General features: G+C 30.7%; 4 protein-coding genes across 4 annotated transcripts; 2 read left to right on the plus strand and 2 right to left on the minus strand.

Annotated features, from left to right (window-relative positions):
- Window positions 1-1601: 1601 nt before the first annotated feature.
- On the minus strand, window positions 1602-5144 carry LOTGIDRAFT_119577 (hypothetical protein; the record flags this gene model as incomplete). The annotated part of the gene is made up of 2 exons (XM_009057695.1): window positions 1602-1804; window positions 4943-5144. 2 exons carry the CDS (start codon window positions 5142-5144, stop codon window positions 1602-1604), a joined length of 405 nt encoding a protein of 134 aa, XP_009055943.1.
- Window positions 5145-32742: 27598 nt separating this feature from the next.
- On the plus strand, window positions 32743-38741 carry LOTGIDRAFT_82061 (hypothetical protein; the record flags this gene model as incomplete). The annotated part of the gene is made up of 13 exons (XM_009057659.1): window positions 32743-33045; window positions 33352-33448; window positions 33669-33793; window positions 34426-34536; window positions 34729-34814; window positions 35042-35129; window positions 35225-35361; window positions 35778-35939; window positions 36444-36573; window positions 36770-36968; window positions 37323-37485; window positions 38014-38119; window positions 38550-38741. Coding segments are annotated over 13 exons (1899 nt in total), but the record flags the coding sequence as incomplete, so codon positions are not given.
- A 6465-nt stretch (window positions 38742-45206) lies between these two features.
- Window positions 45207-52241, minus strand: LOTGIDRAFT_119331 (hypothetical protein; the record flags this gene model as incomplete). Its single annotated transcript, XM_009057696.1, has 11 exons — window positions 45207-45385; window positions 45623-45740; window positions 46585-46684; window positions 46826-47001; window positions 47273-47403; window positions 47472-47616; window positions 47754-47804; window positions 48032-48256; window positions 48552-48837; window positions 50776-50839; window positions 52148-52241. 11 exons carry the CDS (start codon window positions 52239-52241, stop codon window positions 45207-45209), a joined length of 1569 nt encoding a protein of 522 aa, XP_009055944.1.
- Window positions 52242-55357: 3116 nt separating this feature from the next.
- Window positions 55358-57983, plus strand: LOTGIDRAFT_178544 (hypothetical protein; the record flags this gene model as incomplete). The annotated part of the gene is made up of 8 exons (XM_009057697.1): window positions 55358-55421; window positions 55695-55763; window positions 55966-56099; window positions 56264-56419; window positions 56732-56903; window positions 57136-57281; window positions 57526-57612; window positions 57843-57983. The coding sequence occupies 8 exons, from the start codon at window positions 55358-55360 to the stop codon at window positions 57981-57983; spliced, it is 969 nt and encodes a 322-aa protein (XP_009055945.1).
- Window positions 57984-72089: the final 14106 nt, after the last annotated feature.

Here is a 72089-nt window from a genome sequence, read left to right on the forward strand (position 1 = left end):
TTATCCATAATCACTTAAATATTACTGTAAAAAATGTTTGATTTTGATGCGGATTCTAAGCTGGCTCATCAAATCTATCAGAGGTAAGGCAAGGTTGAACAAGATTAAAAAAACTAAGGAACTGAATATACAAGCACATACATTAACCAAACACAAAAATAAAGTGCTACAAACAAATGAAGCAATGGTAATATAAGACATAAGCAGTTGTATTTTTCAGTTAGCTAACACATCTAACCTTTGGTGGTGACAGTCGAAGCGAACTGGTTGAAGATGCTTTCCGTGCAAACCTTTGACTAGGAAACTGTTTCAAAATCAAAAAAAAAAAATACATGTATAAAAAGTTCATTCTCCATTGGCTAAAAATATAGAGAATACACACTGTGCTCTTTATACGGAATCAAAAATTCACATCAGCATTGGCATATATAAAACATTATATCTCATTGCCCACTGTCCTACATTACATTCAAATCATGCCCAAATTAGGAGTTATTTACCCAACAGCACACACCGAAATTAGGAAACATTTTTAGACCTAAAATTCAATAATAGGGATACACATAAACCTATGATACTTCTAGAAGATAGCTTGCCAGGCATGGTAATATACGCCCACCACCAGCTGTCAGAAATGATAGCAAAATCCTTAGTGGCTTTATAATGAATTTTCAAGAAATCTTAAAATCATCTATGAGTCAAGGCAAAAACCTGAAACAGTTCATCAAATTCAAACAATGTCTCATCGCTGTACACACAAGGACAACAACTCTGAAACTGTACATCCGATTATTACCAAATTCAAGGGCAATAACTCTGAAACGATTCATCCGATAATACCAATTTTGAACTTGACTAAGATCCCGTCAATATATATATGCATACCAAGTTTCATCAAGATCAGATAAAACCTGTAGTCTCTATCGTGACTACAAGCCAAATTTTACTAAGTCAAGGGCAATAACTCTGAAACCGTTCATCTGAGTATTACCAATTTCGAACTTGACCGAAGTCTCGTGAATATATACATGCATAACAAGTTTCATCAAGATTGTTTAAAAACTGTAGCCTCTATCGCGTCTTCAAGAAATGTGGACGGACCGACGGCAATATACGTCCACATTATAATGTGGGCGTATAAAAATAAAGTGGTCAAACAAGAATCATGCATGGAAGTCAATCTCTGTCAATTTTTTAAAAAGAACTCCAGAAAATAATTTCAAGGATATCAATAAATGATGAGAATTAGACTAATATTCTGAGAGAGCAGAAGTGTAAAATGAAATTTAACGCTTCCAATAAACACAAGGTGTAAGAATTGGACACGTGAAGAAAAGTCGACTAATGAATTATCACATTATGGACTATAGTTGTTATCCTAATTTAGTCCAATATTAAATTTATTCGTATCTATTGATAAGTAAACTAGGTCTGTCAATAACAGCTAATTTCTCGGACATAACTCTCTTTATGATCATTATTATCAAATATTCATATCACCTAGGCAACATATTTCAATAATCAAGTTAGTAAGCAACTTATCAAAACATAATTCTACTTTTAAAATATCGATGCATGATTGGTTCTGGTATACAGTAATATTAGATTATTGTTTGATAGCAGACACACAGTTGATAAAAATTAAACCTTGAGTATGTGAGAAATAAAATAAGATTAATTACCGCACAACAGTCTCGGAAACGATGAGCATCTGTAGCCGTGGAGAAATTAAGGCCCCATTCACATTGATTGATAGGATCACGCCAATGAACAAAGCTTTCAGTTGCTGGACATATTATTGTTCCTGAAACAAGACAGAATTCAAATCAAATCATGATATATGAGTATGACAAGTATAGTCTAGTTCTACTTTTATTAAAATTTATGTTTATTATTAATCCTAGTCTACAATATGGAGTGTTTTTTTCTCTCTATAGTTGATCCTTATTGATTAGTATATTATAACTCTCCCAACCTGCTTATAGTCTCAAAGTGAAATTATTATCAATGGAGAGTTGACATAATAACTCCATTACATCTAAAATAAATCAGGTGGGCCAGAAAAAACAATTTTAAAGCTTTCAACTATAACTTTTACTATAACTTTTACTAAAAAGCGGAATACCCCTTTAATATGAATTCATAATATTATCATCAGTAAATATATATCACATAGCATGCAAACAGTAGGTAAAAAGTTGATAAAATTCCTTTCTCCGCTTTATTCACCTGCTGTAGCCTCTCCACAATTAACTGATTCTCCACAATTCCTAAACCTGGAAAGTTCCCTACACTAGATCAATATATTTTACAATGTCGTAAAGAATACCATAAATTTAAAGATGAACGAACATGACTGTTTACACTCATTAAGCGCGATGATAAGGGAGGAGCGATCGTCATTTGGCGTAAGAATTTTTATCTCCAAGAAGCCACTCAATAACTTGCAAATATTGAGTTGTATAAGCCTTCTTCTATTCAAATCTACCATTAAGAGACTACAGCTATGAATTCTTCCCCATTCTGCCCTGTTCTTCATTCCAGATGAATCGTCTCCTTTGGAGTTTTACCTCCTCCCTAAAATTCATGAGTCTAACAACCCTGGTCGCCCAATTGTTTCAGTCTGTTCTTGTCCGACTGTTCTCATATTCAGCTTTCTTGATTCCATCTTCCAACCGATTAACATTTCTCTACCTTCTTATATCAAAGACACTAATCATACCCTTCATCTCCTCATTGACATTCTCCTCAATGATTTCACATTTCAAACTACCTCTTTAATAAATTCCTACTCACTATGGACTTCGTATCTCTATATATCTCTTTTCCCCACAAGGACAGGTCTTCCGGCTATTTCTACTTTTTGAATAAACAACTTGATCCAAGAGCTAACCCAAGAATGAACCTTATTAAAAATCAGAAAAATCGCGAAATATTTAGTATGAGTTATTGCCATTGTTCTTGAAAACCTGTTAAATTTTTAGCCCGCAAACACTCTAGAAGGCACAATTCTAGATGGATTTTGACTAAACTTGGTGTGAATGTTTGTTATCACTCCAACAAGTATCCAACAAGATAACATTATTCCTGTTGCAGCTTACTTTAACTTACCTGGTCACTCTATAGCCCACGTCATTTATAATTATATTGCATTCTTTTTCTTATATCTAGCTTGTAAATGCTAAAAATTTTCAATTTTATTTACCGTTTTGACCTTCGTCATCATTACCTTATCTATGGCTCTCATGTACCCTTTCTAGTTTCTGTCTAAATTTTTAATTCTTTAAATTTTATCTCATTTTCTTGTTATTCTTTTATGTTTCCATGACCTATATCTTTTTAGTTTATTATCTTCTTTTGTTCATCTTATAAGCTGAATGTGCCATTTTTTGTCAGATTAGTTTTGTTCTTCGTAGAGATAGCACCTTTCTCGTCTATATTTGATTTTTGGTTTTTTTTCCTTGCTAAAGGGATTAGTCCCAAAACGTAGACACACATTTACTCTAATTGTATCACTTTTTAGCTACTGTTTGCACTTTATCGCGTGATTTAAACTGAAGTTTCCACTGACTCAGTGTTAGTAGGAGAATAGGAGCAACAGAATTGTCAAGGAGAGGGGTGGCGGGTTAGGGTTTACAGGTGTTTCTTTCGATATGTAAAATTTGGAGTAAACACGCTACTGACTGATTGTTAAACCTTGTTACTAGACTCAATTTGAGAAAGTATGATGAAATTGAAGCAGAACTGTGACCATAAAAATCCAATAGAAATATAATAAAGTAGAAGTGATTCAAGTCTTTATTAGTTTCATGTGACACCAGTATTAAACTGATTTCTATAATACCCGTGTTCAACAACAGACGGCCAAATACCAAGCCAGCAGATAGAAAGAAATCTATAGATGTCTCTCTACTAATGTGGAAGTAAGAAGGGAAATTGCTTCCATTATTCAGTCTATGTCAGGTCACAGTGAACTAGATGGTCTTTCTGATAGCAAATCACACAATATTAGCTATTTAGCCTTTTCATTGAAGATAAAGATCGTAATTTAACAAGTGGTAACTATCATTGAAGTACAAGTTTAGTTTCGAAAAGTAAATTTGAAAGAAAATGTTTAAATGATAATCTATTTTGGGATATTTCACAAAATTATACTAGTGAAAAGAAATAAAATTCTAAAATTGTTATCAGCATACATTATGTGTATTTATACATAAAACATAACAGTATTTATATCTGTTTCATAACAAGACAGGATCAAACAGTCTAGTATGATAATGATGTCAATATGAAGGTTATATAAATTCTATCATTGAATTATCATGTGGGCCAGTGTCTGAACACTTAATGGCTTTATCACAATTTCAAGTTAAGTCCTTTAAAAAAAATGTCTGAATGCCAATTTACAGTGAGTTGAAGACCGTCTTTATCAAAATTAAAGCCTGAAAATCTTCATGATTCCAATTCAGTTTAAACAGAGAATCCTGTTCCTTGGGGTAAAGCTTATTTAAGTCAGATCCTTGATGATGACATACTAAAATCAATTTGATTATTAGGGTGCATACCCTTTTATCAGAGACAGAAAGTATTTACTGGGTTTTTGATGTATTATACAGTGCAATTCCATAAAAAGTGCTAAATACAAGCTATACAAATCTGTCATTAAAATAGACATTGCTTTTAAATACTTTTTTCTCTGTTTTGTGCAGTAGGACTACCTTTAGGACTACCTTTTTTATGTTTAACTTTAGGTGAAAGTGGTTGTAAAAACAATATAAAATTGAAATTACAAAAGCACAGACAAGGAGATTGAATTAGGACTGCCAGTAAATAAGATATATAAATGTTAAAGGTAATTTAAACCTGATGTTATTATATAATAATAAATTAACATATATATTATGTAAAACGATAGGGGTGGGGAGAAAAATTCTATATTTACCTGGTTGAGTGATCTTTACATCAAAAATCTTTTCCACGTGTCGGTTGTAAGCTGTAATCTGAAAAACAGTGCTAGGCGTATCTTCAATACAGGAGATGTTGATTGGAACCACATCATCAGAAACACGTTGCCATCTCATGTATTCACCATCCCCATGTACTCGAAATACATCAGCCCACAATCTGTAAGATATATATAACATGTTATACAATACATTCTCAATTGTTTCTATATTTATAGTGTTTCATTACACTCTTTACTTTTATATTGTAACCAATACTTACTAAATCAACAGGATAAACAGAATATAATATAATATTCAAAGTGACAATTTTTTAGTTAGCAGTCCTTTCTGAAGAAAAGACTGATCAACCTTGGGACTGGCAGAATCAAATGGAGATCAACCGACAGCATCTTGGACATTCTGATAAATCACTGGATTAAGTCAATCTGTGCAACATGGTGTCCAAACCACACCCCCATTCATCATACTTCCTGACTGGTAATACAAGTAAGAGAAATTACATATTCGTGGATAAATATTGTCCAAACAAAATTGTTCCTGCTGTCTTAGTAGTAAAATTTCAGTTGACATCAATTACTTGTTTTCAAATTTCCAGATAAAATTTGATCTTGACCCAAAGCAGTTTCAATCTGCGAGCACATTGCAGGTGTTAATTTATCTTTACATCAATTGTCCTGAGCTACTGAGTTTACAAAGGGGGATAAAAGGCTAAGAAAGAGAGAAATGGCTGAATTCACCAAATGCCGGTGGAATGAAAGACAGTGATACAGAAGACATTTTGTTTGAACACTTGATCAATAATGGAGTAATATTAATGACATCATAATGTGCTGATAACAACTAGAAGGTATATAACAGTAAAATAATGTGGAGGTCTAATGTATCTGTAAGGCATTAGTTATATACCCTAGAGAACTGTCATCAACAATCTTTTATTTTTATCAAGGTTGTTTATTATTTATTTGTCCTTGAAACCGGCTGTATTCTATATTTTCTGACGTCAGCTTACTAGGACATATCTGACATATTTAGCAACATCTTTTAGCTGAAACATGGCCTAGTTATAGATGAAATATACTTTAAAATTCATAGTTGTAGTCAACAAGTTAAGATGACACTGAATCATGGTCCTAATTGCTGAAGGATTTGACCGTTCTGTTGGATCATAAAAATAATTTCAGATGTCATACTGTATTATTGTGTGGCCTTTATTTCAAAATAAGTCTTCTTTCTATTTTCAGCATTAATATGCAGTTGATTATGCAATCAAAATAACAGTCCTGGCCAACTAGTCTGCACACAAATTATCATTTATTGATATAATTTAATATTATAATTCATTAATTATGCTCTAAATCCCAGTAGTTGTCACAAAACCTATTTTTATCAGGTTCTATAGCACAGTCACTTAGAGTGTTGGTTCCTTTCATGAAGTCATTTGCTTAATATATTTATTAATTAATTCATACTTTGAATATCTGTTAATGATGTCAAGACTCAATCATCCTGTCCCACTTTGTCTACGCACAGCTGCAATGGAAGATATCTTGGCATCAGAGGCAATATCAACAAGACATCAAATTTCGGATAACCAAAATTTCAGACAGGAGAAAAGAAATAAAAAGTTGAATTTGTTGTTTTAGATATTTTTGGAAGCTATTTAAGGTTTCAAGGTTCAAAATACCAACTTCAAATCAACCTCCGGCAATGCCAAAACTCTCCCTTAAATGTCTCTTCATCCAAGCAGTTGCAAGAGAATCCATGAGTATGAATGGGGCAGATTATCATCAGGGGACTGATTCATTTACCAATGATATAATATTCACATTTCTCAGATTAAATGTAATGAAAGTCTTCAATAGTGCAAATAACACAAACTACAGATCTCATTTCTCTATTCATTTAGTCTGAACTATGATCAATGTAAGCTAATTTATAAATCAATAAGCAATTGTGAAAAAAATAAACTAATTTGAGAAATCATTTTACACACAAATTATACATTGGAATGCCAAACAGAAACATTTGCAACTTCATAGAATTTTACTCAATTCAAATGGTTCCAAGAATCTTCAAATCCAGTGTAAATAACCATTAACTATTAAAACATTAATTTGAAGCGAAATTCCTAATTTTATGGTTAAAAGAAGATAGAAGATATAATGCATTCATAAATTATATTTAAAAAATAAACCCAATATTCTTATATAGTGACTTAGGATTTTTTTTTATAAGATATCAACTTTTTATCTCATTTATCAGAATGTTTATAGGAAGTAGACAAGCAGTATAGATAGCTTGTGTACTGGAATCAATCTTTCATAATAAATCATAGCAGTACTATATCTTATATATATCATAATCATTGCCATCTTCCACTATATAACATCTTTATCTAACAATTTATCATTAAAGGTCAACTTTGAGGCACTATTTATTATGAAAGGTAGAGAAAAATAAATCAAAAAGATTCTTTTACAAACTATACCAAAATTTTTTTTTTTTTTTTTTTTTTTGATAAAATTATACCTATTTCGTTCATTATCACTGTAAAGGCCTACAGATTTCTTATAATATAATGGGTCAATTATTTAGATGAATAGCTCTAAAACCCACAAGGGACTCTACCCACAGAGAAGTCATGGTGATTAACTACTAACAATTAGATTGGGTCTACCATTGTTTTGCCACTGTTTCTTTTCATATGATACTAGGTTTTGTTCTATTTTATCATATCTTTAATACAATTAGTATGCTCCAAAGCTAAACCTGACCAAAAATTTGTCCTTTTTTCACAAATAAAATAAATTGTCACATAAAATATTGTATATTAGTATTAATATCTGTTAATAGTAATACCTGTATAAATCTATATCAGTAATACCTGTATACATGTACCTGTATCAATCTATATTGATCAATAATACCTGTATCAATCTATATTGATCAGTAATACCTGAATCAATCTATATCAGTAATACCTTTATACATGTACCTGAATCAATCTATATTAATCATTAATATCTGAATCAATCTATATTGATCAGTTATATCTGAATCAATCTATATCAGTAACACCTGAATCAATCTATATCAGTAATACCTGTATACATGTACCTGTATCAATCTATATTAATCAGTAATATCTGAATCAATCTATATCAGTAATACCTGAATCAATCTATATCAGTAATACCTGTATACTTGTACCTGTATCAATCTATATTAATCAGTAATATCTGAATCAATCTATATCAGTAATACCTGAATCAATCTATATCAGTAATACCTGTATACATGTACCTGTATCAATCTATATTGATCAGTAATACCTGAATCAATCTATATCAGTAATACCTGAATCAATCTATATCAGTAATATCTGTATAAATGTACCTGCATCAATCTATATTGATCAGTAATACCTGTATCAATCTATATCAGTAATATCTGAATCAATCTATATCAGTAATACCTGTATCGATGTATGTCAGTAATACCTGTATAAATCTATATCAGTAATACCTTTATACATGTACCTGAATCAATCTATATTAATCAGTAATACCTGTATCAATCTACATCAGTAATATCTGAATCAATCTATATCAGTAATACCTGTATACATGTACCTTTATCAATCTATATTGATTAGTAATACCTGAATCAATCTATATCAGTAATACCTGTATCGATGTATGTTAGTAATACCTGTATCAATCTATATCAGTAATAATTGTATACATGTACCTGTATCAATCTATATTGATCAGTAATACCTGAATCAATCTATATCAGTAATACCTGTATTGATGTATGTCAGTAATACCTGTATCAATCTATATCAGTAATACCTGTATACATGTACCTGTATCAATCTATATTGATCAGTAATACCTGAATCAATCTATATTGATCAGTAATACCTGAATCAATCTATATCAGTAATACCTGTATCGATGTATGTCAGTAATACCTGTATCAATCTATATCAGTAATACCTGTATTGATGTATGTCAGTAATACCTTTATCAATCTATATTGATTAGTAATACCTGAATCAATCTATATCAGTAATACCTGTATCGATGTATGTTAGTAATACCTGTATCAATCTATATCAGTAATAATTGTATACATGTACCTGTATCAATCTATATTGATCAGTAATACCTGAATCAATCTATATCAGTAATACCTGTATTGATGTATGTCAGTAATACCTGTATCAATCTATATCAGTAATACCTGTATACATGTACCTGTATCAATCTATATTGATCAGTAATACCTGTATCAATCTACATCAGTAATACCTGAATCAATCTATATCAGTAATATCTGAATCAATCTATATCAGTAATACCTGTATACATGTACCTGTATCAATCTATATTGATCAGTAATACCTGTATCAATCTATATCAGTAATACCTGTATACATGTACCTGTATCAATCTATATTGATCAGTAATACCTGTATCAATCTACATCAGTAATATCTGAATCAATCTATATTAGTAATACCTGTATACATGTACCTGTATCAATCTATATTGATCAGTAATACCAGTATCAATCTACATTTATATCGATAATACTTGTATCAATCTATAGTAATACTTGTGTCAATCTATATCAGTTATACCTGTATCAATCAATATCAGTAATACCTGTATCAATCAATATCAGAAATACCTGTATCATTCTATATCAGTAATAAATGTATCAATGTATATCAGTAATAAATGTATCATTCTATATCAGTAATAAAGGTATGAAATTGTAATATAAGAACTATTTAAATATCAATAAAATCATCATCACCAACATCTATAATAGTAAAAGATATCTATTTACCGTAACAAATGAGAATCCTTTCGTACATTCCAGGGGTAACTTGTATCAGTTCTATATCCTCTTTTTAGCAATGGGGCACACAGCTTATTTCCCATTCTTCATCTTTTCCCATTTAGTGTAAATATCATAGTTCACACATCTGAAAATATAAAATATAGTGGCTTACAAAATCAAGCTTCTGTGATACTTTTCCATTTTATAATACATCAACTAATTGACTTTCCATATAATGATAGTCTACATGTACTTTGACTTTTCCATATATTGATACATGTTCTTTGGCTGTTCCATATAACAATACATGTACTTTGGCTATTCCATACAATGATAATGTAGTTATCAAATATAAATTTAGCTCAAACAAATTATGGACAAACAGCACTAAACATTAAGTAAAGATTGCTTTCCATACATGAGGTTTTGTTAAAGATGAGTCACCAGGTTTCTCTTTATTTTCTGGATAGTTAAAGTGAACATGTGTGCTTACTCTTCAATCAATGTAAAACTTGAAAAATTCAAATTTGCTGAATAATTATACAGACACAACAATGTAGAGTGTGACATAAATGGTCAACTATCAACCTACCTACTTTACTCACAATAAATAAGCTTTCAGGCCGAAGGAATAATCCAAAAGAGATACAACGTAACTGAAGCCCTAACTTTACGAATAGCTTAATCCTTATCGATCACATTCACTAAGTTGTTCACATTTTTAACAGTCACTTTTATGAATTTATACTAATCTTTGAATAGAAATTCAGATAGATATGAATAGCAGCAGAATGGTATAAAGAAGTGACAATGTCTAGTATGATGTGAGAAATACCTGTACTAGTCACCTGATACTAGGTTCCTACAATTATTATAATGTCACAGCTGTTCTTTATTTCATCATTCATATTGATATACATCATATACAAACTATACTTTAAATACTGAACTTATATCTATAATCATGTACAAATATATATTCATCTGCTCACATGTTTTTGGTACAGTTTACTAACAACTGACAACAACAGATTACCATCAACCTAATAACCTTCCATGGATATGAAATAATGTTTAATTTTGAACAAGTAACTAAATTATCAGGTGAATGAGAACAGTTGAATGTAATCAGCTCAGAAGCAATGTACCATAAAAACTGTTTTATCTTATACAATATCCTTTAACTTTTCATTTTTTGCAGTGGAATGATTTGGAAGACTTTGAATAGAGTTTGGTGATAATTAGTAATAATTAAATCACGATTCCGTTTACACGGTATCATGCAATTTGATTGGATAACAGCAGTCAGGTGACTTCGGTTTATACCTGTGTAAACGGAATGTAAATTTAAGCTCCACCCCTTAACGGACTACTTTTATCATTGAGTTTGGCCACTAAACAGCGTCGATGTCTTTCCTTCGAACGTCACCAGATCCGAAATCTACACTTCACTGAATGATACGGTATTTTGCCAAATTCCCTCGAATGTGCACTCTCCAAATATCAACACAATCATGATTTTTGGACTTATTTCGAACTCGTCTTTCAATAATTGAACTTTAAATGTGGCCGCTCCGTCAACTTTCAAACAGTAGACAGTAGACTATAAAAAGGTTTTATTGCCGATTGGCTGTTCTCTTGGACATCTCTATTGTTAGTATCAGTTCATTAACGTTATGTTAAAATTTTAGGCATTTAAGCGCCAATTTTGTGCCTTAGTTTGTTGCTATTTTAGATAAATATTTAAACATGTATTCGAGTGGATTTAATTATAAGGAATGACTTGAACATTTTTTCAGTTTATCAATATAAAAACAGAAAAAAACCTGTGTACCTGTATACATCGAAAAACTGAAAAAATGTTCAGGTCATTCCTTAAATGGATTTTATACTTCTAAGAACAATATCTGCATCTACTACCAGTGTGCGGCCAAACCACATAGTGGAACTCATGTATTACATAGATATTATATAAATATTGGTCATTTCAACGCCCACAAAACGAAGTGTAGATAGTTTAATATGGCTTAATAAGACCAAGTCAAAACCTGTATTCGGGTTACGATGCTATCAGAGGTGACAGATCTTAGCTTGTTTCAGGAAAATAGTTAAATTTGCATATTATAAAAATCATCAGATGAAGGGATACATGTCTATATATTTTCATTCCCAACTATTTCAGCTCAATTTAAGACTAATGTCACTTTGGTAATAACTACAAACATGAATACCGGTTTTAAGTATGTAAAGGCTAAAGAAAGCTGAAATAGAGACTATAAGCTTGAAAGCAAACATTCATGTGACTATGTCCTTATCCTTGACATGATACCAATATATAGATTGCTTGTGAAGTAAGAATTCAACACTCAAATCCAAAACAACCACATAATGGAACAAATTATATATTATCTGAGTTATATCACATTTAAAAATTTGAAAAACCAGATAAAGAGTCTGTCAACTAAAATTTTAAATTTAATGGAAGATGAAGTTATGCGTAAGATTATATAAAACGTGAATAAAAAGATGTTTGAATGGTTGGCTAGTGTGATTAAGAATCAATAGATATCAAGAGGAAGGGGTAATGGTATTGACATAAATCTTAACTCTCTATATGTTTACTTTCTAGCCTCCTCTACAATCCCCATCTTCTACAACAAACATACTGTCAGTCTACAGAGACTTTAGAAAAACAGGAATCTAGAATTTCAAATTATTAACTTAATCTGAAAACATTTCATCATATTACACACTTAGTTAACTTGCCTACAGAAAACCTTTTAAAAAACTCTAATTGACAGCAATGACCTTTACAATTTTATGGACTTCGTTGAATGTTTTAAAGAGTGTTGCGCCAGTATTCATGCAATAACCAATTGAATTAAATGTAACTTTATCAAAAATTACAAATCAAGCATTAACTTTTCATGGTTTTAAAAGAAACAAGTAGCATTGAACAAATTCTATTTATATAGAATCTGTCACGTAACTTTCTTCATTCCAAAAAGACTTTCATAATTTGAGGTGAAAAAGGGCACGAGCTGACATTAACTTTTGCATTAGAATTTTTTTCAACCTTCAGAAGGATTGTAATTAAAGGGACATGTGAAACATTTTGGGGGGTAGATTCTAGTCTTGAAAATATGCCAAAAGAACTACTTGTATTTCAACCTATAACTGAGTTTTACAGTCTAGGATATGCCAAAAGAACTACTTGTATTTCAACCTGTAACTGAGTTGTACAGTCTAGGATATGCCAAAAGAACTACTTGTATTTCAACCTGTAACTGAGTTGTACAGTCTAGGATATGCCAAAAGAACTACTTGTATTTCAACCTATAACTGAGTTGTACAGTCTAGGATATGCCAAAAGAACTACTTGTATTTCAACCTATAACTGAGTTGTACAGTCTAGGATATGCCAAAAGAACTACTTGTATTTCAACCTATAACTGAATTTTACAGTCTAGGATATGCCAAAAGAACTACTTGTATTTCAACCTATAACTGAGTTGTACAGTCTAGGATATGCCAAAAGAACTACTTGTATTTCAACCTATAACTGAGTTTTACAGTCTGGGATATGCCAAAAGAACTACTTGTATTTCAACCTATAACTAAGTTTTACAGTCTAGGATTATCGGCTGAAACCAAAAAGAAAGACTGAAAGCATATCTGTTTAATTTCTTTGATGTCTGAGTTTTTTCATATTGTCTGTGTTAAGTTAGATATATATGGACACACATATAATATTTATTAACGAATTCAAATCAATAGTTAAAACCATAAAGAAAGAATCCAGTAATGGTGCAAAGTTAACATGTCTCTTTACCTATTCAGGGCTGCAGGGCATTTATCTTCCAAATGTTTCTATAATTTACCTTGGCATTGAACCATCAAGCAACAAGTTTGACAATATTATTCATTGATTTGACAGGTCTCAACAAAAATAGGGGCAAATTAAACAATAGTTTAACAATTGAATTGATTTATGATATAACTGTGCTAATGAATCTCATACATTATTACAACTCAATTTCTTATATACCATGATAATTTACCATTAATGAATATTATGATTTCAACCACAGCTTGATGGAGCATTTTCCATTCCAGTAATTTTCTAATGAAACAATCCTGAGCTGTCAAAATTGGCTGTTTGAGGACCAGTACGTAAACATAGAGAGAAAGAGTCTAGGTTTATCAATATTGTCAGTTATAGAAGTTCCAATTCTCTCCTCTATTGTACTCTAATTCACATACAGTAATGAAATAAGGCCAGCTTTTTAGTTTTCCTGATAAAATAGAGTTGTTATCCATTAATACTCTTATAGATTAACAGCGTATAATGATGTTAGTTTGTAATAATTTACACTAAAACATCTATTCATTACCTAAAGAGAACTTTATGGATTACAAATATGGAATGTCATATGATGCAATGATAGGTTTTGAGTATCCTCATACAGTCATAAATAAACAACCAGTTTTTACAAGAACAATGAAAGGATCTTTGTACCAGATGGTCATGCACCAAACCTTTAACCCTTTCAGACTTAGTTAGAATGAAGTCATAATGCCTACAGTCCAATTATTTGGGTTATGTCACATTTTTATTACTGTCCTTTTATATTTGATCTTTATGATAATTCTTCTGATCGGAATTTACAAAAATCATGTATTTAAATAACTTCCACACTTTTATGGGCTGTTAGTTCGACATTGACAAAAACTTGACAAAAACATCATTAATTACAGTTAACTAAACAACAATTAAAGTTAATTTCATTACTGAATTCCCTTTAATGACCTTATCTAGGAGGTCAAGGTGAACTCCCTAAGTTTTGACCTTCTAAACTTCATGGAGGTTATGTAATCTGAAGGCTTGTAAATTGTATGTTGAAATATGACATCAAAAAGTCAGAAAGGGTTAAGCACCTGGATTTCTGGATTTAATGCAGAGTATATATCAAGAACATCTTATCAACAACAGAAAAACACACACACAAAAAACATATTGCCAAATATCTGTATCTATATCTGTATCTGTATTACATCATCAAGCATTATTTCAGCATCCTTTTAGCTCAGTGCAAATGATATCACTATATCAACATTGAAAAAGATAGCCTTGCCAAACAAGGTGACACCAGCAGCTTTGTGCAAGTACAAATTATTGTTTGTAGCCTGTAGAGTGAGCATGAGCCAAGTGTGAATGGACGGACAGATGGCAATATGCTTCCATAATACATGTGGGCATATAATAGCACTATATAGCTAAAGTAAGATACAATATTTCCCTGAAAAATGATGAGATCATCACAAAAATCGATAGGGATCATCTTCATAATGACATTGACCCACAAAATAAAAATCAAAAGTATCCATAAAGAATTGTTGAGTGTAGAGTGAGCAAAAGTTGCACAATACATTTAATAAAGTTAAAACGCAAAGTCGGATATGATATTTCAGTGAAAGATAGTAGACCACAGCCGTATACGCCCACCACGGCATGCGGATGGTAAAAACGAAACATCCATCTTTAATATGACATTGACCCACAAAATAAAAAGCAACAGAATCCATAATGAATTGTTGCCTGTAGAGTGAGCACAAGCCGCACAATATAGCTAATAAAGTGAAAACACCAAGTGGGACACTATATTTCGATGAAATATTATCAGATCATCACAAAAATCATCTTCATTGATCCATGAAATAAAAATCAAAAGAATCCATAAAGAATTGTAGCCTGTAGAGTGAGCACAAGCCAAATGTGAACAGACTAACCGACGGACCGATTACAATATACGCCCATACAAATAAAAATACTGTATACATACAAAAAATCAAACTCAATCACTAAGGGTGTACATATATTTTAACTTAATATAATAACTACTTAAATCATATCATAGTTATCGAGAATAATACTGTTACAAACTGAGAACTCAAATTTCAAATAACATGTTTCACCTCACCTACAAATTGTTGTAGTAATTTAATTATATCATCAAGATTATTTAACTAAACTATATCACAAATATATTACAGAACCTAAATATCACGATGAGTGAAAACTTATCAATTTTTATTACTGCCAGGCCAGATAATCAAGGCCAGAATATGAATTAATGTGAAGGAAGAATAGACTTGAATATCAAGATATTTTTAAAAAAAATTTTTTATGGTCAGATGGTGATTGCTTTGAAACGTTTCTAATGAGAATTTACAGTTACACTGCTTGATGTACAATTCTACATGTATACATTTCAAACCTTAAATTTGAAGTTACGAACATCTAAGATACAAATCACATTTTTCAGAGCAAACATATCGCATCACATCACCATAAGAGTTCAAGCAACTAAAGCATATCACTATCTCAATTACTGTAAAAACATCACATCAACAAAAAGTGTTTCCAGCAACTAAAGTATGTCACATCTACTGAGAAAACATCAACATCACATCAGCATGTTCAAAAATATTGACAAATTGTCAGATTTATATACATACCTGTGTGATATGATCAAAAAACTTTCAATCAAACATTTATGAAAAAAATTCCACAACTTAACAAAGTAAAGCAGAAAAATCAATCAGAAAAATAGCTTGTAATTGACTTGAATAAAAGACTAATTTGTAAGCAAGAATATACTGCATGCACTAGATCCTTTTTTAACATATGATGAGTGCGCTGCTCAAACTGGCTATTTCTACATTTGTTATGAAATAAACAAGTAACTCATGAAAAGGTTTTACCATCAAAATCCATTCACATTGATATAATACCACATCTTATAGACATTCCACTAGACAGTTCCAGAAGGCGTTCAACTATAAAATGATGTTTTCTATATCCTCTACACAGACAATATAATAGAATATACATTATTATACTAAATGGTAAAGAATAACGATGAAAATATAAGAGATATATACCAGTTCAACCCACCTGTTTACTGGTAGAAGATAACATCAAGTTCTGATTCCTAGTTCCACTATATACGAATCTATTATCTGACTGTAGGTTAAGAGTGGTGATAGAGAGAAGAACTAATTAATGTCGCCAGCTATCACAATATGGCTTCCAGTTTTACCGGCTATACAACTACTGATAACATAAGATGAAGAGGAGATTTTATGTTAATACACTGTACTGACCATTTAACTCACTTAATCAAATGCACAAATATTCATGAGTAAGAATCAATATGTTTGAAGTGGTTGACCTTTAATTGTCAAGGGATGGAAAGGAGAAAGATGAGAGCCAGAATAAAAGGTTAGAAGATTAAGTGTTAGAACTATTTTACCAATAACTGAGAAGAAAGATTAACTATATGTCAAATAGCACACAATTTGTCAAGGTTTCCTCTTATTCCATAATATTCTACTCCTCATTTATTATCTAAAATAAAAACAACTTTACTTTTGCTACTCAATTAGTTATTTGAAATATTCCAGCTGCTCTGTCAAATTACCACTACAATTTGACATTAAAAAGACTTAAAATATGCTTCTATTGCTTCTATTTATAAATAAATTACATTGGGATGTAGATAATTACAAGACTAATAAAAAAAAAAGAAAACGAGGAAATCAGAAAAACAACATAATCTACTACTGATATAAACCTTAATCCACAAGGTGATTCACTGGTTGAGTTAAAGATAAAAGTTTGGGCTAATACATACTCAGATGTAAGTGATAAATATATCCTTAAGGTACAAGTTACTACATACATCCTTATGTGCAATATGGATAAAATATGAATAAAATACATCCTGAATTACAAGTAAACGAAATCCAGCCTAAATTACAAGTTAACAAATCCAGGCTGAATTACAAGTAAACAAATCCAGGCTGAATTACAAGTAAACAAATCCAGATTGAATTACAAGTAAATATATCCAACCTGAAATGTAATCCTGGGTGTAATCAACAATTTCACTGAATAATGTGGAAATTCCGCAGTAAAAGGTGAAGGCTGCTTGTTAGGCATATGCAGTAAAAACGTTCTCAGAACGGATACTGTTTACATTACACAAATTTATCAAGTCCGTTCTCAGAACCGTTCCGAGAACACCTTGAGGTGTGCCAGAATTGGAACTGTTCTCAGAATGCTCGACTGTTTACATTACACAAAGTTCATCCGTTCCGTTCTGAGAATTGTTCTTAGAAAAGATAAATTTTGTAATGTAAATTACATTTTAGTCACAAGTAAACAAATACAGCTTTACTTACTAGAGAGTAAATTTATCCTAAATTACAAAGGAACAAATACAGCTTATACAAACAACACCCCCATTTGTCACTTCCTCGGGGCCATTTTAACACAAGAAAAATTAAGTATTCATAGCTAAATATTGTCCAATCAAAACTGTCCCTACTGTATTGCTAGTAAATTTCAGCCAATCACAACAAATCACTTGTTATAACGCTTTGTTTGCGAACATAAACAGTGTGCCATTACATATTTTGATGAATATGTACGGTACAGAATTGTGTAAGATATTTGAAGCCGAGAGAAAATCAAACCTTACTTTGGAATATTTACTTGGAAAGAATGTGTTCTTATCTCTTAAAATAGGCGGAGGCAAAGCGTTGCTGTGTTTTGTTTACATGACCTCATTTCTGTTCTACCGATCTGATTGGTCGGATTTAAATGCCACTAATCCCATTTCCACGCCCAAAAAAAAGAAATGTAGTGGGCTTAGTTTAATATGGATTAATAAGACCATGTCAAAACCCGTATTTGTGACATGATGGAACAAGTACAGCTTTACTTACTAGAGAGTAAATTCATCCTAAATACAAAGGAACAAATATATCCTTAATTGCAAGCGAACAATTACATCCTCATTTACAGGTGAACACAATACATCCTTACAACTCAATTTATACACATTCTCTAATTCAAGTATATAAATCCATTCTCCATTACAAGGGAACAATAAATCCCAAATTACAAAAGTACAAATATAGCTTCAGTTACAAGAGAATATACCCTTAATTACAATTACACAAATACTGCTCCAGTTACATGATAATAAAGTACTTTCTCTGAAGCAAGTGAGCAAATACATTTTACATCCTACTACACAAGGAGTGAGCAAAAAGTGAGCAAATGCACCTTCAGGTTGTCATGAAAAATATAAACAGATATTAATCAATAGATCTATTAGAATATCATTCAGATGTAAGTGAATAATACTGGGTACATACTGAAGATAGTTTCAGAAAACCAAAACTCTCATATCCACATGACCAAAAAATCCAACATCAATGTAGACAATAATTTTGCAGCCAGAAAATCATGAATTCTGTCAATATCAGACTAGCCTTCTTACTCTTCTTAGACAAACAGAATTTGTGGTTTAGACATTCAACGTAATGCCAATATATCATTATTAATTTCGTTCTTGACAGAAGCTAGACTTCTTTGACTCAACAATCAGATAATGTTTAATGGACGCTTCCTGCTCCCTTCAAACTTTACTATTATGGACCGACTGTCTGAAAAAATTTAAGGCAATTATTTACCATTATATTCCACAATTAAAACATGCTACATGGAGCACCATCCTGTGTCAGTCTGAAATGAGTTCTAATTCATGCTTTTATCTGTAATAGTCAGACAGTCTACATCATTTTAAAGATGGGTTCCCTTATTTTCATTTATGAAAATGAAAATGCTAATACTTATATGAATAGAAAGTAGAGGTGTTCTTATGACTTGGAAAATATCAGATTGTCTCACATGTCCATAATTAATTCATAATTAGCTAAATTAGAAGGGAATTACCAGCAGAATTCTAATGAGTGACCAATCAAGAAGGGTCAAAAAGTCTTTTTTGTTTATCCAGACTGTATATACATGGACATTTATGATTGGTTAAAACTCTTAATTACATGCAATATAAGAAAATAATGATATACACCATCATATAATTTACTTAATTTGACCAATTTAAAGGGTATTTTTTTAAAATATCACAGTTGTAATGAGCAAATAAAACCCACACAATATCCAAAATGTTACATAGTGAATGTAGAGAATTGTTGCATGTAACAATAATATAGATCATGTGGAATAGTATGATCTCAAATACTAGTTTTTTCTATCCTGTAATATCTGATCATTTTAGATAATTAATTTCTACTAACTAAATAATAATATTTTGGTACCGGTTAGTTGGTATTATTATTAACAAGACAATAAATGCCATTATACAATATCAACCAATGGTGTGCTACTGACTTACAGCCAATTGCCAAATATAGAAGATACAGACCAATCAAGTTTAGCAATAAGATTAAAAATCAATAGTAGTTTTCTACTATAATTTATCATGTTTTGATATCTCATTCCTGTATTTACTTTTTCTTTTCATGCTATTCTATTGAATAGAAACAAGGCATGTTGATTTTGAATCTGAAGTTCTTCTTCCTTATTTCAGTTACATCTTTACATTCACCTAATTACTTTCTATTCAATTCTTGTAGAGATATAGTCCAGAGTTCTTTTAATTTTACTTCACTTTTAACTTTAATTCAACGTTCATTAAAATCTTCACCTGAATGAAGCAGCCAGGCTGTGTATTACTGTCCATGCATGATATTTTTCTAGAAATTTTATTTTTAACCTTGGATAAAAGCATCTCCTGATGTAACCAGTTAGTAAATGATGTCCTCAGTGCAAGGATAATGAGATATTTTACTGTACCAATAATTCAAGGTTTTTGACAAATGTCCAGCACAAAGTAACATTAAAGTAAGTTAAGGAGCCAAGACCTCAGGTACTCACTTACTGACAAAATATCTACATCTTTCAAAATTAGGCAGAAGTTACATATTCACTTGGAGTATAACACAATTATATTTTAGAACATTATCACCAGTCCATTCCATTTCTAATTTTAAATTGAATACAAAAATTACCAGTGAAAAACATGTCAACAGCAAATAACATTGCTTAGAGAACTGTACACTAGGGAATAGTTTGGTTAGATTGCTATAGACATGACATTCAATAAAATAGGAAATTGGAAAGACTTTATTAACTTGTAATTATTTTTCGTGCACAGCAAAAATCTGTCTCTCTGACCTTCAAGATATAACAACACATTTGTTATCCAATTGTATATATACAAATACAAGATGTTGAGAGGTATTAGTATTGTATGAAAGGTTCTGTCTCAAATGGGATTAGAAGAAAGATGTGTGGGAATGTAATTTGATTTAATATATAAATAAATAAAGACAAATGAACCAGATCTGACCAAAACAAGTCAACTAAAACATCACAGCATCTAAAACAGTGTTTTATTTTCAAGTCCTAAGCTGTTCTAATTTGAAGAAAAAATAAATTATATGTGACACATCTCCAAATACGATTAAGCTCAAATTGAAATGTAGATGTAATGTGTGCATGTATATAGGAAATAAAATGAACACATTTTTAAGTGAATTGAGACATTTAGCGGATACAGCTCCTTTACACAAGGTTTTAAATAAGAGTATAACATTTATCATGTATATTGGCATCACCTATTTAATATAGCATTAGCTACTCTTTAAATTTTAACTTAAGATATTTAAAATCTCTTACATCACTACAACTCAATATCAACTCTTAATATCTCTGTCTAAAACACAAAAAATTAATTCACTATTGATTCTTAAATGCAGCTGTTATCTTCTTTCTTTCGCCTAATATTAGAGCTGGAATTGGAATCAGAACACTTTCTGTGGAATACTTGTTCAATGTCAATTCTGATTCTAATCAAAACAAGAGAATGCAATTGCAGTTGCATAAGTGATCATTTTTTCTGTTTTCCCTGTTCAACCATAAAATCATGTCATCCTTGATGGCTCAAAGGAAGCTGTACAAATAGTTACCTTGACCATTCCATTGTTTTGCGCAGAATTAAGACCGCAACATGATTGTCCTACTTGCCACTCCACACAACTTTCATGCTCACGGACCAAAATGCATTGTAATGAAATGTTGACTTGAAAATTCACCATAAGCCACTAGCATGTAAGATGTCACTCAATAACTGACCAATTGACCGCTACTATCACATGATTATTTGACCAATTTTGACTAAATCAAGGAAGACAAATAAGAGAGTTATTGATCAAAATATCTTCATAATGATAATCATTCAAGAGTGTTTCAATAGATACCAACCAGTATACATGTTTGCATAATCTAATCAAAATAATATATTTCTATCAAGCTCGCTAGTCAATTTGGAATTGATGTTTATGTCTCTTTTGTACCTTAATTGGACCTGCAAACTAAACATACATGCAATTTTCCTAAAGATTCATAATCGATTTAATTGAATTCATCCATGGTCGCTAAATGAATTTGACTGAAACTGTAGCAGGGGCGATTCTAGGAGGAGGTTTCTCTCAAAGGTGAGACCCAGAGGGCAAGAGACCCCCCCCCACCCAAAAAAATAAACAATGGCCCTCCCCTTAAATATGCTACTGAACTGATGTCATTAATAGAAAATATTGGTGGATAATACAGGTATCAGTATAGTACTTTCTATTATTAGTAAGCCATTGTCTCTGATTGGTCTGACTTACAATAGATTTATTGAATTGTTATTGGATAGTCCGGGCAAATGGTCAATATTTCTCAATAAGATAAATGTGATTATTTCATTTACAGAAACCAGACATCTTAATTTCCAATATATATTCAAATTATGTCCCTTATATTGGTGTCCTTGTCTTAATCGTTCCAATAGTATTTGCACTTTGTTTATTTATCCTTCTTTCTATGGAATGGACCATCACAAATTGTGTGTCTGTGCACACATTTATATAGGACCAATAATTGAGCTGTTCAATCATAAATCACTGATATAAAGTACTTTTCTATCTAAAATATTCCCTATACATGGTAATACACTCTGTAAAACTTCTAAATATCATTCATTGTGAAGTATCCCCTACAGACTGGAAGGTTTTTGAATTGATCAAGAACTCTGTTCACTTCAAAGTAAAAAAAAACTTTAGAAGCAATAGTCGACCTACTACTAAATTCAATGCAATCTCCATACAGAAACAAGTTTCTGCTGTGCTGTGTACAAATTTGTCTGTTGTGAGACATTTGTCATTTTGTTCTAAGCAATATTTTGTGCACACTTTGGTTTTAAAATCAGAGATAAAAATCATTTTTGAACCCTTTATTCAATATTCTCTGTATTCTACCTGCCATTCAAGATATGAGGCACAACTATTTAAGTCCCACTGGGCTTTTCGATGTTCATCGTGCTTCTGCAATGATTGCAAGGCATTACAACGGCATATCATGGGTTTTTGTGACAATTTTCATCTATATTCTCTGTTATATCATAATGGCGAAGATCCGTTTCACATCGGCTAGCCTTGTAGTCTGAATGAGCAATCAGTCATATGGATTCCCAGTAGTCAGATGTTGTCATAGCTAACTTGAATCCTGCCTGGATGATGGTGCACATGAAAACAGGTAGTCACCTTTGTAAGTCTGGGAGTAAGAATTTTTCTGATTCATTGGCAACAGTTGCCGACCAATCTTGGTCATGGTAAGCAGATCCATCACAAATTATGGGCCAACATTGTAGAACTATCGTCTTATATTAAGTGCCACTTAATAAGTGGACCTTTGCAGAGTCTTCTCCATTTCAAATTTTAATGGGCTTGCTTCTTATCACTTTTTCTACAATTTTGTCACTATCCATCATAAGGCATCGCAAAACTTAAATACCATCAGGTAAAACTTCAAAGGCCTAAAGAGGAATTTCCTCAGATCAAAAACAACTCAATGACAAACACAAATGAAAATTATAGTTCTACATTTTATTCAGTATGTTGATTGAATTTCTATATATTATAATTGTTGGTCATCTTCTTTGAAAATTAATCAAAATTTCTCAAAGGAACTATTCTCATTATACCTAATAGAGCAAAGCTCAAATTCTGGAAGTAACCTGTCTGAACTTCTCAGTTCCTTATTGCTGAGATCTAGGGGAACATTTTGACTCTAAAGAATGCGCCCTTTAGCTGAAATTGAGCTCAATCAGATAGTAAAGAAGCTAGATTAAGCATTGTTCTTCCAATAACTAAGCTATAAATTCCACATTATGACAAATGCAGTTACCATGAGGCATGAAGAGATTTGCAGTAGTTTTATGATTTTTCTTGACATACTCTCAATCTGTAGATGGTCAATTATTAACGTAAACATTAACATAGTTCATTGACAACATGTTGCAGGTTCTGATTTAAAATTTATAGAACTTCTTTGTTGGAAGATTACATATACCATATGTACATTTTTAATGCTTTTAAAAAATGTTATTATTTTTGGATGCTTTTCATAATAATTTCCAAGCAATATTAAATTTGCACATTAAAGAAATAAATGAAAAACATTAGCTGTTTGTGAATCTATATCAATAGGATTATAATAGTGGATGCCATTATCCTGAATACATCTAACTTTATCAAAAATCAATATCTGATAGAGGCTAGTGTACGATTAGATACAATTCTAAAATATTATAATATCAATTGATTTGAACAAATTAACACGCAGAAACACTTTGAGTTTGTAGGATTATCAGCTATATTTCATATATTGATCTTGCTGTTATTCTGACCCAGTAGTATAGTCACATTATAAACTACAGTAGATAATAAACAATACTTACTCTATTACAATATTCACATCAACATACACTAGAACACACTTAAATAGAACCGGTGAATATTGTCTGTATAGTTCTAGAAGAATCCAAGAATCACTACTGCTAAATTCTCATTATACCTAACGTCCAATTGTTCCAATGATGACATATCACTTGGTGAACTACTGCCTTGCTAAAATCCACACACAGCTACCACTGAAAACAAAAATCAATGAATTTTGTCAGAACTAAAGCTGGATAAAGGGAAGAAAATTCAAAGTGAATTGGCTGTAAAAATGGGATATAATTTTATTATGTTGTTGTGTTTAGCAGGACGACAATCTCAGTACTGAATAAAAAGAGAATTTTAATGGAATATAGTAGTACAGCTATTGATTTTCTCAATTATGCTGGTCAAGTATAAAGACATGGTATCCAACTTGCATTTAACATATTTGGGCATTTAATTTATATACAAATTACACTACATATACAGCAATTTAGTAGTAAATATTTGCTGCTTTAGTGAGAGCTGTCAGTCACTGCAATGTACCTAGTATTATCTACCCTTTCTCAATGATGCACATAGAAACGTTTTTAAACCCTTAGATTAGGTAATAATTATTGAACAAACTGTTGTACTTGCCTTAGCAAAACTTACCCATCTCCTCTCAAAACTTACCCTTGTCCTATCAAAACTTACCCTTGCTCTATCAAAAATTACCTAAGCCCTAATAAAAATTAATCTTGCCCTATCAAAACTTACCCATGTCCTATCAAAACTTACCCTTGTCCTATCGTGAATATATTTTAACCAATAGCATCATAAATAAGTGTAAATGTTACAAGGTTCTGCAGTTGAGGTCATTGAGCAAATTTCCTTCACAATCTCTTAAAGATTTCAAATTTCTTTTCCTCACCAACAATGATGTGTTCAACATCTCAAGTGACAGTTAATGAACAGGCTATGGAATTTCGACAATGAAAGGCACAAGCCAAATTCAAAGATTAAATTCAAACTCTTATAGCAAACAGTAACACATCAACCAATTGGAAAAAATTTTTTTAAATGAATAGTGTTTATAGTTTTTTGGTAGGTTTAAGCTATTTATAAATCTTTTCTTGTATTGAAATATGTAATAGTTTTAATGTCTGAACCTCCAAGAAGTACTTGATATTTATAGAATTACATGTGAATAAAAAGCACAATAACACTGTAAACACATACTCTTACACATTTTATTCCAAATACACATTTTTCTTGGCAAAATCATCACAATAAACACAGGAGGATTCAACATTTCAGGTTATGTTTTTTGAATACTTGTACTTGGTATCACATTTTACCAGTGGCTTAACTACCACAGAGGCCCCTACCCTTAGAAAGAAATGAAGGAGAGCATATGTTAAAAATTGAGCGACGGCAATTTACCCCTACCAAGTATTTCAACCTCAATGGAATAAATTTTATTTAGATAATTAAAAAACATTCACTATAAGGCGCATTCACATGACATATCCGGTAATCTATTAAACTTACAAACTTAATGAATGCTGATATAATTCCAAAATTTATATAAATACTTATTGAAGATACCAAATGAAAGTCTGATCTCAAAATAGAGTATAATATAGCTAATAATGTGTCTTCTACTTTCCAAAATCAGACAAGTATGTTGTATATTTAGAATTTTACTGGCAACTAATCTACTTGACGAGATTAAAGTCTGAACATATATCCCAAAATAAAACTTTCACAGTTCTATATCATACACCGAAGTGTTAATGGTAAATTGGTTTCAAGTATTACAGGAACTACCCAGTCCAATAAAAACATGGCTACTAGTAATAGATTATAAAAAATGAAAGTAGGTAGAATATTATAAATATGATGTGACAGGTGTTACATATAAAAGATACACAAACCCACCATACTGTGTCAACAATGCCATGAGAATGTGTTTCAGTAGGCTGCCACTTTTTTATACATTTATCTGACAATTATTTAGTTAGATTTTGTCCAACTAGTCTCAAAATCAGCTATAGAAACATATGTTTAATTCCCACCAAGGGACAATGGCATATAAGGTGCAATGAGAGAAAAGTTGAATATTCATATTTCTAAATCGAAACCCAGACCCAAAGGAAACCAAGCTTTTATTCAATACAATAAGCCACCAGGGCTCACAGCAAATTTTACTAGTCAGCTCAGCACTTTAAGGGGCAAACAAATAATGGAAATTGCACTATCGTATCAGACGACTGTTGTGAAAACTCTGAAGCCTTTGACTTGCGCCACTTGTAAAATTAAACAAAAATTATTCATTTCTAAAATTCATCTTTTCTTATCCTCATTTTTATTTGTTACCTAATATAGAAACATTAACATATGAAATATATGATAATAATACAAGAATAGACACCAGCAATTCAAATATACAAAGCTAAAATGTCTGGATGTAGACTAACTGATGTGAAATCAATGTAAGATCACAATCATGATATAGGTCTTAAACTGTCTTGTAGAGAGGCAATTCAACTAGTCCAAATCCAATCACACTGGAAGTTGTATTGTCCTTAATGAAATATCACGAGACAAACTGTCTGAAATACAATTCTACAAATCTAATTAGTGCAACAGACAAAAAATGGCCTCAGGTTAAAGAAGCGAAACTAATTTCAAGCAGATAGATAAGTCTTGAGCAGACATAATTCACATAGTGGCAGAAACAGATTAAAATGAGGAGTTGTGGAAAGGTCATGTTAATTACATGCCACCTAATCAATTGTTAACTAGTTGAATGTATGTAATGAGAAAATATGGTAGAATTTTAATGATGTCTATCAACATGTCATTCTAACACAGACACACAACAAACCAGACTTGAATATAGTTCTTTCTATTTCTTTTATACAACATCAGTAGAACTTGGATAGCCGTGCTAATGAATATCATTTATAACTGAATGCTTCTAAGGTTTCTGTAATAACTTTTCTAATAAAATCTTTGTTGCGTCCATTAAAGTTCATTAACCAAAAGGCATAATATTTATAATAATTCCATTATTCAATGTAAAAATTTTGTAAAAAGATCCTAAAATAAAATTGCTTATACTAATTATCTTCAGATTCTAGGAAATGAACAAGTATGAAAACAATAAAAGTATGGATTTCAACAACAGGAGATACATTCTTAGCACAGCAAACTATCATTGCACAAAGCACAATTATCTGTAGCCTTGAGAATACAGGCTAAATTTAACTGATGATACTACTTGGAATCATACTATTTAGATTGTTTCCATGGAATAGACTTAACAATATCAAATAACAATGGATATCTATTTGAAATTATGCAATCTTTCCTATAGCTTACAATGTAAGTTCTAATAAACATTATGTGTTGCAGTCAGACTCATGTCAGTGGCATATCAATAAATCATTAAGTGAGAGGGCCAAGTAGGGGCCACAAAATTGCCAAGGGAATTTGCCAGGCAATTTTTTTCACTATGTATAATGCAAAGAAATGAGGGGATGGGGGGGGGTCTTGCCTCAGTAAATTGTGCAAAGGCGTAATGTTGCCACAATGAAGGCTGCTGTTAGCTAGTTGTGTATGATTCTAGTGGAGAGAGTTATTGAGGTATAGAAGGAGATTAGTCTGGGTCACAATAAGTACCTGTCATTCTCTGATTATTACTTTATAATATCAATCAGTCTAAATACTTCTTTACAATAATAACACACAAAATCGGAGATGAAAGAACATTTCTTCCCTTTTGTAGTGGTCTGAAAAGACAGATGAAATTCGAGATTTTTTTCGTAGGTCAAAATGTTTTGCTCAAGTTTATGTACACATAAATCTAGAGAAATGTTTCCCCTTAAGGAATTGTCTACTTTGAGAATTTATCTTTAAATATTATTATATAAGATATCATTCAAGGTTTTTGTGGTTGTTTACCTCACAGTTTGTCTTAAAAATCAAATTAACATCATTTATCATTTATGTCACATCGTAGATAGGCAATAATAAAATAGCGACATTTCACGCGAGGGGATACGTTGTAACAAGAAGAAATAACAATGATCTGAATTTCTTTAAAATATTTCATTCAACTTTAAACCTAGCAAAAGACCGGCAATCTTTGCATCAATCATGCTTTTAAATCGAGCATACTTTTTTCAGGTATACATGATCGTTTCTTCGAAGAATAGATATAAGAAACAGTAGGCTAAAGACCTGCGAAAAATTACAAATCTTCATTTTTGTAGAAGAAAGCCACAACTTATTGTGGTCTGATAAATCCCCGTTTAGAGATTGATTATTTAATGACCTGATTCAATACATGCCACTCAATGACAGCCATATTGCTTGGTTTACATTTCCATCTACAGCGTCGTAATCTTGTGTATTAACTTCATGCCAAAACAATATGGTGGCCCTCATGAACAAGCGATATAGGTTGAAAATGCTGTCAAGCGAGATTCTGTAAAATTTAAATAGTTTTTAAAGGGTTTTTCACCATAAAACTTGGATTTCATTATAAACCTGACTATTCCTTACTTACCTGGAAGTTTTAACTTCAAAGTATCTTGCAGTAATTTTAGAACAACAAAAGTAGTTACAAGGTTTCTGTAAACAGTTCCTTTAGTAACATTAATCACATAACCATATTGTCAACATTAATTTTGATTGGTAGAAAATTTATTTTTCAAACTTTTCTTGGGGGAGAATATCCACAAACTCTTCTCAAGATGCAAACGCCACATGCCACCAATGAGAATGCTTGCCAGAATGGCCTCAGATACAAGGAAATTAAAATTTAGTTTCAAAATATTCTCCCAACAATCTTCAAAGGGCAGAATTGTATGTTGTCAATGAGAGTCTGTCCAGAAGGTCCTCAGATGCAAGGAGACAACCAAAATCTCTGTAAAATGAAATTTTCTTTCTCATTATTTCAATCTATTTCCTGAGCAAGTTTTTTGAAGTTCCCTATTATATTTATGAGAATTAAACTAATCTAAGAATGTCTTAGCGTTGATAAATATATGTATAGCAATCATTGATCTGTAGCATCAATTCAACCTAGTAGGAATATATGATGTATACTTATCATTGACCTGTAGCATCAATTCTAGGAATATATGATGTATACTTATCATTGACCTGGATCATTAATTCAACCTAGTAGGAATATATGATGTATACTAATCATTGATCTGTAGCATCAATTCAACCTAGTAGGAATATATGATGTATACTTATCATTGACCTGTAGCATCTCAATTCTAGGAATATATGATGTATACTTATCATTGACCTGTAGCATCAATTCTAGGAATATATGATGTATACTTATCATTGACCTGGATCATTAATTCAACCTAGTAGGAATATATGATGTATACTAATCATTGATCTGTAGCATCAATTCAACCTAGTAGGAATATAATGATGTATACTAATCATTGATCTGTAGCATCAATTCTAGGAATATATGATGTATACTTATCATTGACCTGTAGCATCAATTCTAGGAATATATGATGTATACTTATCAGTAACCTGTAACATTAAATCAACATTATAGGAATAATCCTATAACTGAGAATCAGCTTTGATGTTTTCTTTGATTTATACTGGTTTCAAGAGCTGAACACTCTCAATATCATTATACTCACAGTGTATTGTTTCAAAATTGTAGATTCATATAAGAATATTTGTATATACATACACAGAAGAAAAACATTTAAAGAATAAGCTAGACAAGAATACAAGCTGTTACAATATGAAAATTGATCTGTTTAAACAAAGTTTGTTAGAATTTAGGTCGTATTTTAAGCTCAATAAATTTATATGTTTTAACTATTGATTGTTGTTCTTTATTAGACTCTCATTTCAGCAAATCCACTATCTTTTGAACATATAGAAATAAATTTTAAAAAAGATTCAACTTATTTACAGGCATACTGCACCAGGCTCAAAACTAGAGGAATGCAGAGGGTGATGGGCTCCCTTGGAACTATATTCGCCCCCCATGCAAATTTCAAACAAATTCTCAATAGAAGCTGAAATCAGTCTCTATCAGCTATTGCTCCCCTTCGCACATTGGGCTGGTAACGGGACTGTACTGCACAGACTAGGAGTTTAATAGAAAAGGCTTTATCCATAGCGAGATATAGCGAAGTCTGATATTAAGAATGGGCGTACCAATACTATAGAATGTTAGCTCTCTCAGTCATCTACCAGAGAATGATGTGCACTACTTACCAAAACTAAATCGCCACTTCATTCTTATAAAATCAAAAATGATTTTTATCTGCATGATGTTGGGCAGTGCCTACCATGTAAAATTTTCTAATTTGGGAAGTCTGAGAATACATTTCATCCAGCTCCTTCGCAAGGAATGAATTGGTGCTGGGGCTTAGATTTTGCACTCATTTCTGACAATTTTGAGGTGCCAATAACTTTTTAATTTTGTTCAAAGATACTGTAAATGTGACGTTACAGGCACGCAGTAGAGGGACATAACTCTTGCAAGTTATGACCAATTTCATGTATTGAACTTGTCTTGTTTCGTTTTATGGATTTATGTATTTTGTATTACGGTTCTGATCATTTGTACTGGGTATTTATTTTATAACAGATTTTACCATAAATTATAGTTACGATTTCCTTAGCAGGTCCAAATTATAAATAAAAAGAAAATCGAAACAGGACAACAGATTAAAATATCTTGTTTCATATGAAACAAATGGCCATTCCGGATTTCATCAGAAACTTTTAGTTTCGTTTTAAAGGTCGTTTTTGTGCAGTTGGCACGATGCGTCAAGTTGGGCAATGCGGCAAAACGAACCCAAACGAGCTAGATTATAGCTAGATCTAGGCCTACCTGTGATCCTTTTCAGTGAATAAACCTCAAATTCACAGACTCTTTATGCGTTTCTAACTGCAATTCCAATAAGGAATATCTTATTATGTTCAGAAGAAGAATTGATAAAAAAAATTCTCGACTCCAGCCATAAAACTGATTCCCGCCAAAAATTGAATTGTATTTCAATGACCTTGAACGAATTTTATTTATAAATTGAAAACTGAATAGTCTTACTTCTGTATTGAATCCAATGACATCTTGAAGACGAGAACCAACAGATGTATAAATACAACTGAGTGTTCCTTCTTCACTTCTAGTCTTCATTCCTTTCTTACTCGTCTTGCGATGAAATTAATGATCGAAGGGGAGCAACTGCAATTAAAAGATTATTGCTGACGTTACACGTACAATATGGCAGCTTACAGATCACGAATTGAAAGTAGTATTGCAATGTCAAAAGAAATGTTTAGTTTGTGCTTTACTGATAATATGATTGTCTACATTAGTGGTCATTGTTTTACTGCAAGTTTATCTTCATCAAGAAACTGATTATGGTACGCACTATAATTAGATGTCAATAGCATAGGCTACTAGGCCTACTCTATAACGATTATTGGAACATGTTACAATTACATAAGTAAAAAAGTAACCTATACCGGTAGCCCTAAGTGGCGTAGACAGGATTTTATTGACGGTCACCTAGACTCCACTTTTTGATTTTAGAGGGTAATTATCGACACTGTAAAATTTAAAATATCTTGGAGTGGAAGGTGGAGAATGCATCTAAAAAAAAATGTGGGCAGTGAAAGTAAAATAAATAAGGAAGGTGTGGGGAGGTGTTAATGCAATTAATTCTACCCCCAGACTGGATATAAATATAGACTTATATTTGGCAGGCCTAATGTAAAATCAATAAAAATTGATTTCTTTTCGCTTTTGCTAGGCCTAGGCCGCTATAAGATGAAAGGCTTTTAGTAGGCCTATACCAGTAGGCTATCCCAAGATTCATATCAAGATAAGACAACCTTATTTTTTATGATATGTTTATGCCTGTATATTAGACTACCTGATTGTATAGTTTGAAATATCATGAAATTGAATCTGATACCGTACTGGGTAGGCTATATTCATTGTTATTCTTGGGATTGTTCATTCTGAAAACAACTTCGTTTTGTATCAAACTTGTTTGATTTAGTTATACCGGTATATTTTATTATTTCAGGATTGTTAATATTCAAATTATGGCTTATTAAACTTTAGGGCTTGTGCTGCCCAAATATTTGTATGGGCTAGCTAATTAAGCTTATTATTTGAGAAAATAGAGATTTGAACAAGATGCCGGTTAATTTAGATAAAGAGTGTGGGCCTAGATGCCGATCACATCAACATGCCTTAGAGATCAATGCAGCAATAACTAAAGGTGGATTAAGAGAGTTCAAAGCCTATACTTCATTGTGTTCTAATGCTACCAATGTCAATGATAAATTTGGAAGAAATGTGTTACATATGGCTGCTTCATGTGGAAAACTTGATATAATTGAATATCTATTAGAAGAAAAAGAGTACAATCTAAAAGCTAAAGATTATGAATCTGGATGGACAGCCCTTCATAGAGCTTTATTTTATGGTCAGTTGGCAGCAGCTAGATTACTAATACAGGTTAGATGATTTGTTATCCATTTATTATTTATTCAAAAGACAAAAACCATATATAAGGTTACAATCAATTGAAACAAGATAACTGTTGACAAAGGACTTATCAAAGAAGAACGCTAAGTTAAGTCAGTTGCAATGTAGTATTAGATGTTCTCGAGGGTGAGCAGATTATTTTGCTTTCCAATGCCATGCACTTAGTTTTGAACTGTGTTAGCGTACAAGGCTTTGTGTTATGAGTGTAATATTTAAAGTTTGTTTCAAACCCCATCAAAACTAATAATTATATACCAGTGTTATGGTTATTTTCAGTATAAACATGATATCAGAACAAGAGATTTTGAAGGGTTAAGTCCGTTAGATATAATACTAATAGATAGACCTAGTTATATCTCATTCTCACCAAGAGGTAAGTAGCCAACCAATCCTATATTATCACATCAACTATTTCTCAAAGGTGCTCTCACCTCATAACAAACAGTTGCATATGGTTGCAAATAAAATTTGAACGCAACTCCCATGAATCTGAGTTGCGAGTTGCATTTGAAACACATGACCAATTTCATTATTTTCGATAATAATCATCATGATCAAGTCATCATTGTCACTTTGATATTATGTAATTTCAGAACCAAATGAAGTGTATACATGGGGAGACAACTCCAATTTTAATTTAGGACACTCCAGTCAAGATAGAAGAATTATACCAGAAAGAGTTGGGGTATTTAAAAGAATTTCAGGGTTTATCATACAGGTACTTTCTTAGTTGTTTTGCTTTTACTGGTTTTGCTTAAGAAAGAAATAATGAAACAAACTATCTTTTACAAGAATAGTAATTTAGGTAGTAGAGGATCCCATCTATCACCTGGCCCCCGTTTCACCAAAGTGCGTAAGTTTATTCGAAAATATTTAAACTTATGACCATCTTACGCAAATTGTTAAGCATGTTTCACTAACAAACTTACGAAGATCTTAGCTACGAATGTTTCAAGCACGTCATCCACAACATTGTTTTGTTGAATTGACATCTTTATTTAATCAATTTACAGAAAATATATATATTTCATAAGACTTACATGTCCCCTAAATACTTTTAAACTGATCAATGATAAGATTTTGAAGAGTAAAACCTTGACATTAACAACATCATCTTACTAATGACAGTCGAAAAAAGCGAAAGGTCAAAATGAAAAAATAAGGCGAATTATGTAGGAAAAATGTGAAAACCATTCAATGTTTTGATGTTAATGAGTTCAATAGGGAATAGCTGTTGTAAATTATGCCCAAAATTAAGAGAATTTCTTAACATAAGAATTTTAGCAAAACGCAAATTTCTCAATACTTTCAGAATAAATATTTTATTTCTTTTTTTCTTTTTTATTCTAGGTAGTAATGTGTAAGTTCCATACTGTATTTTTAAGTCAAATTGGACAAGTCTATTCATGTGGACATGGTCATGGAGGTAGATTAGGTCATTCTGATCAACAAACTCATGTTGTAAGTTACTTAAAATTATATTTTAACCTAGAATTTGATTGGTATGAATAGTGACGGAAAATTCATAAATAAAGGTAACCTTACTACCATAGTTGATTATTATTATCTCATTCTAGTATTTCTTTAGCAGCCAAATCAATAATTTAGTAACCATACCTTTATCTATATGATCATTTTAAAATTAATTTGTAGGTCCCCAAACTAATAGAAGGTATTAAGAAAGAGAATTGCATACAAGTAGCAGCAGCTCAAGATCACACACTATTTCTTACTGATAAGTAGGTTTATATCTATATTGCTTCTTTTTTCCTAATGTTTATTTATATAACACATCTCAAAATCTGAAACCTCTAGTGAAACCGGTTGTATTATTTACTGATTGGTCAGTTTGTAGCAAGGAGATCTGAGTTAAGAGATATTATTCCCTGCTTTTTATATGACATCTCCTTTGGAGTTGTTTGTGTTTATGCTGCAAATAAATTTGTATTTACTTTGTGTATTTTAGAGGCATTGTGTATGGGTGTGGATCAAATGTCAATCATCAACTAGGTTTTACTGATCCAGTACTAGAAGTATCATTTACTCCAAGAATGGTAAGATAATGTTTTTCATTCTTTTTGCTTTTCTTTTTTAGATAAATCATGAAGTATAAAAGGGTTATAATATGATAGTATAATGTATATTGTAGATTAATCAAGAAGTGATAAAGGGGTATAACATAATGGGAATATGTGCAGGGAGATATCACTCAGTTGTATATTCTAGAGATGCTGTTTTCACTTTTGGCCTAAATGCTGGACAATTAGGTGAGGTTTTACTAACTTTGTATTCACGTATTTTGTGTATGTCCATTATTCAAAATGCTGCTCTTATAAAGCTTGATAGGTGATGTGTTTTATACTTGGGTTGATCCCTGTGTTGCTTGAGATAGCATTTTTTGGATATTTCAACCTAATTAGGCTTTGTGTCTAGTTTCTAGACAATTCAAAATTTGAAAAGGGTAATCTCAATAGAAATGCTGTAAATTCACTAAATATTCATCATTGCACACTGAATGGCCATGTCAAGTTTCATTTGCACATGAAGATGCCAGCAGATCAATTCAATACAAGAGACGTATATCAATGGTGATCCCCGTTTGTTTTATCAACTTGTCTTTAAAGGCTTCTTAATCCAATTTTATTTATTTCTATGATCAATTAAATCATGTGTGTTGTTTTATAATATTTAGGTCATAAGAGGGGTGATAAATACCAGATACATCCTAGAATGATTTCAAGTTTTAATGAGTCTGATATTAATATAGTACAAGTTAAATGTTCTGACTCTACTACTGTATGTTTAACATCATTAGGTGATATTTATTCTTGTTCGAGATATACTTGTCGTAAAATAGGCTCTAGGTAAATATATTCTTTTTAAGCTCATAATCTCATCTTTAAAACTTCTTAAGGGGGGTCACCAGTTGCGTATGGTTGAGATTAAGAATCATATTCATAAGTTTCGGAAGCAACCTTAGATGTGTTTGGAACTTAGGATCACTTTCATTATGCTAATGGTAATTGCTATGGTGTAAGAGCACCTTTAAGGAAAGTAAAACAATTAAAAACTACACTTATAACCAATAACTCAATAGTTCTTGAACTTTATTTATATTTGCTAATGATTTGCAATATAGTGAAAGATGAAGGTCTTAAAGCAAACTAATGGATGGTGAACTGTTGTTTTGCCGAATTCAGTATATGATAGTATATGAATATTTAGTATAAAAACCTGTATGTAGCAGTTTCCTACCAACTAAAATCACCTTTCAGCCATACATGACAAAGGCGAATTGAGTATATCTGATGCATTATAACCTTACACTATTTGATAATTCATGAACTGAAAATTTGATTATATTATAGATGGTTAGATATAAAGACTATAACTGTATCTGGTGGTACATTAGATCATCTTGTAACCACTGATAGAGATTTATTGAAAGAGAAGGGTGGTTCAGAATTAATTGTTGCTATGGTAACTAATAAAGGCATGGTAAGTAAAATCTCAGATTTTTACCAACCAAACTTCATACTATTTAGTATATAGCATTATTAGTAGACTTTAATTTGCACAAGTCTCACTTCAAAATCAACAAAACTACTAAGTTGGATACCAGATAATGTCTTTAACTATCTTGGATCATTTAAATGGAACCATTTACAAATTTATAAAACTATATATGTTATAGGTTTTTATGTGGAGAGAGAAGAGTCCCCATTTTAAACGATGTAATTGGATGATTAGACGTGAATTATCAATATGTGATGTATATTTAAATACCAATAATATGGGTATAATAACAGATAAAGGTGAAGGTTTTCTAGCAATATGGTCTGCTGTCAGTAAAGACAAGAAAAAACAGAAGATGGCAAATAAATATAAACAAGGTATGGTTTATGAAATTTTAATGTGATGCAGAATTTACAACAACAAAATATTTTCATTGTTAAAATAGTGCTCAATTGTATAAATTGATAAAGTGATATAGAAATATGAACCTGAAACTTGTTGTTACTCAGAGTTTTATGTTGTGCAATCTTTAGATGATTGATCTTACTCTTATTCGCCAAAGAAATCAAGAACAATTCAAACAATGCAAAAATTAACTAAAATTTGAAGCAAAATATAGATATTAAGGGAGAAAACCTATTCTATACACTTCGAATTAAATGAACTGAGTTATGATATTAAACCTAGTCATGCATTGTTAAATACATGAAAATTGAAAACCACTTTTTCAGTAAATGATGAATTTCCAACAGTACGATTATTAGATTTTATATTGAAAAATGATGTAGAAGATATACAGATAGAAAGAATACCAAACATACACAGAGCTACTAATATTGTCTCAGATTCCAAGGGAAGAAATTTTGCTGCTTTACAAGTTTTACCTAATGGCTGGTAGGATTTTCTAGTGTCAAGAAAAAATCATGTCATGAACAGGCCTGTTGCTCTATTGTATTCTGAAATCTAAAAAAAATTGTGTGTGTGAATGCGTCAATCTGTGTTTATGTCCAGATGATAATAAAACGAGATGGTGAAATCTATAGTTTGTTTGAACTGTTCAGAAAGCTTATTTCATATGGAAGAGAATAATATTTATCTTTTTAGAAAATTCAAATTAGTTTTCCCTGGAAATCAAAACGACAAAACAAAAATAAAAAAACAAAACTTCGCATTATAATAGTTTTCTGAATATCAATTTGAAACTGAAGGGAAGGATCCCAAATCTTCATAAAATACTAAACCATTCTCAAGAAATCAGTTTCATATAATAATACCATATTTTCATAACATGAAATAGACCAGACAACACCCTTAAAGTTTCAAATAACTTGATAAAATTTCAGACCTTTTCAATGTCAATTGAGTCTTAAGATGAAAATACCAGAAATTTCCATTACAACATAAAAATGTATTTGATTTCAGCCTAACAGAAATACCATACATAAGAGAATCTAGTTTAAGAAAGGATATGATGTGTTTATTTAACCAGAGTAGTGAATCTGATGTGATACATGACGTAATAATACAGGTAATACACATTGTATTCATCATTTAGCTGGTACAATAATATATGATACAAAATAAGATATAGTTATCATGTTTAATGTATCACTAAAGAACACGACCACCTGTTGCATAAGTAAAGATGTAGAATTTCTTTTCTTATAAATATAGTTTATTGATGTTTGTTTAAAACAATTTATATTGATTTAAATGAAAATGAATGATCATGTGACAAGGCTGTTGATTTATCTGTATTTGCCAGTCATGTCTAACTGGAGCTCCAATATGAATGACTGTAATTTTGATCGTTAAGATATTTTCTATGCAAATTTGCATTTTTCATATATTTTTCAATGAAAATTGGTGCAGTGTTTTAATGTCTGGTTGGAAATTTCTAAAATAAACAGCCCTGTGCTGTGATAATTTAAAATTATCTATATATTTATCTTTAACAGTGTGGAAATAAAAGATGGGCAGCACATAGATATATACTAGCTAGTCGCAGTGAGAAGTTTGATAAAATGATAAAAGATACACTAACAGATAATAATGACCAGACGCCAATATTTGATCTGAGTGATATTCACCCTGTAATTATAGAGGAAATATTATTATTTCTATATACTGATACTTGTACAGCTTTAACTATAGACAGTCATTTTCAACTCGACACAAACTGTGATAGCCCTATAGACAATATTCCTAAATTAGAATATATGACAAAAACACAACGTAAAAAATACTATCGAAGATTACATAGAGAAAATAGTGAAAAGTCTGAAGAAAAAGAAGTTAAATCTGTTGTTAATATTTTACAAGATACTGCTGAAGATTTTGGTATTTATGATCTTGTGGAAAGGTAAGAGTTTGTATCATTTCATTTTTGTATATATTTGATCAAATTAAACGTCAGTATCAACAATCAGATGAACAGATATACATAATTATATGAAATGTACATAATCATTTTGAATAAATTGTCATCCATATGAAAAAAAAGTGTAATAATTATTGACCAGGTAAACCTGGCGATGAACATTCCCAGACATGTTTCTAATACTCTGGTAACAGTTCTTCACTTGTTTTCAAATCAGTACTGGTATGTTTTACTGTTTATTTATTAGACTAGATTGTGTGAAGGTATTTAATGATATTATTTGTTCTAATGGTAAACCACTAGCTAAACCTAAACTACACTTCAATAGGACTGAACAGTAAGTTTACTTAATAATCTAAAATAGAAACTTTTTAAAAAGTAAAGTAGAAAATAGAATCAGAAACATGTTACTATACAAATTGTAGATAAGTGTCAGATTAAGTATTCAATTCTTGAAGAAGTTAAAGATGATCATAGATTTCGTGTTCACAGTGTTCTTTACTTCACAATCTGTTTTGTGTTTTCTAGTCCAGAACTCTATGATGTATGTATTAAATCAGATGATAATATAACAGTAGAATGTCATAAATGTATATTGGTAGCTAGAATGGAGTATTTTTATAGTATGTTAGCAACTGGATGGATTGAGGTAAATATATCAAATCTGAATTTACTAATATAAGTAAAATGTTTATTTTTTTAATCACAGCTTTGTTAATTGTTGTTATATCTTGTTGACAAATCCAGTATGAGGGCAGCATCAATTATCCAATGTTTGCCCTTTCTCAGTATCAACACCAATCTCAGTACTTATTACACTATTATACTATTACTATAATGTGCTTAAGTTTTTGTAAAATTACTTATTTACATAAATAAGGGTTTATAATGCCAACGTTTTTATTTATTTACTGATTAAACTTTTTTTGTCATTATTATAGACATCCAACTCTACAGGGCTATCATTACCTATACCTGGTAAAATATTATATATATTAATAGAGTATATTTATACTGATGATGTTCCACAAATAACAGGTACGTTAACAGATACCTACATGTAAGAAATAAGCCAGTGTGACAGGATAAAATCGAGATAGTGAAAGACTGGTGTACGAATTTAAGATCTGTAGATGTTTGCAAATTGAAAAAAAAGCCATTGCAGTAGTATTAAAATTTTCCTTAAAGGTATGAACTACATTGAGTTGCTTGTCTTCATTAGCTCAATGTAGAGCACAGTTCCAGAAGATACATGGAAACAAAAATGAAGCAGAAAAGAATGTGCTGTTTTATTATTTTGATATTTCAGATACTATGAATGTAGATTTATTATGTAATATATTAGTTTTAGCTGATAAATTATTAATAGAAAGACTTAAAGAATTAAGTGAGGTGGCTATTGTAAATTCATGTAGGTGACATAAACTTTTTTCTCATCTTTTTCAAGGATTTGATATTTACAATACAATACAATACAATTTACATATGAACGTATCCATTAGAAAATGATACAAATGTGTAATAAGATTTAAAATACAGTTAAATAGGATTATATTTATGACAACAGACCTGTTCGATCTGTTCCTTCCTTCATTTTGATTTAAAGTTGAATTATAATTGGTATGTAATTAATTGACTAAATGATAAATGTATTTTTTGCATTTAGATAATTAAAAGTAATATTTTGTTTCAGTAAATTTTTGGAATGTGGCTGATTTATTGAAGTTTTCTATCATTTATAATGCACATCAACTATATCTATCTTGTCAACAATTTATATGTCTTAATCTTCCAGTCTTTCTTGAATCAAGGTAATTTATTTCTTCTGCCAGTAATGGGGCTTCTATATATTTTGGCTACCTATAAAATCAGGTGCAAAAAAGTGAGCCTTAAAACACCTTCATGGTCAATTCTTATAGTTTCATAAGTTCTAAATGTCTCTTACGTATGTTTTGGCTTTTTATAATTGTTAATATATTTATTTAGATTATTAAATAATCTAGATGAAGAAGAGCTAGAGAAGCTAACTGTGTATTATAGACAGTTGGTAAGTTTGATACTCATAATAATGTAGGCCTATAGCCTATGTTGTCCACTTCCAACATTTAAACATAGATGTGGGTTGACTGAAATAATTAGGAAATATTTCTCAAGACTTTAGCAAGATAAACAAGCCTAATTCTCATGACAACCATATTCTAGTTACACACAAATTTGATCCAGATTCTTTTATTTCAATTGTCTATGTATAAAGAGATACAGTTGTGTTAAGCCTTAATATATATTATTTAATTGATTTGATATTGTTTTTGTTTGTAGATACCTGCAATGGATCAACGATATATAACACCTTATAGCTGTGGTCCCTCTACAGAATATTTAAAATATCTCTCACAACATTATTCAGAAGAAACTAATACAGTGCTATGTGATGTGACTCCTATAAGACATAAAAATAGAACTAAAAGTGAGAGCAATGATAATAAGAAATCTCGTGATAGACAGATATCAATATGTTCTGATATTAGTGTACAATCTGATGATATTAATGTTGTGATAGACAGTATGACAGATAAGGTAGGAATAAATGGAACAAGCCATTTTGCTTAAAGGGACAGTCTCAGAGAGCGATATTTTTGAGCAAAACCAATCAGTGTGTCCAGAATTTGAAAGTTAAAATGACAACTCGTCTTTTCTTGAGACTGCCATGTCAGACATAGAAAGTGAAATTCCTTGTTTGAGATATATTTGAAGGGATTATGTGGTTTTCTTGCAGTTCTAGTAACAGACATTTGTTTCTATCAATAGCAGACTCTCTCTATAATAGTATATACTGGACTCGGCTATTGATAAAAACAAATGCCTGTGGTTCTAGTACTTCAGAAGACTATTAACATATATTCAAGGCCTTTATACATAGTAATGAATAAACAAGGACAAATATAATTTTATGAAAAACTAAATATTTCTTTGTTAAATTATTGAGACTTCTATTGACATTATTTTAGAATAACTCAGCCTGTGAAGAAGGTATGGTGTGTGATGATAAAGTTAATAATAGTATACAAGATATAGCTGAAGAAATTCCTAATCCGTTCAATCAATGTCCCAATACTCCCTTTCCTGCAAACTCTACAGATACAGACAGTCCTTGTTTAAGAGATGTGATTAATTCAGAGAAATCACTAAATAAACAAGATAAGAAAAGGTAAGCAAGGGAATTAAATATTTTAGTTCAATTTAAATGGACAAAGAAGGTAGTAGTGTGTCATGATTTTAGTAATATTTAGATCCTGTGTCATACAGAAGCTGTACTTTCCTGTACTGGTACAGTACTAGCTCTCTTGCTTTTGGCAGTTTTCTTATACAGTCAAGCAAAAGAGTAATTGAAACTACATAAGCTAGACTATCTTTATTAGTATAGTACTAGTACAGCATACAAATAAAATTGACATGTTCAATGACTTTGGTAAATAGTGATATTGATACTTAAATTCAACTTTGTTTTTATTCCTAACACACCTTCAAGTAAGAAAAAGATTTCTTGGAAAGAAGCAAAGAAAATTCAAAAACAGAAAGAAGTTGAAGAACAGCAACAACAGGCTGCTAAAAAGAAGAAGAAAAAAGAGCCTAAAGAAGTGGTGTGTCCATGGTAGGTTTATCAACATTTTATTTGTTTGTATTAGTAGTAAGACAACCAAATCAATATCTTTGTGATTTTGTAAATATACATAAACATAATATTTATTTGGAAGTTAAGATTTGAAATTTGTACATATATCGTTGATATGTTGTTTTAGGGCTGGTGTAAATAAAGTTGTGAAGTCATTTCGTGATTTGATGATTGAAGAAGAGAAATCACCTACATCTAAAACACAAACAGCTACATCTAGTCCTAGTCCAACCAGTCCTGAAGCTATAGTCAATAGAAAACAGAGATTAAGTATCAGTAGTCCTGAACCAGACAGTTCTAATGATATTATGTTTAGTACATCACCACATCAAGATGTTACTCTATCAAGGTATTAAATCATATGAGGAATCTTACTTGATTTTTCTCACGTTCAAATTGTAGATTCATGAGGTGCATTTAAAATGTATCATTTGTACAAGACTTTAAATAAAAATTTGATGGTCTTCATGTTCAAAATCACCCTAGTAACCAGATTTTTGCTAAGATAGTCTGTAGTAAATATGTTTAAGAAATTTGATTGGTCATTTATGTTGGGTAGTGTTCACTATTAGAACAGCTATTTCCAGTGATATGTTATATGAACATGAACTATACAATTTTTAAATCAGGATGGAGTTCAAGGTGCTATTTCAAGTAATGCATATAATTTTTTCTATTACAGCTGGGTTACATTGCCAAAAAAATCGAAACCAAAGATAGTTATCCCACCAGTGTGTAAAGAACCAGTAAATCCATGGCAGAAATTACCACCTATATCTCCTACAACCCCTGTACTTACTGATTCTAGCTTTATAAATATTGTTAAAGATGAAAAACATAAGGAAATTGCCTCAGAAAAAATCAGGAAGAAACCTTTTAAATTAGTTCAGGTAATGTTCACCACTTCGATGGCTCAGTGAGTTTGCTTGCTAAGGTGTATGGAATTCGATTCTCACTTAAATGAGGATATTATCTTTCGCTTTTTCAAACCAGTTTCCCCTGTCAGCAATATGGGAGCCTTACATACAAATTTGTGAAGTTGTTCAGATGTGACAATAAACCAAGCACTCTTACAAAGTAACTATTTTTTTGAAAGCATTTATTAGTGTGATATTTCATTCCATGAATACAAAAAGCTGGTTTACATTATGACGTGCAAATTATCTATATTTTTCTTTTAATAGATTGAAGAAAGAGCACTACAAGAATTGCTAGAACATTATAAAATCAACAATAACTATGATGAATATTTAACAGTGGAACGTGTTCCTAGACAAACAGCATCACCGTTATGGATAAAGGAGAAACCAAAACCTAAATCGACTATATGGTGACATCTTAAAATGATTTTATATCATTTTTCATGTGAAATGCATTTTGATCATGTGCAATGTTAAATGAAGATGAATCATTCATTGATTAACAGAATAAAGATTATATTTTATTTTTTGGCATTATATTAGCAATATTTTCAGCCTTTTAAATATTTGAGACATGTACTCACTTTCTGTATTTAAACACTATCATATGAATTTTACCACTGTACTTGGTGAAACCAGAGACCTATTTAACATAATTTTAACTGAAGCATACATGTACTTCGCGTTTTCATTTCTAGTATATATTGATATTATTGGTATCAGGATTGTTACAAATCATCCTGTTGTTTAATTTATATAAAGATAATTGTTTATGGTGCTAGTTGAAATAAACTTTATTTTCTTATAACTGGTGTTGTTTTTATTATTACATTGCAGTTATAACTCATATATTTAAGTCTATATTATACAATTTGAAACAGTTAGATTTAATTTCAACAACAAAGTAATGTCTAAACATACTGATACATTCTAGATGCAGCCAGCTTGGTGAGACTTGAATCGATTTGATAAGAAACGGTTCATTTGTGTTTATTACAGGCTTGATCAAATATGTTCTATCAAACATATTATAATTAAAACAAAGTTTGCAATTGCTCGTAATTTTTAATTTTTTCACTCATATGTAGTTTGTTTCACTCTACAATGCAAACAATTGTGCATTTTGAAGTAACAAAGAGATATATTCACATAGTACTTAGTGACTAACTTGTTTACTCAATTCTTTTACATGCAACAAAAACAAATTACTAAGATAAGCATAAACTAATTTTATAGTACTTTCATTTTTAACAATATTAACATCAATACAAGTGAACATTTATTTTACCCTGTGCCTGTGGAATCGTAAACTTGATAATTTTGAACAATCTGAACTTTATTACTAACAAATAAATAAATAAAAAAACTATATTAAAATATGTTTATCACAGCTATTAAAAAGGTTACACAACCACAATGTCATTACCTTATACTCATTGTTGATCATACAGCTAGGCACCTGTCAACAAATCACTCATTATTCAAAGGGATTTCAGGTTCTATATATTCAACCTTAACAAATGGAATTGTTAACAAAAGATTTTGACTTTAATTTCTTCTTCCTTATCTAAAATCTTAAAAACACATCATGTCAAAACAGAGAACCTTTATAAAAAGTATGAATGTAAATATAGCATTCTATTTATTTTCTGAATAACAACATTCTTTCAGAACAGGTTTTACCAGTTAAAGTAGCATATTCTATCACTTCTAATTCATCTTTACATCTTGGATTGAGAAATTTATATACTTCATAAGGCATGGCTTCACCATTTTTAAGAACTAGAACTTTGTTGACATCTATCTTACTATTTTCATCTTCTAGAAGTAAATAAACACTAGTTTTCATTTTAGCACATGAAATAAATTCTGTTTCCTAATTAAATTAATAATTCAACTGATTAGAAGTTATATATTAAACTACTACTTTAAATAAATGACAATAGACATTATTTACTTGATCTCTCTGTGTTTTAGTAATCATAGTGTAATAGTTGTCTGCATAAAATTGTAAAACCACTGCTGTGACTTGTTAAAGATTGTTGATATTTTACTGACCTTCATTAGAATCATTTAGTCTACTATATTTATTTTTATCTAATTTTGGCCGACATATTTCTATCGGCACCCATTGAAAAGTTTCTGGACAAACTAAGAGGGATGGGTAATATTGACCCTGCAAAGAGAAATAATTTCTTGCAAATGTCAAACAATATTCCTTGATATTACTACAATATTCTATAATATATACTACAATATTCTATAATATATACTACAATGTTCTATAATATATACTACAATATTCTATAATATATACTACAATATTCTATAATATATACTACAATATTCTATAATATATACTACAATATTCTATAATATATACTACAATGTTCTATAATATATACTACAATGTTCTATAATATATACTACAATATTCTATAATATATACTACAATATTCTATAATATATACTACAATATTTTATAATATATACTACAATATTCTATAATATATACTACAATGTTTTATAATATATACTACAATATTCCATAATATATACTACAATATTCCATAATATATACACAACAATATATACTACAATATTCCATAATATATACTACAATATTCTATAATATATACTACAATATTCATAATATATACTACAAAATTCCATAATAATTATATTCTATAATATATACTACAATACTCTATAATATATACTACAATATTCCATAATATATACTACAATGTTCTATAATATATACTACAATATTCTATAATATATACTACAATGTTTCATAATATATACTACAAAATTCCATAATAATTATATACTCCAAAATTTCTTATCAACTCAGGCAAATTGCCTTTTGGTAAAAGTATGATATGAACTGGAATTGATTGATATATACTTAACAAATTATGTGCTTTTAGTACAACCTTCATAGGACTGGATGCAGTTTTAAACAGACGGTTTATATTCTAAATCATAGTTTACGATGTATAGAACTAGTGACTTACTTTGTATCTCATTTTTGGACAGGAATGTATATAGAATCCCATGTAGTAATATTTTAAATTATTATTGTATTTATTAAGTTCACGTACAAAAGCTATTTCTCTGAAAAAAATATATGAATTTCATTTTATTATTTACATAAGTCAATGCTCTAAAAGAGGTAAAAAAAATCGTAAATAAAATAATTTTTTGATTCCATACTTTGTCAGTCTTGCTGCAAAGTAATTATGTGACAAGACGTACCTTAAAGCAGTATAAGTACCAAGTGATAAGAAATGATATTCAGGATCATAATATAAATATACTGATGATACACTGGAGGTTAGGATATCTATTACACCAACAGCTATCAATTTACCATCTAATATATAATGTTGATGAAATGATCCATAACCCATTGGTAAGTTTTCATTCACATGCTAAAAAATACAAACAAACTTTATTAATAGGCAGAATAATGGCATGTATACATTTGCTTTAGCATTTAATAAAATGTAAATAAGTTAGCTGTATTACTTAACAGTCTGTCTGATTAAACAATAACAGTTTAATTGCTTGAGAATCTTAAGCCAATTGGTACTGTAATTAAAGTTTATCAGAAAATTCATTAAGAAAAAAACTTTATCATTTTATCCACAAAAATATACTGAAGCTAAAAGGAAAGTAATAAAACATTATATTAAAATGTACCTGTAATGGAGAATCAACTAAGAATCCAGTAAAGCTCTGTACGGTACAATCACTTTCCTTATCATTGTGAATAGACATCTGATATTTTCTAAATACTGAATGAGAATCTTTGAAACTTGAGAGAAATCCGTCTGATTTAGGTCGAGATTGATATAGCTTAATCTAAAAAAAAAAAACAATACCTGTAATGGTGAATCACATAAAAATCGTTTATATTGTTTAGGATTAGGTTTTTCTGGTGGGTCTTTATGAACATCCATTTGATATGTATGATAAACTTTATGAGATTCAGTGAATGTTTTGACAAATTCTTCACTTTGAGGTGTGGACTGAACAAGCCTGATCTGAAATAGAAAATCAATACATGCACTTGATTCACATAGAGATTGAAATGATATGAATTATTACTTGTAGAATCAAGGTATTACCCATACCATTTCCACTGATGAAATTTAGAATAAATAAAACATACAATTATTACCTCTAATTTATGAGCAGGATTTTCAACAGTGTCAGGTTCATTCAAAAATTCCTCTAAGGTTTTTTCTTTACTTTTATCTGATTTTATCTGCACAAATACAAAATAGTTCAAGGTTAAGGTTAAGTTACTATTGTCATTCATATGTTCATCATATTTGTCAACTTTCTTATAAAAGGGGATACACATTTCCAGTTGACATAACTTTATTTTAAATCCTTTTCTTCATAAGTTCAAATAAACTATGGCTTTCATCAGCCATGGTATCAACTGCTTATTACAATGACATTTAAAGTATTTTTCATTTGATTATTTGATAAGCTAATATTGTAAAACTTTTCAAAATTGCAATGTCCAATATTGCTTTGGCAACTTACTTTTGATGAATCACCAGTACTATGTAGTTTTTCAGCTTTCTTTTCTAATCTGATTTGTTTAGCTTTCTTACATGATGGTAAATTAGGATCAGCTCCTTTTCCTATTAAATATAAAACAGTAGGCTTATACTAATCTTACAGAATATATCCCATAATAGAAGCTTGAAATCTATATGATATTAATGCAATAATTAGGCCTAATATAGTTAAACCATACAATTCAAATGAGCTGAAAATTAGGTTGAGATTAAACTGTAGAAAAGAATATGAATTGATTTTCTACATAAACGACAATAAACTTAAAATATTACAGCCTACCTGGTCTAGGTGTAGTTTTACATTTATCACAGTTAGTTTCGGGTTCAGATTTTTCCAAATTTTTGACTTTCTGAGTTGATGGACTACCTTTACTCAGCTCTTCTACAGGTTGACTGCTTTCACCATGAGATACCTGATCTGGTAATGTTATATCACTTGGTGTATATTTTCCTGTTCTAAACTCCATATTGTCAACACCATCTTTACTATCTGAGGTTATACTGTCATCTCTCTCTTCTTTTTTATGTTCTCCATAAATCAAATATTTATTGACACGTTTTATCAACTTTTTGTGAGATTTGTTGAGTCGAAAATCAAGTGCAGCACATTTGATTGTATAGTGTGGACAACAAGTTATATTCATCGTTGGTTTATAACAATACTTTCCACTCCTTAAAAAATCAAATTACGCCAAATATCAATTGTGACAAAATAAATCTGCATTATTTGATAAATACCTAAGACAATCAATTACATTACATTAGTTTTGCAAAAGTAATCAATTACATTACATGATTACTTTCAATGAATCACAAACCCATATATAATACATTTATATCTTTATATTAGGGGAAAACCTAGAAAATGCCCAACCGATTTCAGATGGCCCGAGATGAATTTTGAGCTTAATTTGAGATTCATTTTCACTTTAGAAGGGGAGGGGGCCATGACCCAATGGCCGTAACCTAAGTACGCTATTCCTAATCAGATAAACAAGTCTACAATAGAAATTTATAGCAATTTTTTCAAGTATTGTCAGTTACTCAAATTTGTATTGCATTTTATCAATCACTCATTGTTGTCATTCAATGCACAATGTTCATGCATGAAGAATTTTCCAACAATGCTTAAGTCTTTCTACTAGTGCAGGAGGCTGGCACAATTGTATATTTTGAAGCCATTGCTTCCAAGAAGACTGGAAATTGACTACTTTACAAGCAAGTTGTACATGGTGATGTCTCTGAATAGAAAATTTAGAATATCATCGTTGTCTCGTAAGTAGTGGAGAACAGCCTTTTAAATCTATTGCTAGGACTGGTTAGACCAGATATATAGAAAGAAGATTACTGTAAAAGTTAAGTTAATTTAACCTATCAAGACCCTTTGTTTCAGTTAACCCCAATGAACCAATTAAACTAAAATACTATTACAACAAATTACAAATTGTATGACATTAATTGTTTTAACAGAATGCAAGTACAACTTAACTATTAGTGATCTAAGAGTCAAATTTCAATGTTCACTATGACCATCATGACCTACATGTAAAAAAAAAAAATTTCATTAGCTGGTCTGACAGTTTGTTAGCAAAGTAAAAGGATGGTTAAGTTTTCATCACATTTTGGTAGATTAATAAAACCAATTTGATTTAAATATCAAATTCGAAATTATCCCAAGGAGATGAATATCATATTTGATTTTGTTCTATTCTTTATCCTTTTAAACTAAAAAAAAAAAAAAATGTTTATGTTATACATTATGAACAGAGGGATTCGAAGTATAAACATATTTAGTTTTTTATAGGCTTATAACACATAACTTTGTCAAATGATTTCTTTCATAAACAGGTTCAGATTTAGTTACTAATTTTAGAACATCAACAATTTAGCTTCTTTACATTTTTCTAACAAGATGATGGGTGTTAGGTAATTCTACAATCAAGTCAATACTGAGCTGTTCTGGAATGTTTACCCCTAGTTATAGTTAGGTACTAATAACTAATAAAACTATAAAACTGGTCAGACTCAAGCCAACCCACCAGGCATGGTGGTAGGACTGATGACCATTAAATTCAATGCAAAAATAATGAAAAGTAATCTAAAAGTAATTGTTAGGAATCATGATTTCAGCCTCTTTGTGTAGGTAATCAATTACAATTACATTACTTGTAATTGAAAAAATCTTTGATTACAGATTACATGAAATTTTGTAATCGATTACAGCTGATAACAATTACAGATTACAATTACCCTAGGTCTGTCCACATGTAAACCTAATACCAGTATTTTTATGACATCATCAATGTCAAAATAATTCATCATCTCTTAAGGGCACCTGAGAGAGTGATCTCTGTGAAAAGAGTTCAATCTCAAATATGTTATTCACTATTTTCGATCATTTAGCTAAAATTCACCTGGAACATAGGGTTTCAAAATTTAGCTTCTGTATCCCTCTCAAAAGTAGAATTTAGTACTTTCATGCATTTATCGTTTTAGAATTGACTCATCATTTGGATGGCAGCATATCGGTAGACTATTCCATTTGTCGACAACTCTTTGTTCACATGAGTAGCCTAATATTTATGAAAAAAAATGATGTGTGGTACATACCGTCTCCAACCTCTATCTATCAAGTCTTGATAATCCTGCACAGTCATTGTATGTGCCCACATGCCTGAAAATAAATTGCATCAACTTTAAACATCATACTCTACTAGAACTGCATAAAAATTACAATAAAAAAAATATACTTCAAAATAGAAAGTTCTGTATAAGCTTAAGCCTTCAAATCTGTGTCTTCAGAATTTTAAGCATTTGAATATCAAAATGAGGACTCTTCATTTCTGCCATACCGATTACCATGTCAACGAGTTGACTGAACACCGCCATACTGAGGGTTAGGGGCACAATTATTGTTTATACATGTGCATTGTAGTATTTTTGAAAAAAAGGGGGTTTTAAACTTGAAAATCAAATTGAAGACCCAAAGTAACCTAATTTCGTTCAAACCTATTTTTTGTGCAACTCTGGAAAATGTTTACATGTTCGACCTCGCGTGACCTCCGCATTTGCTTGTTTTCATAATCATGGGGTTATTGGTACAATGTCAGCTTGCAGAATGAATCCAGTAGTTTCAAGCAAAGTAAAATGTATTAATTCCAAGTGTCGTCGGCTAGAATAAGCTTATATTTCAATGAACAAAGTCACGTGATTAACTAGCGGTTTACATGTCAGCAGAAAAATTTCATGGAACACAATAAAGGCCATATACTTATGTTGTTTCAATGACTTTTAACGATAAACCAATCATACGTCATTTTACTTATCTTATTTTGTCAGTCAATATTTATTATTTAAATCATTTATCTTTGAAGGAATTATTATTAGTTATAATGAATTGATATTAAAGATAAATACAAAGAGAAGTTGATTATACCATTGGGTATCCATACAACATGTTTTTCTCGACTTATGTATAGGTCAAACATTGTACACAAAATAGGTGACGCATTTTGCCGTCGATGTCGAGTTGGTTATTCATGAAATGTGGGTCAAAGTTAGAGATTCATAAAGAAAATCGACACAAACCAATTTTAATAATTTTATAGAATATCTGACGAAACATCTAAGAGATGGAAAGAAAATTTCGGTTTTTCAAATATTCGGTGTTGAATCCTTATATGCACGAAAATAGGCTATTCAACAAAACATAATAAAAAAAAAAGAACAGTCGCCATTTTACTATTATTGTCGATTGTTTAAACTGATGGTGAATGTGTCCCTTTAAATTTTAGAGTAAGAAATATTTCCTCATTCAATTCATATTCGTGCAATTTCTCAATTTGCAATCCTGTTCCTGGTCACCGACAGTGACACTAGACTAGTGTGGTGTGACATTTCATTCGAAAAGAAGTCTATACTATTAAAAAATAATTTACAATCTGAGTAAAAGAAAGAGAAGAAAAATCTCTTAAATTCTCACCATGTGAACAATTGGTATCTGGAGAACCACAATAACCACAACGGTGGCTTTCACGACCAGAAAAATATTCAACTATACTCCTTTCGGCGGCCATTATGTCAACAAGTAAACAAGTTAGCCTATACTGGGTTATATACGTTAATGTTGAGGACACGTTATAGTTTAGATGGGAAATCACATTAGAAGACTACAGCGTTAAAAACGAAGGTGGCCCAAACTTTAGACTATTCACACATAAAAAATATCCACAAGTTTAGTTAGAGTGTTTAGCTTTATCTTACAAAGACGATATTCGATATTGATCTATTTTCAAACTCTCTTTAGCTTATATCATGCCAAGTAATTTCTAAAGGGTCATAAAATTATAAAATTTTTCATAGATTGTAGTTATATTTATACGGAATGTTTCTGTGAATAGGTTCAACTACTGATACGATTATCCAGTACAAAAATAAATCCATCTGATACAGATGATAGAACTGATTACGCAAGGCCATGCTTACAGACCAAAATAAATTCCTATGCAGAAATATTATATGAAAAAAAAAATCAGAAACACCCATATTACTATTTTGCCACTTTTAGACTAGAATAAATATTAAGATAAATGAATATTCTTTAGATTCTACATTTTTGATTGACGTGTTTAATATTTTGACGTCTATTTCATGATAATACAGTGGTGTAACCTATTTTCGTGGATATAAGGATTCAACACCGAATTTCGTCAAAGTTAAAAAAACTAAATTTTTTTTTTTTTATGTCTTAGATGTTTCCTCAGATATTCTACAAAATAATTAAAATTGGTTTGTTTCGATTTTCTTTATGAATTCTTTACTTTGACCCATATTTCATGAGCAACCAACTCGGCAACAGCGGCAGAATGCGTCACCTATTTTCGTGTACAATGTTTGAACTATAAATAAGTCTAGAAAAACACGTTGTATGGATACCGGGTGGTATAATTAACTTCTCTTAGTATTTATCTTTAATATCAATTCATTATACCTAGTGACAATTCCTTCAAAGAACCACGATTTAAAAAAAAAATAGTGACTGACAAAATAAGATACGTAGCGTAATCGGTTTCCACGAAATTAGGTTACTCGACTGTATAGCCTTTATTATTATTTGTTTCCTTTTTAATTTAACCAATTTTCTGGCATTAACAATCAGCCAAAACCGTTTCCTCTCTATAGATTATTAAAGGTGCAGAAAAGTAGGACGTAAAGCTCCCTCCATTTCATTTCATCGTTCTCTTTTAGGTGTTGTTAATTTCATAAAATGCTGTTTTTAAAACACTTTGACCACTGTTCGATCAGTTTGAAGTCAAAGTAGGGGAGAATTCTTTAGACAATTGCCCGTCTTCCAATTTTCACTAAGATTGCCTGATAAATGAACAATAAACGTTTCCATTGCTTCACTTGATTTGTTGAAGTAAAATTACATCTATAATATCCAGTTATTTATTGAAAATTTACGTTCGCGGACACCTGTTTTTCGGAAAGGAATTGCAAAAAAGCGTTTCTAATGAACATAAAAAAAACATTATAATGCATGTAACGCTATAGCCTTCACAGCTAATAATGTCAGTCTCTAGAGAAATTAAAGTTTTAAAAACGGGTGACAAATAAAAAATGAGGGTGTCGAATAATTGTTTACCACCCGGGTGGCGAATATCCTCGGCCATGTGTTGTTGAGACATGATTTTTGTCCCTTGAGGGAATCATGATAATTTTCTGTCGCTTTCGGTGATTGGCTGAATCGCGCGGATGAGTCAAAAAGATCAATTTCTTATTGTCTGCTGGCTACCATCTGCGGACTTGATCTTAGTTATTGTCTGCAAACCATTGTCTGCCTAGTTGATCTCGACTTAGGCTAAACTTGTGTAATCGCGAAAAAGAATAAGTCAAGATTCTGCGAAGATCTACATTCCTGGTGATTGCCTGATAAATGAATAATTAATGTTTTCCATTGCTTCTCTTGATTTGTTGAAGTAATATTAGAGTCAGGGCTACCTCATACAATTGGAGTATTACATCTATATCCAGTTATATATTGAAAATTTACGTTTGAAGGAATCACCAATATTTTCCTTGTGCCGCTTCGTTGATTGGCTGAATCGCGAGGTTGAGTCAAAAAGTCAATTTCCTTTTTGTCTGCTGACTATCGTCTGTGGACTTGATCTTAGTTATTGTCTGCAAACCCTATTGTCTGCCCAGCTGATCTCGACTAAAAATGGCCTCTCTCTGGAAAAGTGTCCTGAGGAACAATTATGGAAATAAGGGGCTATTATCTATTCTCAAGATAAATGCACCGGTGCAAGTTACTTGTTCTAGAAATGTGTCATTCACATACCAGCCAGAGACTGCCCTGTCAACCCACGGTAAACTAAATCAACCCTACTCCATCTCTTACCTACGATACACTATGTCTGCACTGACACTGTGTAGACTAGACTTATAGAGTTCATATTGTGAACTTACTGTGCATTGAAATTGATCAGGCATAGAGCAACACATCCACACTGTAGTCCATGAATGTCAATACCTAGTTATGTTTATTTATCGCTAACTTCGGATTGATCGGCTAGTAGTGTTGGGTGTGAAAATTATCAAATTCCTACCGCATTTTTATACTTCCACATGAATATGGAAGGTGTACTGATTCTCAAATCTTAGTGAAATTGTTTATGATCAATCAAGGATGAAACCTTTCAAAAAGTTGATATGAGTTTTTGCCCTTGTTTTTGAAAATACATTCAAATTTGAGCTCCTATACACTCCAAAAGGTAAAATTGTTGCAGACTCCATACTATCTTCTTGAAGGCCATCAGCGATTTAATTTGGCTGCTACAAGAGGTTATGAACTTTCACACCATTTGACTTCCGATAAGGACTGACATGGTCTCCCTAATCATGTTCTGTAATTATATACCATACAATAACCATCAACAAACCACTGTGATTTCGGAGTCAAAGTTTGGCAATCAGTTTAAGTTTCCTATCAACTATGAAAATCACATAAAAACTGGACTATGGATTCCATTAATAAGCTGTCAATAGCAGCTGTCATAATTCAAACACTTTTTAACTAATACATATGTACACTTATTTACTTTTTCTTTTTGGACTTTTCTTGGATAATCATCTGCTTAAAAAAAAAAGCTAACTGACTTTGCAGGTTTTATTTTCAGGGGAGACTGTACGCATGAACTTTTTTCAATCCATAACAAGTGCTTTAGATATTGTCTTAGAAAAAGATCCTACTTCAGGTTTGTGTTTATTTATCGAAAATACAGAGTAGATGTTGAAACTGATTACTGCATTTTAATTAGTCATGCTGAGATTTAGGAATTTATTTTTAACTACAACATAGTCATGTCTTTGTGATTAGGCCCACTTTACATTTATATTTTACCCAAGTTCATAAGAGGGTATCTTAACTTATTAGGTAAACTGCTTTAATACAAAGTTTTATGTTATAAATTTAGAATTGTTGTTTTGTTACTAATCTTCCTATTTGCATGTTTTCTTTGAATTTCTAGTGATTTTTGGAGAAGATGTTGCATTTGGTGGGGTGTTTAGATGCACTGTAGGATTGAAAGACAAATATGGTAAATTATAATTTTTTAAATTTAGAAGCTCATCACATCACATCTTATGCTGTAAGATCATGCTTGTATCATCTGTGGTGGTCACTAGTCACATGCTTTGTAAAAAGGTAGAATAAAAGTAATCTAGGACACAAAGAGAGAATAAGATTGAAAATGGTAACTTCTGATAGATGTTGTTATTATTATGTAATTTATGAATTAGGTAAAGAAAGAGTGTTTAATAGTCCTCTAAGTGAACAGGGAATTGTATCATTTGGTATTGGTATTGCTGCTGCAGGAGCTACAGCTATTGCTGAAATACAGTTTGCTGATTACATCTTTCCAGCATTTGATCAGGTATGTACTGCTATTGTAAAATTGTATTTGTTCCATTCATTGAATTTGTTTGTCTTCTTGACAGTCTTGTCTTATTGCCCATTTCTCTGTCATGGCATATTCATTCCTTTCAGATCCTTCCCAATTTATAGTATTATATTTCAATGGGATTTGTTATCTTTCAGATTCATAATGAAGCAGCTTATTTTCGATACAGGAGTGGTAATCAATTTGATTGTGGTGGTTTAACTATAAGAGCACCATCAGGAGCTGTAGGTCATGGTGCTATTTACCATTCGCAATCACCAGAAGCTTATTTTGCTCACATTCCTGGAATTAAGGTAGATGATAAAATTTACATTGTAAGGAAAATTATTGATGTTGTGATATATTAGCATTCTCCTTTGGAAAGGCGAAAATTTAGTGGTTGAAATTAACTCAATTTTTTTTATGAATTCCATGTATTACTTTTTCAAATAAGCTATCTTAGCTTGGTTCTCTCAAAACATTTTGGATGATTTGCAACATACATTCCAGAAGAGAGAGCATTCTCTGCTTGTCTATTATGGTCTGTATCGAATGAATTTGGTAAAATATTACCCTCAGAAATATCCAGATAAATCATGTAAAATGTCATTAATTTTATCTTTCAGGTTGTTGTACCAAGAGGACCAATTCAAGCTAAAGGTTTATTATTAAGTTGTATTAGAGATAAGAACCCCTGTATATTTTTTGAACCAAAGATATTATATAGATCAGCTGTAGAAGATGTACCATTTGGTGATTATATGATTCCACTATCAGAGGCTGAAGTTCTAAGTGAAGGTATCCTCTATGTATTCCTTCATACAATTTGACCATCAATTTTGTCAATTAAACATTTACATGCCAAAAATGAGAGAGACAACATCTGCATATTAAAGGAGCATATGCGCCATTTTGGGGGGCGAGAGGGTGATTTGATTGTTGAATATATGTAAATAGTCTTCAGAAGTACTACAACATTTAAACATTCAAACGCAGATAATACTGATTATGGTATTTATTTTTCAATTAGGTACTGATGTAACATTGGTTGGCTGGGGAACTCAGGTACATGTGTTAAGAGATGTAGCATTAATGGCACAAGAGAAGTTGAATGTATCTTGTGAATTGATTGATCTGAGAACTATTTTACCCTGGGATGTAGATACTATAGCTAAGGTTTGTTTCTATTTAACTGTTCAAGACACTAGTCAATGTATGTGTCACCGATATTATCAAATACAAATAAAAGGGTTTCCAAACAAAAGCGAAAAAGGGTGAAATTTGGTATTTGCGGGAAAAGAAAGTGGTCTTGACATTGTAAAACCAATCTTTTTTCTTGTGATTTCTGCATTAGTCAATGTTTTGAATAAAACACAGATAAAAAATGTTTAACATTGTTGCAATTGATTTTGTTTTCCAGTCTGTTGTCAAAACAGGTAAATTGTTAATAGCTCATGAAGCCCCATTAACTGGTGGATTTGCTGCAGAAATAGCATCAACTATTCAGGTAGTGAATCTATATTTTTTTAAGCAATTAATTGCATTGAGTTCTGATATAGATCTATAAAACATTAAAACATGTTTTTTTTTTTTTTAAACTTCCATAAATTGTATTGTTGGATTTTATGTTTATGTCTGAAAACTGCTACTGATTGTTAAAACTGAGCTATATTAGCTGGTAAAGGAAAAATTTAGACAACTATATCTCTTAAAATATTTTCTGTTTTTATATTACAGTCAGAATGTTTCTTAAATTTGGAGGCACCAATACAGAGAGTTTGTGGTTATGATACACCGTTTCCTCATGTGTTTGAACCATTCTATATGCCAGATAAATGGCGATGTTTTGAAGCTGTAAAGAAATTAGTTGGATATTAAACCAAAATATATTATAGTGCAGTGACATTGATATAGACTATAGGTACACTCTATCACTCTAGTCTTTAGTTAATGAAATAGACAGTTATGCACGGTTGTGGAAGACACCATTTTTTCAAATTTTTCATAATGATGATGAAACATCCATATAGTTACACAGGTAAGGTGTTAAACAGTTGTTTTTGAGATTTTTCTTACATTTGTGTTCTTTTTGTGTTAATATAAATCCTATGTTTTGTTCAATATAGAATATATATAGAAAGTGATTATTTATGAAATATTTGTTCCATTTTATATTACTAATATGTTTTGTTTTTTTGAATGTTTTGTTGTTAGATTTTGATCACGAATATAAAGTTTTGAAAACCAGATCTGTGTATAATCAGCTTTAGCTTTCGTCCCCTTTTAATTCTTTATCTAGTTATCAGTATCTTTAAAAATTGAATTTGAATTTTAAATTTTTACATTAATCGCAATGTGAAGTGTGTCAAATTCTTTTTGTACATTTTTTATCATTACTCAAATTCTCTATTATACACATAGATATATATATATATAAATATCAATATTTGTTACTAGTTTTAATGGAAATAAACAGAGTATTTTTTATAGTAAAGGGACTATGTTTTTACCTTTGTTTCAAATTTTATAATCCTGTAGCAGAAGTTTGAATAGCCATAAAGTATGATTCGTCCTAATTTACCAATGGCTGCCTTGAAAAATTTTATTTTCTCAAAACTTGAAGGTCTGTTTTCAGCATAATGAAGTGTTCTCCCCTTAACTAGAAGTGTTTCTGATAAAGCTACAATGTTTATTTGATAAATACCAGCCTTTCAATGACAGTTCAATTTAATCCATATTATTGCTAAACAAGTCTGGAGTTGTATGAGCTTGGTACACTCACATATGGTATTTATGTTATTCATTTATTTTTTTATTGTGGAAAAACTGTTGGCGTAGCCCTGCATTCAAGCCTAACAAGGAGCAGAAAATCTGCATGTAAAATTTATTAGGGAGGTAATTGTATAAGTGTTTTCAAAGCACCTAAGAAATATGTGAACATTCCTTCATAATTAAGCCACCCCGCCTTTTCAAGTTTTATTTAGTTTAATACCTGCATTATACTGTTCTTGCATACTGATATATTATATTTTAAATTCAAGTTAACAAGTAAAAAAGTTCTATAACTGTACTTTTAAGGATAAAATTATAGCTATCATATAGTCAGGCAAAAAAAAAAAAACCCCAAAAATTTGAAAGTTCAATTGACGAACAATTGATTTAGAATAGAACAACCATTTAACACAAACTCGGAGACCAAGTTCTGTTCCAATGTCTTGTCTATGATTTTTTAGTTGAAGGTTCTTGTATATTCATATATTGTTACAGGAGATTAAGTCATTACAATGTCATTATATATGATCACTAAGGAAATTTGCAGTGTTATTTCACCTTATTAATAAATTTTTTGACATGCACAACATATACCTGATTTTTCTGATTATAGGCGTGTCAAAAAAAGGATTAACGTTATTTCATTGAATTAGGGCACTGAAAGCTACCTTTACTCATCATATTAGAATTATATAAGGTTCCATATATTTTTCTCAATCTGAATAAGTGATTTATTTCTTGTTTAAAGTAGAAAGAATGTTACTCTACTAATAAAAAAACAAACTCTATTTAATGATAATGTTGTAAAGTCAAATTGAAATTTACAATTTACCAGACAGTTACAATCTCAAATCTGACACAACTGGCAAATACAGCATCCAGTTAAATTTGTTAAAAATAAATGGTTTATGGTTAATAAAAGGAAAATTATATGTTGATAAGAGAGGTCAGATTTCTTTAAAGTAAAAGAAATGACATTTCCAGGAATGTGTTGAAATAGTTGCTATACATCAGCTGTCTTCAACTTTTGATTTGTTGATGCAAAAACCATAGATTATATCAATAGGTGCTATGTTTCTAGTGATATTGTAGAGTTGTTTATGCTTGGGAATTAGTAATGTATGTTTCAACAGTTATCAAACATCTTAAATATACAAATAATTTATTTGAATAATATTCCATTTAATTTTAACTATGATAAAAGTTGGTGTTGATGTTTTTTAATTGAAACCTTTAGAATACGTAGGAGACATAACAAACTTACAAAGTTTACAAAAACATTCAAAATAGTTTTGGCGCTAAAAATTAACGGCATTATTTTTTTTAGTTAAAACTATCAGATATGTTTAAGGATACATTTCTCTAGATTTTTGGTCTATAGTTTTTACAAATTTGAGGAACTAATCATAATGCCTCTTTAAAATTAACATCAATTCACATTCAGTGATCTATAAATGAATATAAAAAAAAAAGTTTGAATTATGACAAAATAATGATTAGATTTTCATATGTCCTCCTGTTTTAGTAAACTTTTTTTAATCTAAATTTTTATTCTCTAATAAAGCAATATTTCATTAATAAAAGCTTGCCTATTGATTGAAAGACGGATCTATTCCTTTATTTAATTTGAATCATCTTCTTCCCCCACATTTGATCTTTCTTTACATTAAAAATTAAAAATCCTTGTTATATTAAAATATTTTGATACTATATCCCTGAACTCATCTTTTTTTTGCTTATCATCATTCCCCAATAAAAGTTAATTACGGTACTGTAGTAGTGTGTAATACCTTTTCAATTGTCATTACAGTTTGACATTGACATAGTGGAATTCCCGCTACAAAATTCCCTTTTTTCTGTATCCAATCTCTCAATTGACACATTTTATTGTATTTCCCCATTGTGATGTTTTGTTTGATTGGCTGTTAAAAATATATCAGTGTATTCAGGAAGAATATAAAAAAATTCATTTTGAAAGTTACAGGTTACAAGGTTAAAAAAAAAAAGCATCCTAAAACTAATTAAAGGAACATCATGTGCCTTAAACTGCTGTAAAGTGCCATAAACTGGTAAATATTGCCTTTAAATGCATGTTTCAGCCCTTCATATCTCAGTTTTGAATAAATTGATAGTCTGATCATTTATTTTCCTTTTGACTCTTTTATTTTGATGTTGAGCATCTTCATCACTTACTTCCTAGACTATCAGATATTTATATCCATATTGAACTGGTATATATTTATTAAATAAGACACTATGCTAATTTGCTTTAATTTGGTATATTGTACATGTAACAATGTAGTGATTGCAACCTTTCTATTATAAAATTACATGACTAACAAATCAATAGTGATACACTCCTTTATCACTGTGTCATTCTCTAGTGCTACACGCCAATATTCTTTACATCGCTTCATAGCTGCTTCCATGTTATGCAGTTCTAAGGTGTAATCTATCTTTATGAATGAAATGTTTCCATAAAAGGAAACGATAGCTATTTTAAACTTGTTCCATTAATAGCTATTGATTTTACATTACCATATATATTAATACTTTTACACTTATCACAAGGAAAGTAGAAATAGATAGATAGAAATTATGACTAGACTGAAACTTTTATTTGGTTTCATAGAAATAGAATTTTTTCTCTATTTCATAGAATAGAATATTTAAAAGATATCAGATTAGCCCACTCAGTTTAAAGATACTTGTAAGCTTACATCTTATATTGACTATTCAATCTATTTTATTCTGAAAGTTTGTTATAGGTTTAAATATATATGGGCTGTAAGAAATGTAAATATATAATATATCAAGTAGTGGTAATTTGTCAATGTTAAAATCATCCTGGTATCTAGTATGTATGCACCAGATGCTATGTTAATGTTGTTTTTTTTACTGATGAATCAGTTTTTCATTGTAGTTCTTAACAACTCCTATGTAAGGTACTGGAAAAGATCACAACTCAATAAATCTTATTAGATGAAAAATACGGTTAGGTGTGAATGTTTTTATGTGCGATTTAAATTTGAATTTGATACGAATCAAACTAAACACAATAATCAATATGTTCAATAATTTTGTTATTCTTTGTCTTGCAAATTTCTAGATTTCTTGTTGATGTCATGGATCAAAAGATTATAATAAAATGAACAAGACACTGCAACTTGGGTGAATAATTACTAGATATAGTCAACATCTGTCTCTGTTTCTTCATTGTCAGGCATTTCCTGAAGCCTTTCTCATTTCTGAAAGTAAAAGTGAGTTTGAGAATTGTCTGGGTTAGACTGTACTGACCAAACTTCCATTACTTTCTTTTGACATCTGATATTAAAGCTGGGGTGATCATTCTTGGGAACTTTTGTGAACAGAGAAACATGAAAACTATCCCTCTATTGAATTAATAAAAAACATAGTTATTCTATAAATAAAACACTTGAATTCACTCAAAGTTAATTTAGAAAATAAGATGTAAAGGAACACTTATAAAGAAAGTTTTACCACGCTTTCAAACAAAGGAGTGAAATGAGGCACATTTCATGTTTCATGTCCCTATAAATAAATACTGGAACACCTACATTTATCTCTTTTGTGTCTTATGTGATGATTGTTATAATGGAAAATGGATTTTTTTAGTCTGATAGTGTAATGCCAGGACTCCATCTGTATTCCTCTGCTTAATCCAATACTATAATGCTAGGACTCTGTTTGTATTCCCCTCTTTAGTCCAATACTGTAATGCCAGGACTCCATTTGTATTCCCCTGTTTAGTCCAGTATTGTAATGCCAGGACTTTTATTGTTCTGTTATGTAATCAATATGAGTAAGTATATTAATAAGGACAATACTGTCTTTTCACTTTGAACTCTATATTTTCATGATGAAAAGCCATTCTTGATGACTGTCAGTACTAACTCTTTTCAACACGATCTTTCGATGAACATTTTTGAGATATTTCCCTTGACTTATAAAAAAATGTGTCAAAATTTGTTTTCATCCAATTTAAATGAATGTGGTGTGATCATTTATAAGGATGAGATTTTAGTCAAGATTGAATCATACGATTTTTCGATCAAAGGAATTTGAGTTATTGCCCTTGACTCAGTAAAATGCATCAAAATTTATTGGCTTGTTAATGCGATAGAGGTGACAGTTTATGTCAGAATTTGATTAAATTTTGGGTTTTTGTTGTTAAGTTTTTGGTTTGATTTGACACAGATTGGTGACCGCCCTTGATATACTGAAAATGTATCAGGAAAGTGAGCGGATCTTGCTAGGCAACCAATTGGAATAAATGAATAAGATTCAAAATAGCACAGGTAATACTAAAATGACTTTGCTATGATATATATACAAATTGTGGACATTGAAAGAAACACTTCCCAGCAAATTTAACCGGAAATGTTCTAAATTCTTACTGGAAAATTGTCCTCTGTAAATTTTAAAATGATCATATGTGTTCATGGTTATATTATCAACTCAAAGACATTTTGAGATTATCAGTACTGTTTTGAACCTTGGGAATTCACTTTTTATACGTCCAAAAGGAAAATATGGTCATATATTGCAGTTACCCGTGTCCGTCTTTTTATTGAATGGATTATAAGTTATTGCCCTTGACTTTGTAAATTTACGGTTTCTGGGCAATACAGAACCTACAATTTTCAATGGATTTTGATGAAACTTGGTGTGAGCATTGAATTGATAAGATCTTGCTCAAGTTCAAATTTGACGACCTTTCGATAAATGATTTAGAGTTATTACCCTTGACCCTAGAAAATTTGTTTGAGGGCACAATAGAAACTACAATTTATAACCGATTTTTGAGTTATTACCCTTGGTCAAAACGCGTAAAATTTGTTCTTGAGAGTTTCCATCTGATTAAAGTGAAATTTGACGTGAGCATATATATTGATGAGATATTGGACAGTTAGAATGTAAGGATTTTTTGTTGAATGAACATGTTGTTGCCCTTGACTAAAAACGTATAAAAAACACAAACAAATTTTGTGTGATCATATATATATTTGATATATTTGAAAATTTTGCATTTGACTAAAAGTTTTGGAGTTATTGCCCTTGACCTAAAAAATGTCAAATTTGTTCATGCGCTCAATAGTCCACTTTTCAATCTATTGGAAACTTTGTTGGATCATTGGAATTGATAAGGTCTTCAGTAAGGAGTTGATTACTTTTATGAGTATTGAATAGAAACTTGACAGATTATTTCATTATGGTTCATGTTGTTCCTTATTGAGTCTACAAATTTAACAATGGTGTTTTTTTGGACATAGGTTTACCTTGCCTGGCAAGCTATCTTTAGAAAATTGGCAAAATTTGATGTACTAACGACCTTGCCCAGACAATAGATAAATGTTGCTTAATTGCGAAAGAATGCCAGGTTAACCTGAAATATAAAAGCAAGTTGACATAAAGCATCAATATGCACCATTCAAATTTTCAAACATCTTTGGTTCCTGCAATTCCATAAAAAAAAAATAGGTGTTAGATGACGTCACTTATAGTAAAATATGTTCTATCACTTGAGGTCCATCACGATTAGTGACAACATCAAAAACATTTAGTTTAAGTGGAATATCAGGAACCACAGACATCTGAGTGGAATGGTGTAAATTGATGCTTTCAGTGTCCCCGATACACATACACAATTTAGAAAAACTCTTTACAATCCCTTAAATCCCAATATGATGAACATTATTAATTATTAAATAGTAATAGAATATTGGCCCGTATGCACCATATAAAATCAAATTAAGAAGAATAGAATTATTTTAAACCTTAAATAGATTTAGATACATGTATTTAAAGATAACTAGATATTTTTTGTGTGCACCAACTAACAATTAACTAAATATATTTATCTGTACTGTAATTGAAATGCTATTTTCCATTCAAACCACACACAATACACAATCTATATATGACAAACGAGTCTAAAGATTGTTCACTAAGACATGTTTCTTATTTAACATTTTAATTACTGCTGTATGTAGTGTCAAGTGTGGATGTCTTGTAGTCCGAAACTCTATAGACTCTCATCTGGTGTCTTACAGCTTTTATGACAATTATCAACAAGAGTAAGATCAATTGTTATCTTTAATTCTTTCTATTCATCGAAGGAGCAAATGAATGTCATAATAAATTTGATATGGAATCCATGGCATGTCTCATTTTTGCAAACTATTAGTGATATTCAACACCGATTGCTTATTCAATCTAAACCTTGTTTTAAATTCCTCCTCCGAAAACCATGTGAAGGGGTCCAGGCGATCCCTGATATGTCTATTGATGGGAATAACGCGGTTGATTTCACCAAGTTCGAAATAATTGTCCATTTTGAAACATCGAAGAGCCACAAAAGGAATTTCTACTGATTTACAAATAGAATTAAAAGTTAAAACTGGTCTCGACCAACTTTAAGTTTAGCATTAAATTAGCCAAGTTTTAAAAAAATTTAAGGTAATTCTATGTGGTGCATACAAAATATAGAATGAAATTAAAAGTTAATGTTATTTGGGCAGAAAATAATTAGATTAGGCTTAATTTCATTTGGTGCATATGGGCCAATATTTATTAAAGTATATATATATATATGTATGTATGATTTTAATTTCAAACAACATCTGTCTATGATGTATGAAAATATATTGAAAATTGACAGCCTGTTTTATGTTCACATGCTATTCATTGTTATAACAAATTTGTAATGATAACTCACATTTGCTTTAATGTAATCTGTTAAATAGTGTGTATGTTATTATTTGATGATAATTGTATTTTAATGAATGGTAAATCATCAGTACTTCTTGTCATATTACTGTGCCAGTTCCTTTTGTTAAATAGCATCTTGTTACTTACAATCACCCTAGTATCAATACCAGCCAGGGATACGCACAATACGAAGATATTATTAATAATTCACTTCAGGATTAGACCCCAAAATCTAAAGATAATCCACCAAGGGATTACACCACGAAGAACAATAATAATATTACTACAAGCATAATACCTTTGACAAACAAAACCAACAAATGTGGCACAAAATGGCATCTCAGATACTCCTAAAAAAACAAGGGTAGCCCTCTTGATTCGACAAATGGATTCCGTCCTGAGCATAAATGTTAATATGAGGAGAATCCAAACCTCAATGCAAATGCTTCCAATGGTAGATGCAAGACTGAAAATCACACAGCTGGGAAATTTGAGAATTGAATTGAGCAACTCTAGAATTATACAGAGGATATGGCACTATTTTACAAGGAAATATTCTGAAATGACGACACATTTCACCCCAGGAAAAAAAAAAATGTCCTTTGCAAAAGCAACAATATTGGTCGCCAATTCATTTGGGTCCACACCAAAGTCACCAAAATCGTTTGAGCCCAAATGTAGAAGGGCAATGTCCATGTTTTTAAAATGTATTTCGTTTCTCCTAAACAAACGGCCATGAGGGTCTGATTTGACGAGGAGGCTGCCATAACCGCCATGTGTACCGAACACAAGCAGGGATGCAGACCCAAGTTATGAAGTTCTTCATTTCCCTTAACAAATGTATCTAGTCGTTTAATATATGAGGTGCCATTTTCAACAGGTACTGAAGTTAAACGGAACGCAAATGAAATAGATCTTTGCAAGCTAGATATAATGACAAAGAGCACTTATCTACTAGATGCTCAGCAACAAGGCAAACGACAACACTAAACCAAAATAAACAATTGGTGAAACCAAAGCATCAAAAAACATGTGTGATTTGCTGTGCCCCTTCTCTGGAACGAATGAACTCATGTGACTAATCTCATAATCACTCAGACCACAGAATGTATTATTTATAAGCACCAGGCAGTGTTCAGGATAGAATGATAAGATAGGGTGATGCAATTAGATCATTGAAGTCAGATAAAATAAAATGTAATCAAATTATAGGCGTTGAAACTATCTCAAAAAAAAAAGAAAATCTTCAATAATAAAACATGATTAACAGATTTGAGTAAAAACTGATTACTTTTCTAGTATTAATTAAAATGGCATTTATTGAGATGGGTACCAAGTTGCTCAAAGTATTTAAACTTCATTATTATTATCATCAGGTGTGCACACTTTAACCTTTCACTGAAATGTTACTATTGTTTTGTCTATTTACTGCTTGTTTTTATTCAAACTGTTTGTATTTAAAATGTATACTTTGTCAAGTTAACTTAGAACACTATGGTAGGGAGGTAAGATATTTATTTGGTACAATGTAACGCTAACATTGTCATCTTTGTTTTGAGAAGACTCATCTTTTGTTAAATCACAATTATAAGGATGATCAATACTTGGTATTACTTTTATAACTTTAAAGGTATTTAAACCTAATCAAAATGATGCATTAAAGATGGTTTGACAACTTTTTCAAATTTTAAAATGTAACAATAATTTCATGGTATACTTCTCTTAAATGTGTAAGAGTAGTATATTGTAAAACTGTGTTGCTTTATTTTAGTTTCAAAGTGAAATAGTCATAAGTAGAAAAGAGTTTATTCTCAATTTGTTCAATCTCTTATTTTGACTTTTATTTGTCATTATGTGATCAGGCAATGCTTTCTTAGACTTGTCAGTCTTTCTCCTCAGAAACAAACTTCATTTTTTAAGGCTTAACCAATGTTATCTGTGCACTTTCTCTTTCTGTAGGCTCTGTCCCTCAAAGTAAGGTTTTTTACTTGATTTTTGTAACTTCAATATGATATAGATAGTGTAATCTCTCTATGTCATTGTGGATCAAGGATTGATAAGAAATTGGGGTTGATTTCTTGTTGATCTTTAAGTTATTATTTGTGTGTGATCTATTAATTGTTTTATTAAAGAACATAATAATATTGATATACAGTCTTCTGTCTACACTAACCTCAACATGGACTACAACAACACCACATTTATCAATAAACTCAGTGTCATATTTAACAAGTGAATGAGAAAAGTAAAGGACAAATGAACAAACTGGTCAATTTGTCAATGATTTAACATTCCTAAATCAAATTTGTATGTTACAATGACATTTTATTTCTTTTGAACAGATAACTTAAAAACAGATAACATTTTAAAACCAATAGTGGTCTCTGAAAGCTGGCAAAATATGACAAAAACATGACTAATATGGTTTGTTTATCTTAACTTTTTAGACCAACTTAACCAATTTATTGGAGTTGAATATTTTTGTAATCTTTGAGTTAGTTAGTGAGGTTAGTTGTTAAAATGGGCAGCTTAATACATACAGCACTTTAAAGGGACAGTAGTGCCATTTTTGAGGGTTGATTTTAGTTTTAAATATATGTAAATTCTTTTCAGAAGTACTTGAAATGTATGAAAATCAAACAATTCCTTTAGAATACTTCAAACTAGGAATTAAACTTACTATTTCTATATGTGTCTTTTCTATGTATCACCGATTATCTTAAATTGACGAATCGTCATTTTACCATTCAAACGCAGATAATTCTGGACACATATGGATTTGAAGGCTCAAATTTTGATGGTGAGCTGTGAAGAATATTACTGATTAGCTCAGCTAAAAAATTCCAGTTTCTGAGACTTTAGTATAATTGGTCAAAAAAATGGCCTATCTGTCCCTTTAATTAATATATTGAATAACATATTGTTTATAAAAGAAAATATACATACAGCACTCTAGTTCAGGTTGCTGTATTGGTCAATCACAGATATTTTGATAATAGAATTATAATACTGTTTACGACATTATTTTATTGTCATTATATAAGCAAGAAAAAACAACAGTTGCGTATTGCGTATTAATGCTAGGATATAGAAGGTCATGAGTCTATTAAGTCAATAATATTTCAATTATCATATTATTATATATGATTAGATTTCTACACCTACACTCTTAATATTATATAAAAACAACCAATTTATATTATATCATTATATAATTTACTATTCATTACACTCTACCATTTAGAATATTTATTTGTCCCACTCCATACTTTGTATAGACTGCCGATTGGTAGGTCAATTGAAATATTGACAAGAAATGATGCTGATTGTGAATAGAGGTTCTGATTCACTTATTTCCAGCTGTATTCAATGAAGCCTAGAAATTTTTGAATTCAAACTTGTATAATAATATACAACATGTATTCAAGAGCTAAAAACAATAGCCAATAATAGTATCACTGAAAGTTTACAAAGATTTTTTGTATACAGTGTAACTCAAATTGAGTTGTAATCTACTCAGACTAACCATACAACACCATTTTCATGATATAACCAAAATTGAGAATAACCTAAAAGGATCTTTTGCTTTTCATCAAATTTAGTGTAAAGAGTTTATGAAACTCTGTGTTCTTCGAAATGAGATGTGTGTTGGTTTTAGTGTACACAGCAAGTTTTACTATAAAATACTGCACCAATACCTCTAGTCTTAAAAAAAAAGTTTTTAAAATGATAGACGTAGGAGGATTTTGATCAAGAATTACTGACAGTTTTAATCTGATAGCACACAACTATAATATTTCATTTGACATGCCTTTTATGAAATAAAAAAGTTGACAGCAAGAAGTTGTAAGATATCCAGGATGAAGCATGATTTCTTCACTTCCTGATTTGAAACATACTTTACCAGATATGTCGATGTGGCCCAGAAAAAACCGTAACACTTTTCATTTTAGGATTATTCAAAAAGTATCAAAGCTTAAACCATAATATTTTGACCTCATAATTATAGACATATTAGACATCTTTTCACCAAATTATAGCTTACAAGAAGATCCACTATGTATTTCCTTGTCAAAAAATATTATGTCGAAATTAATTACTGTAATTTTAACTCTTTAAATGAGCATAATTATGTGGCCACAATATTAGGTACAAATCACCCAAAAACACTTTTCCATGCCTTTGTGGTTTTTTCAAGAGCTTATTCAGTTCCTCAATATTTTCAGCATCTTTAAAGCATTGGATTTCTATCAGAAAAATTAGGTGGTCATTTATCTTTGTATGAAATACTCCAAATTTCAAAATTCAGAGGGTAAAATTTTCATGGGAAAAAGTATTATTGGTAGATTTATTCTGAAAATGGTGGCCATATTTTAAGATAAGAATTTTGAAAAAGGTTGAAGCAACTGGATCCATTCTGAAAGTTGACATTTGGATGTTTTATCCAAAGGATGACATCATAATGAAGTCACACATGTGAATTATAGATATTGATTGTCTGCCAGTATTCCCTTTAAATGATATGAGTAATAATTTTTTCTTTCAGCCCAACTTTTTAACAAACATCTTATTTTCAAGGCAGTCAAAAGGATATTGAATAGAGAAATTTTACATCATAAGATGGACTACCAAAGTCAATACAACTATTGGGTTATGTCAATATAAGGTGTAAAAAAACACAGGTTAGACACGTAACTTACCGACGCAGAATAATAACTACGTTACAATTCTTACTTCACACACCCGGAACTAAATGTCTTGTTATCGGTCATTTTAACACGGTCACTTGTGTCAACAAAAAAAGGTTGACTGAAAAACCTAAAGAATTTAGAGCTTTCTTAAGGTCTATCTTCAAATATAAAATATAAACAAGTTGGTATTTAGTTGTATGTCTGTCTTGAATTAGTTAGATTTTGTTCCTTTCATCTCATCCAGCTCTTTAACTCAACATTAAATACAGCCATTTTTTTAAATAGACAGTTTAAACGTTTAAACACTAGTCTTTTATATCACCTAATGTTTCATGATCAATTAGTTTATATAGACTATCGACCAGTATTTATCAACCTTAAACTAATATAACACTAGCTATTCATACTAAACCTTTTTTAACTCTTCTACCTGTAGTTCTTTAATCACAAACCACCTTACCTTCCACATTAATCTAATTTAAAGAGATTATGGAAACCAGTGGGTGCTTCTCTTTTAATGTAATATTTCTAATAACCTCTCATCATGAACATCACTATTAATAGATTGAAAAACAGTTTTATAATCATATTGATTCCTGTCTAAATTTCCAGCTGAATTACTTTCTTTGATGTAAGGAATGTTAATTGTTTGATTTTGATATAAAAATCAGCATGATTGATTATTAAGTTGTTAATATGTTGACATGATTTTACTGTTCCTAACTTAAGATTGGATTTATAATCCATATTATGCAGTTATATAAGAGTCATATCACCATCCTATTTTCATTCGAAAATTGTCCATTTTTGATCGTTTTGCCTCTCTGCAAGGAAGGAATGATTTTTTTTGTCTATTTCACCTCTGCTTTGATTACTTTTCAATAGTTTAAATACAATTTTAATTATTTATGGCTGTCTTGGAATTCTCTATTATAATAATCCTTATGAGGTAATAATACACCAAATGAAATATAGTTATATATTCATGGTAGTTAATCTGGAATCTATAATTTTACAACTGATTTGATAAATTCATTATGTTGATCAATGTAGAATTGTAAAAAGATCAATTTAATTAAAGAGAAACAGTCAAAACCTATGATTTTGAATATTGATAATTCTAAAGAGTTACATCCTAACAGATACTTTGCTGGAATTTGTCCAGTTGTACTGCAATAAAAGATGACGAAGAATTTCCTTTAGTTCCATCAAAGTTTTATCGCAATATTTCTTCAAGTTGTCTTCAATGCCTGCCATCTTTCTCAGTTTTAATATCTTCGTAGATGTCTTACTTCACTACAGCGCCACCATGCGGGTTAATTCTGCCAGTGCTTCATGTTCTTGCAACATCCCTTAGATTGGACCTTGCCAATGAACTGCATTGAATGTTTTGAAACATAATACTAAGTTATCTGGTTATAGCTCATTAATAAAGTGTATAATATTTATTGTATAATCAATAAGGTTATGCACCATTAGGTTAAATCATTCATAATGATATGATGATCTCTTTAATAAGATATATATAGTTATAGTATATAAAGTTCATTTTAAAAGTTTTTTTTTTAACTCCACTTTTCACAAGAATCATTAATTTTGACAGTTGAAGAATTTGAAACATCTTTATTGGTTTTTCAATGAAATATGTGACAAATTTGATGTTAGAATATAAGAAGTTGATGTTGGTTATAAAAATTTTGAATGTAAATCTTGTAGTCAATGTGACTTTCACGGCTTGTATTTGAGAAAAATAAATATCAATGTCTCATAATTATTTTACAATTTTGTG

The sequence above is a fragment of the Lottia gigantea genome, assembly GCF_000327385.1.
Source record: "Lottia gigantea unplaced genomic scaffold LOTGIsca_31, whole genome shotgun sequence".
NCBI lineage: Eukaryota > Metazoa > Mollusca > Gastropoda > Lottiidae > Lottia > Lottia gigantea.